This window comes from Semicossyphus pulcher, unplaced genomic scaffold, assembly GCF_022749685.1.
Source record: "Semicossyphus pulcher isolate SPU_LCO1_2020_fin unplaced genomic scaffold, fSemPul1.0.p SCAF_13, whole genome shotgun sequence".
Taxonomy (NCBI): Eukaryota; Metazoa; Chordata; class Actinopteri; order Labriformes; family Labridae; genus Semicossyphus; species Semicossyphus pulcher.
In genome coordinates, this window is record NW_027211637.1 from 9,884,567 (window position 1) to 9,956,125 (window position 71,559).

At 39.8% G+C, this 71,559-nt stretch overlaps 4 protein-coding genes across 4 annotated transcripts; 3 read left to right on the forward strand and 1 right to left on the reverse strand.

Annotated features, from left to right (window-relative positions):
* Positions 1-22,009: 22,009 nt before the first annotated feature.
* LOC138589200 (galactose-specific lectin nattectin-like) lies at positions 22,010-26,862 on the forward strand. The gene is made up of 7 exons (XM_069659395.1): positions 22,010-22,075; positions 22,281-22,296; positions 22,664-22,761; positions 22,978-23,112; positions 23,244-23,355; positions 26,572-26,642; positions 26,743-26,862. Exons 1-7 carry the CDS (start codon positions 22,010-22,012, stop codon positions 26,860-26,862), a joined length of 618 nt encoding a protein of 205 aa, XP_069515496.1.
* A 21,857-nt stretch (positions 26,863-48,719) lies between these two features.
* On the reverse strand, positions 48,720-54,700 carry dnajc16 (DnaJ (Hsp40) homolog, subfamily C, member 16). The gene is made up of 15 exons (XM_069660056.1): positions 54,570-54,700; positions 54,030-54,211; positions 53,886-53,952; positions 53,405-53,729; positions 53,100-53,284; positions 52,863-52,967; positions 52,583-52,741; positions 52,311-52,441; positions 51,963-52,146; positions 51,489-51,668; positions 51,328-51,404; positions 51,066-51,146; positions 50,790-50,879; positions 50,527-50,697; positions 48,720-50,421 (listed from the first exon to the last, which is right to left on the reverse strand). Exons 2-15 carry the CDS (start codon positions 54,200-54,202, stop codon positions 49,974-49,976), a joined length of 2,376 nt encoding a protein of 791 aa, XP_069516157.1. The 5' UTR covers positions 54,203-54,211; positions 54,570-54,700; the 3' UTR covers positions 48,720-49,973.
* Positions 54,701-55,044: 344 nt separating this feature from the next.
* Positions 55,045-57,785, forward strand: casp9 (caspase 9, apoptosis-related cysteine peptidase). The gene is made up of 10 exons (XM_069660048.1): positions 55,045-55,312; positions 55,408-55,618; positions 55,769-55,852; positions 55,937-55,998; positions 56,153-56,329; positions 56,410-56,499; positions 56,595-56,742; positions 56,834-57,022; positions 57,155-57,264; positions 57,364-57,785. The coding sequence occupies exons 1-10, from the start codon at positions 55,181-55,183 to the stop codon at positions 57,460-57,462; spliced, it is 1,302 nt and encodes a 433-aa protein (XP_069516149.1). The 5' UTR covers positions 55,045-55,180; the 3' UTR covers positions 57,463-57,785.
* An 8,503-nt stretch (positions 57,786-66,288) lies between these two features.
* Positions 66,289-69,037, forward strand: LOC138589587 (L-rhamnose-binding lectin SML-like). Its single transcript, XM_069659949.1, has 9 exons — positions 66,289-66,338; positions 66,543-66,575; positions 66,655-66,714; positions 67,050-67,185; positions 67,664-67,773; positions 68,079-68,123; positions 68,233-68,365; positions 68,547-68,650; positions 68,959-69,037. The coding sequence occupies exons 1-9, from the start codon at positions 66,314-66,316 to the stop codon at positions 68,985-68,987; spliced, it is 675 nt and encodes a 224-aa protein (XP_069516050.1). The 5' UTR covers positions 66,289-66,313; the 3' UTR covers positions 68,988-69,037.
* The last annotated feature ends 2,522 nt before the right edge of the window (positions 69,038-71,559 follow it).

Consider the following 71,559-nt stretch of genomic DNA (forward strand, 5'->3'; position numbering starts at 1 on the left):
AAAGTCTATGTGTTTGTTTGATTTTCCTTGTGCCCAGTCCACTATGAACCTCCTTGTTTGATATGTTTTACCAACACCAGGAACTCCCTTCATTAGCACTGTTCTGGCCCCGTCTTTCTTTCATATCAGGTCAGGAAATAATGCATCCAAAGAAAGCACTTTATTTTCCTTGTTTGTTGCTGCATGAATCTCATAGAGTTCTGAGTCAGTTTTAAGTTCACTCAGTTTGCTTTCATGCTGACTGAGGATCCTCTTCTTCAGGTCTGCAGTGAGTTTGTGTGTGATATCTTTGTCTAAAGAAATTATGAAGACAGGGAAAAGAAATCAGAATAAAGTCAATGAAATGAATTTTAGACTGTAAAAAATATATATTAAACAAAAAATACAGTGTTACATGTTATATTCTCAGATTAAACCTCAGAGGAAACTGGCATAAGAACATTGACTTTAAATTATGAACTTAATATTTTGTGTTTAATTTTTAGTCCATATACTTACATCTTATTTCTGTCCTCCTGTTGACTAATTGATCAGGCAACTGCTCGGCAGCTGGAGGTCGGGAGGTTATCCAGAGCCGAGCAGAAGGAAGGAGGTTTCCTCTGATGAGGTTTGTCAGTAACACATCCACTGAAGCTGACTCCTGGACATCGGTCAATGTTTCCGTGTCTTCAAAGTCAAGAGCAGGTTGAAAAGCTTCCAATCCATCCAGGACAAACAGAACTTTGAACTGTTCAAAGTTAGAGATTACTGATTCATTCATGTCTTGGAAGAAATGATGAAGAAGTCCAAACAGGCTGACTTTTTCCTCTCTCCTCAAATTAAGGGCAGAGAAGTTAATTGGAAATATAACTTCGTCATCAACTTTGGCTGTGCCCCATACTTTATCAGTGAGCCATGTTAAAACTGACCCCTGGTCATTCTTAGCCCACTCTTTTATGAATTTCTGCACACAGACAGATTTACCAATACCAGCCTCTCCGACAGTCAGGACAGTTCTGATTGGTTGTTCTTTTGTATCTTTGAAGATATCAGATACTGATTGAACTTCAGTCACTGATTTTGCCTGAGCTCGTCTTTTTTTCTTTTTACTGTTGGCCTCACTACTTCTGTCTTCTCTCACAACGTGTTCTTTGATTTTCTGGTGAGAATGATTAATGTCTTCATCTTGAATGGCTTCTCTAAATCTTCTTTTGAGGGTTGATATCATCTCTTGCCGTCCCTTCATTCTGTCTGAAAAAACAAAACAGTTCAGCAAGTTAGTTATGATGAGTGAAGCATGAATTATTCATCTTTAGGTATCATTTAAGACAGTTTTGAACACTGCCAGGAAAAGACTCTTATAGTTCAACACAGCAAGTTATTCAAAAACTGAATTTTAAAGACATCAAATGTAAAAAAAAAAAATCACTTTAGTTGAAAGTGTGAGCTCCATGCTTTATATTTTAGTTGTACTTTTTATTACTTGACATGGTCAAAATAAAGCCACTTAAGCAAACAGAATTTTGTTAAAGGCAACTGAACATGAATAAATTATTTTTTTTATTTCACTGTTGCAATTATCTCCGATTGATCTGGCATAACTGAAAAAACACAAGACATACTGCTCAACATTTATTTCTTAATGACATAAATTGTAATGTTGCAACAGACATTACAGGCACCTGTGAGGTCTGTTCTCTCTTGTCTCGCTTAGCCGTTAGCTTAGCAGCTAGCTTAATCAATTGAAATGGCTTCTCCTTCTCCCTCCTGCTCTCCTGATCTGCCCTGTTCGGTGTGTCAGATGTTTAGCTCTACCTCGACCTCCTTTACGGATAAGGGTACTTGTATGAAATGTAGTATTTTTGAAGCTATGGAGGCGAGGATCACGGAATTAGAGACGCGGCTCTGCACCTTGGAAAACCAAGCATCGCTAGCTGCTATAGTCAGCAGCAAGCCCCCAGGGCCAGTAGCCGTAGCGTAGCTTCTCCCCCGGCAACTCCCGAGCAGCCGGGATGCAGTGGCTGGGTTACTCTCAGAGGGAAGCATAGCCGCAAGACGAAGCACACGGTTCACCACCAACCACTTCACGTTTCGAACAAGTTTTCCCCACTCAGCGACACACCCGCTGAGAAACCAACTCTGGTTATTGGCAGCTCCATAGTCAGAAACGTGAAGTTAGCGAAGCCAGCGGCCATAGTGAAATGTATTCCTGGGGCCAGAGCGGGCGACATCGAGTCAAATTTAAAACTGCTGACAAAGGATAATCGTAAATTTGATAAGATTGTAATTCATGTCGGCGTTAATGACTCTCGGTAACGCCAATCGGAAGTCACTAAAATTAAGTCGGTGTGTGCATTTGCAAAGACGATGTCGGACTCCGTAGTTTTCTCTGGACCCCTGCCCAATCTGACGAGCGATGACATCATAGCCGCATGTCATCATTCAACTGCTGGCTGTGGAGGTGGTGCCCAGCAAACGATGTGGGCTTCATAGATAACTGGCAGACATTCTGGGGAAAGCCTGGTCTGATCGGAAGAGACGGCATTCATCCCACTTTGGATGGTGCAGCTCTTTTGTCTCGTAATATGGCTAAGTTTGTTAGGCAGAGCTGTAGTCCTACACACTCCTCTGAGCTTCCCTGTGAGCATTTTCCCAGCCACAATGTTAATGTTTTAGCGACTTAGTCTGCCCCCCAACCCAGGCCTTTTATTACAGTTAATTCAAACTTAAATAAAAAAGGAGTAAATCAAACAAATTTAATAAAAATTAAAACAACAACCAAAGTTATGCCAAAAAATATGAGAATTAAATGTGGTCTGTTAAATATCAGATCCCTGTCATCTAAAGCTCTATTAGTGAACGATCTGATATCAGATTATCATATTGATTTACTCTCTTTAACTGAGACTTGGCTGTGTCAGGAAGAATATGTCAGCTTAAATGAATCCACTCCTCCCAGTCATCTTAATACTCATATTCCTCGAGACACTGGTCGAGGTGGTGGAGTGGCAGCTATCTTCAGTTCTAGTCTTCTAATCAACTCTAGACCAAAACTTAGTTTCTCCACTTTTGAAAGCCTTGTTCTGAGTTTTTCACACCCAGCTTGGAAAACTTTACAGCCTGTTTTATTTGTGATAGTATACCGCCCTCCTGGCGCATACTCTGATTTTCTAACTGAATTGTCAGAGTTTTTATCAGATTTAGTCCTGAGTTCAGATAAAATTATTGTAGGGGACTTCAATATTCATGTAGATGTTGATAATGATAGTCTTAGCATGGCATTTATGTCCCTTTTGGACTCTATTGGCTTCACTCAAAATGTAAACCAGCCTACTCACCGCTTTAACCACACCCTCGACCTTGTTCTAGCTTATGACCTTGAAACCGAAAACTTAATTGTCTTTCCACAAAATCCTCTTTTATCAGATCACTATTTAGTAACATTCGATGTCCTATTAACCGACTACTCTCCAGTTAACAAAAATGTACTCACAAGATGTTTGTCTGATAGGACTAGCTAAATTTAAGGAAACAATTCCAGCTGCTTTTAATTCTTTACCACATCTGTTTACTACAGAGTTCTTATGCTAATGTTAGTCCCTCTCAGCTTGATCAGTTTGTTGATAATACTGCAGGTCTGCTGAGAAGTACTCTAGACTCGATTGCCCCCTTAAAAAATAAGATTATTAAACGACAGAGGCTAGCTCCATGGTATGACTCAAAAACTCGTAACTTGAAGCAAATGTGGCGTAAATTTGAAAGAATGTGGCGATCCACCAAAACAGAAGAGTCTTGTTTACTCTGGCAAAATATTCTTAATAAATACAGGAAGGCCCTATGGCATGCTAGAGGTGTCTACTACTCCTCCCTCATAGAAGAAAATAAAAACAATCCCAGGTACCTTTTCAGCACTGTAGCCAGGCTGACAGAGAGTCACAGCTCCACTGAGCCAAGTATTCCTATAGGCCTAAGCAGTGATCATTTCATGAGCTTCTTTAATGACAAAATCCTAAAGATTAGAGACAAAATTTGTAACCTCCTGCCGTTAACTGGTGCAGATGTATCTTTGGAAACTGCTCAAAAACCTGATGTTTACCTTGACTATTTTTCTCCAATTGACCTTCCTGAGCTAAATTCTCTGATATCTTCGTCTAAACCATCAACCTGTCTTTTAGACCCGATTCCAACCAAGCTGCTTAAGGAAGTCTTTCCCTCAATTAGCACTTCTTTACTAGATATGATCAATATGTCTTTATCGACGGGCTATGTACCCCAGTCTTTTAAACTAGCTGTAATTAAGCCACTTCTTAAAAAGCCTACCCTTGATTCAGGCACCTTAGCTAACTATAGACCTATATCTAACCTTCCTTTTATTTCAAAGATCCTTGAGAAAGCAGTCGCTAATCAATTATGTGACTTTCTTCATAACAACAGTTTATTTGAGGACTTTCAGTCAGGATTTAGAGTCCACCATAGCACTGAGACAGCACTTGTGCATGTTTCAAATGATCTACTTACTGCTTCAGACAGAGGACTTCTCTCTGAACTCGTCCTGTTAGATCTTAGTGCCGCTTTCGACACACGATAGACCATCACATCCTGTTACAGGGACTAGAACATTTAATTGGCATTACAGGATCTGCATTAAGTTGGTTTAAATCTTATTTATCAGATCGATCTCAGTTTGTCAATGTTCATGATGTGTCCTCTATGCACACCAAAGTTAGTCATGGAGTTCCACAAGGTTCTGTGCTCAGACCGATTCTTTTTACCTTATATATGCTTCCTCTTGGTAATATCATGAGGAAACACTCCATTAATTTTCATTGTCATGCAGATGATACTCAATTATGCTTATCTATGAAGCCAGACGAAACCAATCAGCTATCTAAACTAGAAGCATGCCTTAAGGAATTAGAAACTTTCTGCTACTTAATTCAGACAAAACTGAAGTTATTGTGCTCGGCCCAAAACACCTTAGAGATTCTTTCTCTAATGATATAGCTGCCCTAAATGGCATCAGCCTGGCATCCAGCACTACTGTTAGGAATCTGGGAGTTTTATTTGATCAGGATATGTCCTTCATCTCCCACATAAAACAAAAAAAAAAAGACACATCTTGTCTCAAAACGATGCAGAAAAACTAGTCCATGCATTCGTTACTTCCAGGTTAGATTATTGTAACTCGTTACTATCAGGCTGCCCTAATAAGTCACTAAAAACTCTGCAGCTGGTACAAAATGCTGCAGCACGTGTGCTGACAAGAACTAGGAAGAGAGATCACATCTCTCCTGTATTAGCCTCTCTGCACTGGCTTCCTGTAAAATCTATAATAGAATTTAAAATCCTTCTTCTTACTTACAAAGCTCTTAATGGTCAGGCACCATCATATCTTAAAGAGCTCTCGCTAATTTATTTATTTATTTATTTTGCTAATCTTCACCCTAGTCTACCACTATTATTGGCATTGTAACCATAAGTATGTGTCTGTTGTTGTTCATGTAACAAGGACATATGTTGTTGATGGAACAAGAACATATGTTGTTGTTGCTCTCTTTGCCTGTCTCTATCCTGCATCTCCTTCTATCCCATTTTCGGCCCATCCAGTCGAGGCAGATGGCTGTTCAACATGAGTCTGGTTCTGCTCGAGGTTTCTGCCTGTTAAAAGGAAGTTTTTCTGCCAATGTGCCGAATATTGCTAAGTGCTACTCATGGTGATTCATGTTGGGCCTCTCTTTAAATAACATAACAAAGAGTCGGTCTAGACCTGCTCTTTTTGTAAAGTGTCTTGAGATAACTCTGGTTATGATTTGGCGCTATACAAATACAATTTGATTGATTGATTGATTGATTGATCTTGTCAGTGGGATCACATTTCTTTCTCCCTGAATGTGTTTAATTAGCAGATCTTTATCTGCAAACTCCACTAAGTCACACCACTGTATCCCTGTAATATGTAATGGGGTCAAACACAACCTCATCTAGAAATGAGCCAAGCCACGGATACTCAGCATGGAATATCAACCAGCGAAGAAGTAGCTGACCAACTTGATCTGGCATCCTCTTTAATGGCTTCCAGGACCTAGAATCACTTGTTAGTCTCCCTGCTATCTGGTAAATTGAAAGATTTACCATTTAAATGTTCTTCAACCATCCTATGAAGGCAAATCTGTATCACCAAATTTTGAAATTTAAAGCCTTCAAATTTCAAGCACTGAATTTTGAAAAATGATGTATCTGAATTTTATAAAATAAAAATAAAAAATTCAAGCTATAAAAAATTCAAACAATAAAAATTCAGTTGCTCAAATTCGCTAGGCAAATTCAGATCCCAAAAATATGAGTTAAAAAATTCAGATGCAACATTCGGGACACCAAGGAAGAGCAATCGATTCAGTCTCAAATTGAACCAACATCTAGCCAATCTAGTTAGGCTGTGTTGGTCACGCGTGGCATGGCTTGTGAGTCCAGCAAAATAAACGAGTCGAAAACTTCACTGCTTTATTTCATTAATAATCGATACGATCTTTGCTGGGACATTCATTTTTGTGTTGACAACATTACATGACAATAGTAAACCCTGCACTCGCCATACCAATGATCGCTACAAACGTGGCATCTCTCATATGCTCTCTTAATATTATTCCATGGAAACATTGAGTCAATAGAGGCTAGAGCTTGCACAGAAAAGTGGACTTATCGATGCGTTGACGCCACTACCACAAGTCGACGTCTATTGGGTGACATCCACGAGTCGTTGAGCTCATGATTTCACACAGCGTTATTTTTTCCCCCACCCATTTCTGCCAAATAAAGTGCACACGCACTTCACAGCCAATAGAAGAAGCAGAACACACACTACTGCGCCTTAGACCAACAAAAACCTGGTCCAAAGTCTAAAGTCTATGGCGCAGTCTGTCTCTGCTATTTAGAGGGCACATTATGGACATACATCGGAGAGTTCACAACACAAGTCTCTGCTTGTCACTCACATGGGGAAGCACAGCAGCGCTTTGACTCATAAGGAAAAAACAGTGTGTTTGCAGATACTGTGAAAAGGCGTTGTTTAAGGGACAGACTGCAGGCTTTTGTTTCCTCCTTCTCCTTAAATTATTATACTGCTTTCTAGTTGTTACCGATCTGTTGAGAAGCACAGGAAGACGTGGACAAGCTCACCGCTGCCCCCACACACACCTGCCTCACCTCAGGAGGGCCAAAAACGGCAGAGACCGACACCAAGCTCTCCATCATGCGCGCTCATTCTGACGCACGCTCTATCTAATGTGCACGAAACAGACACACTCACACACACACGGAACTATGAGGTAAATATATAACCATACTCAAATATAACTCCCTGTGGCACCAACAATCATGCCCACAGATATTAAAACACTGTCTAATGCCAATTACACACGCAGGAGGCGAGAGTAGCCGATTGCAGTCGGGGGAGGAGTCATAAAGTCGGACACTTCTTTGTTGACAAGTTTGCTGCTCGCCTATTAACCATCTATAATACCAACACCTCACTGTAAATTGAAGTGAATAAAGTCTTCATTTGTTGTTGTTGTTGTTGTTGTTATCATTATTGTTATTACTATCATTATTATTTTAATTGATTTAATATTAAGTTCTCATTATACTTTATTCAGGGCTTTTGATAGTTATTTCAATATAAACGTCATTGTATTTATGTTTATTAAGAGACCGTTCATGAGGAATGAGTAAAGCATTACATTGTGAATGACAGTACTTTGATGAACCCGTTTGGTGTCTGTCTGACACTTCATGAAGTTTAATGAATAATGATGAATAAGACAGAAGTCTCATCACTTCCTTGTGGGGGTTGTGAGGCGCTTCATTCAAACCAGAGCAAGTTGTTTCCCATCATGCATGGAGTTGTGCAGTCGTTGGAGAGCAGCTGCGGCGCCTGGCCCTGCAAACTGCGGCCACCTCGCTATCGCGGGACTTCAAAGCCTTGCGCAGTCGGGTTTTCAGAGCATGTCGGACAACAATCTAACCATCATGCAATATGCTTGGCAAGGCGGCGATCGATTCTGCGCAGGCCTCGCTCATCTCAAACAAGCCTTTAGCAACACGCCTGCCTGCAAGCGCACCGGGCTCTTAAAGGGACAGCTGACATTTTGATTGGTTTGACTCATGGTATGCCAAAAACACGCCTATGAACAATCCAGGGACTTAAACCAACCTCTTTGCGCCTTGCACCTCGGTTTGCTCCCAGATTGTGCGCCGTGTAACTACGTCAGACGCGCCCTAAATCGTTTAGCACCATGCGCTTTAGACTATGCGCCTTCTGCCGTTTAAATAGGGCCCTCTGTGTTTTTTGCATGCGCATGTATGTAATGACGTCATCAACGACACGTCAACCTTATGTCAACTTTATTGATAGAAAAGTCAACCAGGGCGCACAAAGTATTAATAAAGTGAATTCAAGTCAAGCCTCTGGATATTCATTTACACAGCAAGTTCTCTGGTCTTACGAGGTTATTACAGTCTGTATAAAAGTTTAAACACTTGAAACTCTCATAGCACAAATAAAAAAATCACAATATGACAGTTGAACAGCATCTCACTTTCATTAGACATCTTTAAACTAATTTGCAGGTTGAAGTTCCACCTCAACTGTGGAGCAAGATAAAACTTCAAAAAGATTCATGACTGTTACTTCTAGAGGGATCATAAAAACAAGCTGAGATCGCCTTTGCAATCACAGCCGCACACAGTTATTTTAAACTCCAGTTGATGTCTTCCTTTACAACGCAGATGACTCATAATTGAAATGTACTGAGATGTAATTATTGATGTTCCGATTTGACTGTCCCCTCTATTGACTCGATGTTTCTTTGGAATAACATTTTTAGAAAGCATATGCAGAGATTATGGAGCAGTTATGGCGAGTGCAGGGTTTACTATTGTCATGTAATGTTGTCAACACAAAAATGATTGTCCCAGCAAACATCGTTTCTTACAATGTCTGAAAAGACACCGATTATTAATAAAATAAAGCAGCAAAGTTTTTGACTTGATTGGCTGGATGTTGGTTCGATTTGAGACTGAATCGATTGTTCTTCCTTGGTGTCCCGTATGTTGCATCTGAATTTTTTTAACTGATATTTTTGGGATCTGAATTTCGCCTAGCGAATTTGAGCAAGTGAATTTTTATTGTTTGAATTTTTATTTTGAATTTTTGAACACTGAAAAATAAAAGTGAAAACGAGTTACTGAAAATTATAACAGCTGAATTCAGAGGCAAAAATTCAGCGACATAATTTCAACGCAACAAAATTCAGTGCTGGATATTCAAAGGCTTGAATTCAGAGACAAACAATTCAGATACATAATTTCAATGCAGAAAAATTCAGTGCTTGAAAATTTCAAAATCTGGTGAGACAGATTTGCTTCCATACCATCCTTAAAACTACAAGATTGAATGTTATAAAGCACAAGTGGTAGAAACTGACTATTTTAGTGAGTTTTACTGTCCTTCTGAATCAAAGCAAGAACATCATCAAAATATCTTACCCCCAGGTTCTCCTTTACTGACGTTGAGAGGTTCATCCTGGGACTGGTCACTTTTCCTGGAAACATCATTGGATGGAATAATGAGTGGTCTTTCATGCCCATTTAAAGACAAACTCAGAGTTGAGCCTCAAAGTGAAACATACATTATTTCAATCGGTATGTCAAATACTTTTTTTTCTGTATCAAAGCATGAGCTTCACCAAACTTCTTACCCCAAATCTCCTTTACTGAAGTCGATAGGATCCTCCTTGGACCTGTCACTTTTAATGGAAGTGCTGCTGGGTGAGTCTGGTCGTTCTTGCACAAGTGGCCTACTGTATAACAGAGATTGACCTCAGTGATTTTACTGTCTTTGAATCTTTCTGTGTCAAAGCAAGATCTTGACCAAACATCTTACCCCAAATCTCCTTTACCGAAGTCGATAGGATCCTCCTTGGACCTGTAACTTTTAATGGAAGAGCTGCTGGGTGAAGGAGAGTCTGGTCGTTCTGGCACAACTCGCCTATAAGACAAATGTTTTTAGTAAATTTACTGTCTTTTAATCTTTCTGTATCAAAGCAAGATCTTGACCAAACATCTTACCCCAAATCTCCTTTACTGAAGTCGATAGGATCCTCCTTGGACCTGTAACTTTTAATGGAAGCACTGGTGGGTGAAGGAGAGTCTGGTCGTTCTGGCACAACTCGCCTATAACACAAATTTTTTAAGATGTTTACTGTCTTTTAATCTTTCTGTATTAAAGCAAGATCTTGACCAAACACCTTACCCCAAATCTCCTTTACTGAAGTCGATAGGATCCTCCTTGGACCTGTAACTTTTAATGGAAGTGCTGCTGGGTGAAGGAGAGTCTGGTCTTGGTTGCACAAGTGGCCTACTGTATAACAGAGATTGACCTCGGTGATTTTACTGTCTTTGAATCTTTCTGCGTCAAAGCAAGATCTTGACCAAACATCTTACCCCAAATCTCCTTTACTGAAGTCGATAGGATCCTCCTTGGACCTGGAACTTTTAATGGAAGTGCTGCTGGGTGAAGGAGAGTCTTGTCGTTCTTGCACAAGTGGCCTACTGTATAATAGAGATTGACCTCAGTGATTTTACTGTCTTTGAATCTTTCTGTGTCAAAGCAAGATCTTGACCAAACATCTTACCCCAAATCTCCTTTACTGAAGTCGATAGGATCCTCCTTGGACCTGTAACTTTTAATGGAAGTGCTGCTGGGTGAAGGAGAGTCTGGTCGTTCTGGCACAAGTGGCCTACTGTATAACAGAGATTGACCTCGGTGATTTTACTGTCTTTGAATCTTTCTGTGTCAAAGCAAGATCTTGACCAAACATCTTACCCCAAATCTCCTTGACTGAAGTCGATAGGATCCTCCTTGGACCTGTCACTTTTAATGGAAGTGCTGCTGGGTGAAGGAGAGTCTGGTCTTTCTTGCACAAGTGGCCTACTGTATAACAGAGATTGACCTCGGTGATTTTACTGTCTTTTAATCTTTCTGTATTAAAGCAAGATCTTGACCAAACACCTTACCCCAAATCTCCTTTACTGAAGTCGATAGGATCCTCCTTGGACCTGTAACTTTTAATGGAAGTGCTGCTGGGTGAAGGAGAGTCTGGTCTTGGTTGCACAAGTGGCCTACTGTATAACAGAGATTGACCTCGGTGATTTTACTGTCTTTGAATCTTTCTGCGTCAAAGCAAGATCTTGACCAAACATCTTACCCCAAATCTCCTTTACTGAAGTCGATAGGATCCTCCTTGGACCTGGAACTTTTAATGGAAGTGCTGCTGGGTGAAGGAGAGTCTTGTCGTTCTTGCACAAGTGGCCTACTGTATAATAGAGATTGACCTCAGTGATTTTACTGTCTTTGAATCTTTCTGTGTCAAAGCAAGATCTTGACCAAACATCTTACCCCAAATCTCCTTTACTGAAGTCGATAGGATCCTCCTTGGACCTGTAACTTTTAATGGAAGTGCTGCTGGGTGAAGGAGAGTCTGGTCGTTCTGGCACAAGTGGCCTACTGTATAACAGAGATTGACCTCGGTGATTTTACTGTCTTTGAATCTTTCTGTGTCAAAGCAAGATCTTGACCAAACATCTTACCCCAAATCTCCTTGACTGAAGTCGATAGGATCCTCCTTGGACCTGTCACTTTTAATGGAAGTGCTGCTGGGTGAAGGAGAGTCTGGTCTTTCTTGCACAAGTGGCCTACTGTATAACAGAGATTGACCTCGGTGATTTTACTGTCTTTGAATCCTTCTGTGTCAAAGCAAGATCTTGACCAAACATCTTACCCCGAATCTCTTTTACTGAAGTCGATAGGATCCTCCTTGGACCTGTAACTTTTAATGGAAATGATGCCGGGTGGCCTATAACAGATAGATTTCAGTGATTTTACTGTCACCAGAACTTTCTGTACCAAGAAAGAGAATTACAAAACATCTTTCCCCCTCCCATTTACTGCAAATGAAAGGAGACTTCAAAAAGACAAACTTACACAGTTAAGCAATAAGCCCTGATTATCCTTTGAGCTTTACCTCTCTTCATGTCTCTCTACATATCTTTTTTCTCTACGGCTATCTCTTGAATATGCATTCTATTTCACAATGCCTACAAAAGCGGGAATCTGTCTACCATTGTGCACAGAGGTTTATTGCAATGTTTAAGTCCTTACTTGCCATTGCTCCTTGTATACAAGCGTTGGATGGTCATCCTTGTCCAGCCGCGGCTTATTCCTATCTATAAGGCTACTCTTACCTCTTTCATCTTACCAATGAATGTACATCGTTTGTAAATGTATCTGAAGTATCTCTGCTCGTAGGTATAATTTACTATTTGTCCTTTAAAGTAATAATCTCCATAAGATTTTCATGTTAATAAATGTCTGTCAAGTAACTATCTATCACCGAATGAGGTAACACAATGGTGATTGAGCCTATGGCCTACTGATGAAAGCCTTTGAATTTGCAGTATATAGTATTATTATGGACTGGGTGTGTGTGGCAACAGTCGTGGAAAAAATCACAAGCGGCCCCCAGTTAGTGACACGTTTTCCATCACCCAGCAGTGGTTGGTCTGTCAGAGAGGGTAGGCGGAGCTAAGCGGATGCATTTCTGGTTTCTGTAAATGTTTCGAGTAAACAGTAATCTACTACGGCTGAACAAACAAAGAAAAGATCGATGACTACAGATACAACTTCAAAATTAAGTGATAATATAAAGAAAAAGAAACAAATTTAAAGGTCAGATGAAGGCAAACAGTCTAAAAAGGAAAGTGACCGTCAGTGAGGAAAATCAAGAGTGAGAGCCAGCCATAGATGTCTGCTTAAAATGGGAAGTTTCCTCCTGCAATTAGTGTATATCTCCATTAGGTGGCGCCCAAGAGAACGAAACTGAAATCTTCCAGATTGTCATTTGCTTGCTTTGCTTTTCAAAATGCCATACTATACTAGCAGTACGTACTGATTTGGCCAAAATGAAGTATGTAGTGTGCAGTATGCAAACAAAAGCAAAATGTGCAGTATGCCAAAAATACCCGGATGTCGTACTGATTCTGGAAAAATCTCCAGTATGCATCGGACCAGTCTATCTTGCCTACTGTATCCTACAATGCAAAGCGCTGAAACGTCACAACAACAGTTAAAATAACGGACAGCAGCAGCATTCCAGCTGAAGGGGGCACCATAGCTAAAGAAGCTGCGGTTTGCTTTTGTCCAAAACCGGAAGCTGGCGGCTGGCGTAGCACACTGCAAAATGAATTTGAAAAGCTCCTCCATACTACATACTACCGCCGAACGCAGTTTGCAGTATGTAGTATATAGTATATAGTATGCAGTATGTAACATATAGTATCCGATTTCAAACACAGCAGAAGTCCGTAATGAACTGGGGAAAGAGGCATTTAAATACGCTGCTCCTTCTTCTTAGGATCAGCTGCAACACTATTTGAATCTTTGTTGGAGCTGGTTTCTCCAAACACATTAAACGTGCTTCTTAATGACATGGGGCCTTATCCTACACAAGGCACGTAGCTCCATGGCGCGCAGCTCAAGTGTCATCAGTATTTCCAGATGCAGTTGTGATTTTCACGCCCAGTGCCCAGTTTTTAGCAACTGATCTTGCACCCACATTAGCGCTCATGGGCGTGTTGGTCTTAAAATAAGCTGTGGTCAGGCAAACAGGTGGTGCATTGCTATCTTGACGACGCAAAAAGCGACTGCGCCATAGACCAACAAAAAATCTAGTATGAAGTCCAAAGTCTATGGTGGAATATGTTCCTGCTAATTAAAGGGCGCATCATGGGCATACATCGGCGAGTTCACCACAAGTGAGTCTGCTTGTTACACACTGGGATGCACAGCAGCGCTTTGACTCATAAGAAAAAGCAGTTTATTTGCAGATACAGTGAAATAACATTGTTAATGGGACAGAGGACTGTGAGAATGCAAGCTTTTGTTTGTCCTTTAATCATGATACTGCTTTCAGTTTGGTGCCGATCTAGTGATGCTGGAAGATGTGGACAAGCTCACCACTGCCTCCACACGCGCCTGCTTCACCTCAGGGAGATGCTTGCTAGAGCACAGGCCAAAAACTCAAGCCCGAGACCAGCACCAAACTCTCCATCTCTCTAATACACGCAGAAATACACACACACACACACACACACACATCACACACATACAACTAATCAGCACCGACAATTGTGCCCACATGTATTAATACACTGTCCAGTGTCCATTACGCTGGAGAATACAGCATTGTGATCCTGCAGCAACAATCAGTGAATTAACATGTACAGCCAACATTTTTTAACAATAAGCACACAGGACTTTAATAAACATAAGAGCCTGTTCGATCTGAGGGCGTGTCTGAAGATTTAAATAATTAATGAAGTTTTGCTGCTGTGCCTCGTGCGTAAATATACACAGCATCTCTCTTCATGTTCGTTTCTGCTGGGCAGTGGGATCGCTTCACTGGTTTTAACATCAATCCATGCACTGACATATATCATATAGTGACCTGTGTGTGATCTGCGTGTACACGGGCAAAAGAAGTTAAATATGCTGCCCCAGCAGAGAATAAGAGCTGACACTGATTGGTTTTCATGTTATGCTCAAAACACACCGATGAATAATCAAGGGTCTTAAGCCAACCTCTTTGTGCCTTGCACCTCACTTTGCAAGAATGTGCGCCACGTAACTAGCAAAAGTAAGTCGGACACGCTCTAATAACTGTAACGCCATGCGCTTTAGACCGTGCACCGTGTAAATAGGGCCCAAGACTGAACTCACAGTATTTCCCTCACGATGTCAAAGACTTTCACTGTAGTTTATATGTTCTTAGTCTTTGAATGTCTTTCTAAAAGAGCAAGAATATTATACAAATATAAATGTCATGACTGAAGTTAACAGTGCAAGCTTTAAAAGAGATGTAAAAAGCATTCATATTGTAAAACTTACACATCAAACATCCAATGTTACTAAAATATCTCACCCTGGTTCTCATTTAATACAGTTAAGAAATCACCATTTTAACATTTCGGAGGAAAATCAGTCAATTTCCATAAATTTTCTGCCACCACAAATGTCGCATTAAAAAATGTAACATATCTTTAGGGCACGGAGGTCAGACACATTTCTAGTGCAACTTTAAAAAATCATCTTCCACTTACTTGTCTGATGATGAATCTTGATTTACAGGCAGTTTGACCCGTTTTCTGCTCTGCAGTGAGGCTGAATGCAGTTGTATCCCATTCCTGTGTAACAGAATGGCATTATTTCAAGGTCCTTGACTTTCTCACCTCCTTGCTTGTCCCATTCTCTGTGTTTTATAGAAACGCTTGCCTTTGACACAAAGATTCTACATCACCTTCTCTACAGCATGTTGTAGGCTTTAAGGCAGTCTCTCTGCACACTGACTCATTTTAACCTCCTCATATCCAGTCATTAACACATACCTCAATTTAAACGCAGTAGAAAGTACAAAGTCCATTTCGGAAATAGATCTTTTTTTCAGTTGCTCTGACTATCCCTATCTGAAACATTTAATCGAAGTCTAGGAGGAACTCTGAGTTATTGTGGAAGGAAGAGGACAGTAGTTAATGATTCATAAATACAATATCTGGACCTTGGCACTAATGTGAAGCTTACACGTCCAATATGATGCTTGTATAAATCAAACTAGACTAACAGAGCTGGTAAGATATCTGACAACAAAAATCTCCATTTGCAAAACTGTTCATGTGCAGCCCTTGTTGCACCTAATAAGAGGCTACTATGTTACACTATAAATGTATAAGGTAGGCATGTGAAAAATAAGGAAACATGGCAACAACATGCAGCTCCCCTCTTAAAGCTACAAGTTTATTTTATTTGATTGGAGGGAGGGAGACGTGCAAATTAAGGAATAAATCCACATGGTAAACACGAGGGCCATGATCACCAGTGTTACCACATCAATGATCAAGAGCCGAAGCCATCCTGAAACTAGGGTGGTTTATTTTTTTACATACGATGGTATATGCCGGGTCTCCGGCATCGTCCCACAGTCCAAAGACATGCTTGTTAGGTTAATTGGTGACTCTAAATTGCCCATAGGTGTGAGTGTGAGTGCGAAAGGTTGTCTGTCTCAATGTGTCGGCCCTGTGATTGACTGGCGCCCGGTCCAGGGTGTACCTCGCCTTCCACCCAAAGACAGCTGGGATGGGCTACAGCCCCCCGCGACCCTGAACAGGATAAGCCGTATAGATAATGGATGGATGGATGGATAATAACTGTGAAAGCTCTCTCATACTCAGTCACTCACTATTAATTCAAATTGGGAAGATTCATATTATGGTAGAAGCTAATGGGCTGCACACATAAATAGACAAATTAATAAACTGTGTATTTAGACAGAAAAGGATACACACTTGTACACAGACCCACACAGTAAGTGTGTGTGCGCTAGTGTGTGTTTCAAAATAAAAGCATAATGCAAGGAAGGTGAATAATTGAGAACACTCCCCATTGAAATGTAGGAATTTACAATGTCTTTAATCTCACTCTGTTAGGCTTTACCATTGGTGAGCTCACACACACATTGCAAACATGCAGAATGACAGACACACACACGACCCTGCAGACCTGTGGTGTGTTTAGTCTGACAAAGTGTGTTTATTAACCTGGGCGTATCACCACCGTTTGACACACCTTTACAAATCTATCCACTGTGCTTTAAAGCATGCATACGTTTATACACCAGACTCAGTGTGCTACGTATAATCTGTATGAAAGTATTAACACATTAAAACTGCCATGGCACAAATATAAAAAACATAACATGAACCATGTTTATAGTAGCATTAAACAGGTATCGACGCAGTCACTTACATTAGACATTGTTTTAAACGGATTTGCAGGTTGGAGTTCCCTTGAACTGTGCAGCAAGATAACGTAGAAACTGAATTCAACAGGTTTTGACAGTTACTTGTCGATAAGTTTTTGACATCTGTGCACGTCAGTGCTCTGGCATTGTTGTGGCAAAAAGTTCCACAAACTATCTTATCTGCAACTTAATTTCAATCTCCAATATATAATAAAATCTTAAAAATAGTTAATAAACTTGGTCGAATAAGTCTTCAAATTGAGAAAAAAAACTGTCAAAAATAATCTTAGAAAAAGCAAAATCTGATGCAACAAAAATCTTTATTGATTACAGATAAACTGATACATCAATAAATCAATGAGTGTCATCCGGATGAGACTGCCCACGGGTCAGCCGCTCGGGTCTTATATACTCTAAGCCCCTCCCTCGCTGGGCTTCAGCTTGCCCCAAGACCTGTTGGAGCCCCCCCCTCCCCCCTTGCTCTGGCTCTCTTCCCTCAGTTGGTTTCCTCTCAGTTTTGCCTGACCCATTTCCAACTTTTCTGCAGGACTCTTCTTCACTCCGGCCAATTAGGCACGTTCATGCACTGTACAACAGAAAAGGGAGGGGCTGGGGGGGTACACCTGTTTTTCTTGGCCAGCTGCCAACCCTGCACCTGGCTTTCATACTGAGCCCAGCGAGTTTCTCAGCTTAGGATTCTATATTTAGAGTTTTAACACCTTAGATTATAAAAACTTATTATAAAACATTAGAATATAAAACCTTAACTATAAAACATTTGACTGTTAAACCTCAACTATAAAAAACTTGACTGTAAAACTTTAAATTTAAGACATTTGACTGTACAACTTTAACTTTAAGGCTTTAGACTATAGAAAAGTTAACTTTAAGACATTTTAACTATAAAACCTTTAACTTTAAAGCATTAGACTATAGGAAAGTTAACTTTAAGACATTTTAACTATAAAAACTTTAACTTTAAGGCCTTAGACTATAGGAAAGTTAACTTTAAGACATTTTAACTATAAAAACTTTAACTTTAAGGCCTTAGACTATAGGAAAGTTAACTTTAAGGCATTATAACTATAATTTATAAATCTTATGGTTATATAACTTCAACTCTAAAACCTTTGATTATAAAGTTTCAACTAAAACATATCATTATAACACTTTTGATTATATATCATCAACTCTAAAACATTTAATTATAAAGTTTCAACTAAAACATATCATTATAAAACTTTTGATTATATAACTTCAACTCTAAAACATTTGATTATAAAGCTTCAAAATTTTTTCCAACATTCCCTCCTGTGGGACTGGAAAGTCACATACTAACAATTTTAAGTGATCATCAAGACGATTAATATCACTCATGACAAATGCATCCTTCAGGCAAAAGTTTTTTCAACATTTCCCTCCTGTGGGACTGAAAAGTCACATATCAAAAACTTTAAGTGATCATTCAGGAATGACATAATTGCATAACAGATATATTCAAAGCTTATCCTGTAACAGGCCTATTAGTTCTGCCCCCAAAGCCAACATGGGCGTCAGTTACCAAATAAATATCTCACCAACACAAGACGTGTTTTAGAGAGCTATTGGCAGAAGTAACAGGTCCCGCACAAACCAACTGACAAGAGGACAAAACGCCACCTCCCTAAGAGTACCCTATAGTTGTAGTGTGGGCAAACTCTTTTGACAAACATCGTGGGCTGTGGAAGAAAGACCTCCTGTGACTAACTACTCTATCTGGACAGAACAAAAGGAAAAACCTTATATTGGCGAAAAAAAGGACAAAACCCTATGATGCTCTATCCCTAATGAAGAAAGCTATCTTTAAAAGACATCAAAAATTCACAAACAAAATCAAAAACTGTGCTCTTTAAAAATCTACTGCAGTGGGCTGTTTTTGGTGCTAACATAAGTTTGTGGCAAGCAAAACCTTTTCTATCATAACCACAAAATGTGAGTATACTATAAGTCTCACTTAAACTCAAATAGAAACATCAAACAACATGTGATTGAGATCAATGAAGAAAACAGTTGATAATGTAGATGCTATACTATGCACTTTAAGGTGCACGCAGATTGTAGAGTATACAACACACAATTCAAATCACTCAAAAGTCGATACATACAAGTTATCATTACTGTACTTGAAATAAATCAGGAACTATATTACTCAGCACGGTATTGGACTTTTATGATCATGATATGCAGTCCTTTGATGGTAAAGACTACTCATATGGGGGCTGGTCCCATCATGGGTGCATGACCCCAGTGTATGCGGTGCCAGTTCAGTTCAGCCCGGTAGAACAGCATTTGCTCCACAGCAAAGGCCTTCTGTCGTCCAAGGAACTCACTCTCTTGCTCACACTCACGAATCTGGCGTGATACAATGTCATAGGCAACTCCCTAATACGTCTACGTTGGCGTACAAGTAATTGACTTGTCTCCCTTTGTCGACGCACATTTTGGGCCTAACGAAGCTTGACCTTCTTCTTCCTCCTCTCATTTTTAACTTCCATCTGAAACAGGCTACTGAGGCCTACACCAGAACCGTGGCCCCAATCCCAGCCCAAATAGTCCACATGGACTAAACTCCGGTTTGTCCCGAAACAGGTGACTGACGGTAATCCATTCTCGACAGTGAGAGGGAGGAGGCAGACTTCTGCGTAACTCTCCCAAGAAAAGCGGAGGAGATTGTCGAGCCAGGGGCTCTCACTGTTCCCCTTCACTGGCTATCAACCCACAGGGCTAAATCCAGAGATCCCTTATTTTCAGTTTGCTCTGGTGTTAAAAGAAACCTTGGTTAAGCAAACAGTTAAAGCACAGCTGCCACACTCATCCCGCCCCCCCTTAGCAGGTCGGAAAGTTTACAATTTTTACATAACCTGCGTATCAATAAAAGGCCATTCCTGCCACACAACATATACTCAAATAGGTTCAGGGCTACCGGCTTCAGGAAAACCTTGTGGCTAGCCTGGGAAATGTAGTTGTGGGCTTTAATTCAGGAAGCTTCCCCCACTATTCAGAGGCAATGTAATGTCATACAAGTACATCCATCCTGAGCTCCTGTGTTAAGGGAGGAGATTCACTCTCTTTCGGGAAAACAGGATATAAGCCGGGTGCCCATCAGCGAAGCTCAGAGCAAATTTTACAGCCGTTTGTGGTGCCATAGAAGCGCTGAGGTCTCCGTCCTACTATGAACCTGCATGAGGTTACTAAACAATTACCTGAGGAAGGTCGAAATGTTAACATTACGTCAGGTAATACAGTCAGTTTGACCAGGGAACTGGTTCACTTCGTTTTATGAAGGGCGTACAGCGTAAGAGGCTGATGCGCAAAACTATGATCCCTCAGTAGGACCTTGTTCTGATTGTAGATGCATTGTGCGATGCGCCTTTTGAACCATTACAGACTGTGGACTTTGATACGCTTTAATATAGGACAGTGTTCTCAAAAAATGAGTGGGAGACATCCAGACACTCTTTAATCCTCCTTCATGTTTACAGTTTGCACTGGACAGATCTAAGGTGATACTGCGTCCTAACCCCGCTTAAATCACTAAAGTACCTGTCCTATTATACAGGGCATTAACTTTTGAGCTGTCTTCCTTTTCTCCACCCCTGTTGGCATCAACCGCAACAGCGTCTCCATAATTTATGCCCAGTACATGCTACTTGTGTACAAAGCTTTAAATGGCTTTGCTTCTCAGTATATGACAGACATGTTAATCAGCTTCAAACCAGCTAGAACTCTTAGGTCCACAGGCAGTGATCTTTTGACCATCCCATGTTCAAACTCCAAAGCAGGGAAGGCTGCTTTCAGAAAAGAGAAACTGATGTAACCCTGTGACTAACTTTGGCTTGCATAGAGGATTTATTATTAACATGTGCAAACTAAGATCGATCTGATAAATAGGATTTAAACAAACTTAATGGGGTTTCTGTAAAGCCAATTCATTGTTCTAGTCTCTGTAACAGGATGTGATGGTCAACTGGGGTTTATGGTTTAGGTTTCTATTAGTTTCATAGAGCTGTTTCCAAGGTTCCTGTGTAGTGAATCTGTACCTGTTATGGGCAGGAGGTTACACATTTTGTCAGTAATATGTAGAATTGAATCATTAAAGAAGTTCATGAGTCGTTACTCCTGAGAGCTATAGGAATACATGGCACAACTATGACTCGATGCAGCAAATAGACCTTGCTTGCTTGCCTGTTAACTTCAAAAATGCTTAGATCAGCGCACGACCCTCAGAACTCTGCCTCTTTTATTACGCTTCATTACAAGTCTCTGAACCAAATTTATGTCAGATACTCTACAAAATGACTAAATGGGAGTCATATTCAATATTTTTTGTGTCCTTGTCATTACAGATTTTACTTTCAGATATGCGAGAAAAAAACCCAATTATAATTAAGAAAAAAAGTAATGATGAGCCTCATATGTTACACATCTGTTATAAGATGAAAAAAATGAAAATATAGTTTCAATATGGTTGAAATAACTAAGTTAATTATTGTTTGAAGGGAAAAAAATGGAAGACTTACACACACACACACACACACACCATACATAAGCCCACTGTCAAGCTCCGAGCAAAGTGTTAAGAGTAAATGTTTGAAAAAAAAAAGCCCCTAAAACTCGTGTATATATACTTTATTACACTGTTTAAAGAGAACACTGTTTTTCTTGAAGTCTGTGCCAAAAGATATTTAACAATTCATTATAATAATTAAACAATACTCTGCTATAAGAAAAAAGACGTGCTACAGGTTCCTAAGTCAAAGGCCTCGCAGAAAGATATATAAAGCCTCAGTTTATTTTCACATGACATTCTGCGACTGTACCTGTCACTGCTGATAGTGCAATCTCATTTGATCATCACTGCAAGGTAAGGTTTCAACTATTGCCTATCATCTTAGCATTAGCTGTCTTGATGCAGATAAAAAGATTCTCGATGTGTTCATAAAACGCTGAGGGTTTCATCCGGTGATGTCACCAATTAGAACTGCTTCTGAAACTGTTATCTCTGTTTTTAAATTGAACCCCACATTAGGACAATGTAAAAACTATATCTGTTGCAGTTACCTCTCTAATATATCTTTACACAGATGGCATCCGGCCTTTATTTCATCGCATTTGTCTGCTTGAGTAGTGGACTGTGGATTGGGGCAGATGTAAGTATAACTTACAGTATACTAATTTTTATAACTCTTATTGTTTTCTTTTTAAGTTAAACAATTAAAATTAAATACATTTAAAAACAGAATCTGTGATTGGCAAAAAAAAGTCATCATTCAGTCAATGCACAATGAACTTGAGTCAAAGGAAGCCAAGTTTAGGTTGAGATCAGTTCTAATAATGTTCTCTTTATGTTCACAGGGCAAACAAGATCTAGGTTGGTATTTTCCAGAATTATAAAGACTTCAACTACAGTCACACCATTCCAGACTTACTGTATTTGAAGTTCATGAGTTTTCAATGAATACTTTGTAAAGACTTCTTGCTTCTGTGTATTAGGTTGGCCACGATGATTCTCATTAGCAGGAGGCACATTTCCAGTTTAACTAATCTGATACAAATGATGTCATTCCTTGCTGTTTTTCACTAATGCCACTTGTGTGATGCTGAAGTATCCCTCCACTGCGGATCAGCAATAAAAAAATATGGGATATACATAATTTGAGGATACACTCTTGGTTTGACTCTTGACTTTGATATTGGACACAGAAAATCATGAGTACCTCTCATCTCTATTTATGTAGATGAATGTTGCTGTAAGAAATGCCCTCCTGGATTGACTAAGATTGGTAACAACTGTTACTTGTACCAGTCTGCAGCAAAGGACTGGACTGATGCAGAGGTACTTTTTGAAACAATATCAGCATAACTGCCACACTGTAAGTCTTAGCATGTGCTTACAAACAGCTTGCTCTTTCAACAATCATTGAGTATAAGTCCTTAATCATTTCTTGTCACATTATCACTTTGTCTCTCCACTGTTTTTAATTTCTTCCATTTCCCCTAACCAACCAGTCTATATATTCCTTTTCATGATTACCTTTGACTTCCTCACTAGGTTTCTTGCGTATCTGTTGGTGGGAATCTGGCTTCAGTGCATAACAAAGTGCAGTATGACGGCATTAGAAGTTTGATAAAAAAGGCCACTGGCAAAGATGCACGAACTTGGATTGGAGGCAGTGATTCGATGAAGGTGAGTCATATAATGACTAACAGGATCTGATTTCACTATCCCTATTACCTACCATATCATTATTGAATGACAGGATTAATTTTTTCAGCTGAAAAGTAAATTTTAATTTTTGCTATTGTTTTTTTTCTCAGGAGGGTGTGTGGCTGTGGAGTGATGGTTCCAAATTTGCGTTCAAGTTCTGGGGACCTCATGAGCCCAACAATGCTCAAAAAAAAGAACATTGTTTGGAGTTAAACTTCAAGGGTACCCACTGATTTTCTATTTTCCTGTAATTGTGATTTTTTTTTTTTTCAGGGGCAGCTAAAAAATCAGATTTAGTTCTTAAATTATCTAATAACCTTTTGTAACCTTAATGGTTTTTGAATAATGTTGTTTTAGTTCATACATTTGATTGAGTTTTAACACATTTGTAACTTTTGAGAATTGTTGGCCATTTTTAACTATTCTCCGACACTATATTGCCTCAACAATTAATCCAAAAAATGTATTAGATTATTTGACAGTAAGTTAATAACTATTTGCATCCCTAATTGTTGTTTCTTTTAAATCCAAGGTTCCCCCAATGACTTACAGTGCACCTACAAGCTGGGTTCTGTTTGTGGCAAGCCACTGTGAAGATCCCCGCCATTTGACGTCACTTCGGTCATGAGGATGTCACACTGGTGATGTCTTTTCCACCAGGAGGTCAGGCCTTGATGACATCACTGCAATCAGAAGTATCAACAGTTCTGTTTGATATATACTGAATCAATAAACTGATATATACTGATCAGTAATTTGTCTCATCAGATTTTATACCAATCTTCATATTAACCTCAACAAATTATCCACGTAGTCCATTGTATCTCACAGTCCATACTTGGCTTGTTTCAGAATCGAATGGCTTTATAAAACCGTTTGAAACAGATTGTGATGCATCATTTGGATTTAAACTTCTTTACATTGTGGTAAATTTCAACAGTTCTCTTCTGACGTTACTCTTAACAATAATCAAATGACTCTAGCTACAGCTACCATAGTGTAAGCCTGAAGTTATTACTGCTCTTAATTAGACCTGTTTTCTGAGCTAACAGCACTAAGATTGTATCAATATAAATTGCTAGAAGATTATAAAGGTAATAAACTATGTTGAGACATCCCAAAAAATTCAGTTATGAACTAGATCTGGGTCCTAACTTCAGACCAGGGCAGGCAAAATTAATACATTTGACTTGATCAAAACAGAAAGCGATTGTTCTGTTAAAAAACACATTGATAGTCATCTGTGATGAAATCACAAATTCGACAAACAAAAAACAAGAAACTCCAGGGTGAAAGACATTAAATGTTAGAGACATATCTTTATTCACAGTATTCATCTATGAAGAAAAATGTTGAGAAATGTAGTTATCCTTTCTCCTTTTGTGTGGAGGAATATTCCGATTAAGATTCAGACAACTTTATTTATCCCAAAAGGGCAATTCTTTACAGTCCACCCAGACCATACATACATTCATAACAGCAGCATCAGGAGTATGCCAGAGACAATAAGTAGACTAAATAAATTCAGTACATAGTCAGAGGTGCAAGCTGGCATTCTCATGTTGCCCCATGCCTGATGACTCACACAAGGGCCGGACAAAAATAAGTAAAAATCAAGATTCACACAGTAAAAAGATGAGGCATTCTTGGATGGATTGCACATGAATGTCTAGGCTTACAGCCCTGGAGAACAGGCAGGTGTTAAAGCCCTACTGTAGGCTTTACACGTGTATAGAACAACAACAAGGAATAACACCAAAAACTGCAGTCCCCTCCTCTGAGGGGCCACAAGAGGCGATACCCAACTTTGCAGGAAAAAATGTTTTTAACACAAAATAGATACAAATCACCCATTTAAATATTATTGAGGCATAAAGTTATGCATCATTAGGGGTCATTATAAGGAACAGGTAGCTGTCAGCTAGGTGTCACCTCAGCTAATTCAGTCACTAAAGAGTGAGAACTTTAAAATGTTGGTTGATGCATCAGAACTAACAATTTAATGATGACGTTAAGTCAGTAATGATCAAATGAGAACATTTGGTTGATTCTTTTTAACATTTTGCTGTTACTACACTTTTACTGAAGAGTTCTAATATTAGAACTCTTTTCATCAAGGTATAAAAAACACAAAATACTTTAGGGACGTCAGGGATTTTCAGGACCACAACCACCCAAATAACTGCAAGGCCCAAAATTATGAACTGGTACTGAAAAACGAATGTACGTGTTACACCAGAAAGAGGGATGAGTGAAAGTCAGAAGATGTGCAATATTTATAGTTTACCTGTTTTACAGACTCAGAACTAGAGCATAAATGTGAACAGTTTATTTATGTTCTTTAATAACCATCAGTATCAGAAGGTAGGTCTAACCTGTGCTGTGGAGTGATGCTTCTCTGCACGTTGGCTACAGTTCATTGTTATGCAGATGACACTTGATTATACTTATCAATGAAGCTAGATAAAACAAGTCAGTTAACTTAACTCGAAGCATGCCTTAAAGACCTAAAGACCAGCAATTTTCTGCTACTTCACTTAAACAAAACTGAAGTTCTTGTGCTTGGCCCCAAAAACTGTAGAGATATGTTAGCCTGGCATCCAGGAGTTCTATGTGATTATGATAAGTCCTTTACCTCCCACATAAAACATATACCCAGGTAATCCTTTTTTCACCTAAGCAACTCAAATGTTGCAGAAAAACGAGTCAACGCATTCGTCACTTTCAGGTTGGATTATTGCAATTTCCCATTGTCAGTCTGCTCTAATAAGTCTCCAAAGAGTCTTCAGTTGGTCCAAAAAGCTGCACCATGACAAGAACATTTCTGATACTGCTGCTAGCCTGTGGGTTTGCTCTTCTGTCAGTATATATTTATGATGATTGTTCCCTATATTTAACCAGGGTGTTTTAGGAAAATTCAGCCGTATCATCTTAGTTAAATAGTGAGAGGTTTGTTTGAAGAATGTGTCAGGACTGTGTTTTTCCACATAATCTGCATTACCAGAATCCATACATCGTCATGATTTGATATCGTCATATGTGAGAATTAAAATCTTCTCAGACCAGCTGTATCAAGCAGATCAAGTCTGGGAAGTTGGGGTTATCTCAGCCAAACACCAGTAAATATTAGGGATGCACTTTATCAGCTCATCCTGAATACACATTCTGAAACCTTCACTTGGGGTATGTGCCAATACTGACTACTGATCAATTACCAGTGCTCTCTAGTCCAAATTTAGGAACCACATGTCTCCTTGTGTGGAACCTAATGGGATTATTTTTATGCAGTCACACTTTGTAACAGCAAATCAACAACTAGTCTATTTTTGCTAATAGACTATTAATACTTGTAGGCAATACTGATTGTGGATTTTATCGTCACCATCGAAATTGCATAGCTCAATATGAGGATGAGCTTTCTTTTGCCCCTTCGGGCAGCCTCTAAGGGGAGGATGCCAAAGTTGCATGTGGAGGAGATGAAGAGCCTTCCCAGGCTCTCGGAGCTGGAGGTACTTCTACCGAGACCGACAGCACAGCAACAGCTTCCAGTGGAGAGACACAATTTAGCAGTTTTCCCAAACTTTGTGTATGAGCTCTCATGGCCCTCAGCATCCCCTCGACCCCACTGTCACTGCTGTATACCAGGTTCTTGGACTTGGAGGGTATGGAGGCTGTGAATTAGCTAATATTCCTCCAATGGATGAGACACTGGCAGCCCACAAAGCCTAACACCATGAGCAGGAATCCCACTGTTCCCGGGAGGAATTGCAGGTTTTTCACCTCTCAACTTGAGAAAATATACTACACTCAAAGGCTGGCAAAGAATCACTCTCATTCACATTCATTCTGGCAAAGAATGAGAATCCCACCAAGTTGCTGGGTGTGGCTCATAGGATGGTGGATTTTTATCCTCCTGCTCTCCAGTTCAGTGGCTATCAATCAATCAATCAATCAATCAAATTCAATTTGAATAGCGCCAAATCATAACCAAAGTTATCTCAAGACACTTTACAAAAGAGCAGGGGGGTATACTATGAAGCAGGATTTGTGGTTATCGTTTTCAGGACTACGAAGGTGGTTCACTTCTTACTGGGGGAGATCACCATGATAACTTATGCTGAACACCCAACCTGCTCCAGAGCAGGTTATGTCCGAGATCAGAGATTAACCTGAACTACAGACCACCTACTGACCAATCAGGTCTCTTGATTCAGGAGCTCTGTGAGCAGATCGTGAGAGGGAAGAGGGAGAGAGACCGGTAAAACAGTTCCACTTTACCATTGGAGTTTTTAAAATATATTCATGAAAGATATTCATTGTGCTTTACTGATGTAGATCTACAACGGAGACTGATAAAAATACTGAAGCCTGAAGTACTTCTGTACTCATAAGATATCAAAGTAAGCATTTGAACAGCTTGAAGTTGTGGTTTTATAGGCTATTTATTTTATATTTTCTTCATGGGTCTGTTTGATAGGCTACAGCTGAGAGAATAAGGTCTAAATCTGCCACTGATAAAAATACATCTGTGCAACATATTAATCTCATGTAACATACAAGTGTTATAATAAATATGTCATGCTCTCATGATGGAGCAGTACTATTATTATATTTGCACATTTACACAGTTTGCGTTTTTTCGCTATTTGTCCTTCCTGCAGTCAGCAGCTGAAGCTGAGAGGATTTTAGTCTGGATTATGTGTATTTCTTATTATCTTTCTGAAATCATAGTTTGCTCTGAGTTTGTAAAATATGCCGATCAGCTGACGGCAGACTTGCCCGTGTTTAGATTGGTCATTTCATTCACATGTGAATGCGCTTATAGCAACCCTGGGTTGACTTATGGTGTTGATAACCAGCGTCGTGTGACAGTTTAGCGCGATCTACTTTGTCAGGTTAATTGAAGCCAGACCAGGAAAAGAGACCCTGGGTATGTTGAACTCACTTCGTAGTATACCCCCCAGGGGTCCGTTTCACAAAGAAGGTTCAACAAACTCTGAGTCTAACCCTGAACTCTGAGTTGATCTACTCTGAGATAGGAAACTCTGAGTTTTCGGTTCCAGAACAGCTGATCAGAGTTAGTTCAATCAACTCTGAGTAGGTTCAGCCAGAGTTAAGTACGTGCACGCTGACTGTAAAAAGCCAGCATTAATGGAGCCCCAACACCACGATTCACCATGGCAACGGTACACAAAAAGAGGTCCTCCTACGTCACACCAGTGGAGCTCGAAATCCTCATGCGGACGTTCAGCGAATACGAGCATGTTTTTAGAAAAATAAAGTAACACGGCTGCAGCTGCAGAAGAGAGAGAAGCGGCGTGGGAAGAAACTAATGCTCGAGTAAATTTGCAAGTTTGAACTGGCCTGTTTATTTAATACTTAATCAAAACCGGAAGCTAAAATTTATATTAATTTAGGAGCAATCCAGCGGGAGAAAAACGTACATGGAAGCACTTCAATCATATTTTAAATATTAAACTAATGAAATATCATTCAGTGGCTGTTTTAATGTGCATCAGCTTTATCCCTAACATGATGCTGACTTCCCATACATTATAATTCATGTTGATTAAACTGAATGTGTTAGTTTAAAAAAAAAAAATCTGATAACTTACGGCATCTTATTTGAGTGCTCTCGGCAGTGGTGGTGGAAAATCTAAAAATGATGACTTTGACACAGACTTATCTTTTGATTTTTTTTATCATAATTATAAGAAGAGTTTTGCAAAGCGGTCAGAGCACAACAGAGACGCAACGTTTCTTCTTTTAATTCGGTAACCGCTCAAACACACGCGTGAGACGGGCTAAATGAATGAGGAATGAGGAAGTCGAATGAGGGTTTTATATTCTAGAGGGAGGAGACAGAGTGAAACTCTGAGTTTCCTGAAAAGAAAACCTGCTCGCGACCAGGTTAGGTTCATAGAGTCTGTTACTACGGTAACTGACCAAGAGCTTAAGTTACCTCTCTCTGTGAAACAGGCTAGAGTTACACCTCTTTCTCTGGTTTGAGTTACCTCCCTTTGTGAAACGGAAAACTCCGAGTTTCCCTCATTTCAGGATTAACAGACTCAGAGTTTTCAATAAACCTGCTTTGTGAAACGGACCCCAGATCTAGACCGTATTCTTTGTTATGTTATTTAAAAAGAGACCCAACATGTATTACCATGAGTAGCACTTAGCAACATTCGGCACATTGGCAAGGGAAAAATTCCTTTTAACAGGCATAAACCTCGAGCAGCACCAGACTCATGTGGAACAGCCATCTGCCTCGACTGGTTTGCCCGAAAAGAGGGATAGACAGAGATGCAGGATAGAGACAGACAAAGAGAGCAACAACAACAACAACAACAACAACAAAAGTACATACATACTTCTGGTTACAATGCCAATAATAATGATACAAAAGTGTAAAAATTAGCAAGAACAGCATGGTCATGATGAAAGACTGATAAAAATAAATTAGCAAGAACAGCATAGTCATGATGAAAGGCTGATAATATTAATGAATTAGCAAGAACAGCATAGTCATGATGAAAGACTGATGATAATAAATTAGCAAGAACAGCATAGTCATGATGAAAGGCTGAGCTAGCAAGAGAAGCATAGTAATGATCGTTCTCCCGTACCCACTCCCTTTCCGTGGCACACAGCACAGAAGGGACCCTTCCTGGAGGACCACTCTCACCGGCCACTGAGGCCTACACCAGAACCGTGGCCCCAGTCCCAGCCAAAACAGTCCACATGGACTAAACTCTGTTTTGTCCCGAAACAGGCGACTGGCGGTTCTCCACAGTGAGAGGAAGGAAGCAGTAGTCTGCCTAACTTGTCTGCTCCCTGGGGCACTCACTGTCCCCCTTCACTGGCTCTCGACTCACAGAGGCATTGTAATGTCAAAAGTACATCCATCCTGCATCCCAGTGTTATGGGAGTAGATTCACTGTCTGTCGGGAAAACAGGCTATAAGCGGGGTGCCCATCAAGCCAAGCTCAGAGCAGATTTTACAGCTGGTGTCAGTTTGACCAGGGGACTGGTTCACTTTGTTTTTTGAAGGGCGTACAGTGTAAGAGGCCGATGTGCTAAGCCATGATCCCTCAATGGGACCTAGTTCTGGTTGTAGATGCATTGTGCGATGCGCCTTTTGAGCCAGACTGTGGACTTTGATATCCTTTAATATAAGACAGTGTTCTTGTTGGCTTTAAAAAATCTGCTTACATCCCTAAAGTACCTGTCTTATTATACAGGGCATTAACTTTTGAGCTGTCTTCCTTTTCTCCACCCCTGTTTGCATCAACCACAACAGCATCTGCATAATTTATGCACAGTACATGTTACTTGCACAAATCTTTAAATTGCTTTGCTCCTCAGTATATGACCTGTCTGTCATATGCTGAGGTCTTAGGTCCACAGGCAGTGATCTTTTGACCATCCCATGTTCAAACTCCAAAGCAAGGGAGGCTGCTTTCAGTATTTATACCCCAAGACGATGGAACGCCTGCCTGAGGACCTAAGAGGGGCCCCAACACTTAACACTGTTAGATTAAAAATCTTACTTTTTTCATCAGTTTATGGCAAAACATTTTAGTGTGTGTGTGTGCATGTGTGGTGTGAGTGTTGCTATTTTGATATTTGTCTTTTTATTTATTGCATTTTGTTCTGCGCAATGTTCCAGAGGGGTAATAGGACACTATGAGCTCTTTAAGATATGATGGTGCCTGACCATTAATAGCCTTTTAGGTTAGAAAGGGGTTTTTAAATTCTATTCTAGATTTTATGGGAAGCCAATGCAGAGAAGCTTATAGTCAATCTCTGTTCCTAGTTCTTGTCAATACACGTACTGCAGCATTTTGGACCATCTGAAGAGTCTTTAAAGACTAATTAGAGTAGCCTAATAAGAAGAAATGCAATATTCCAACGTAGAAGTAACAAATACTTGGCTATGTTTTGCATGACGAGTTTTTCCTACATTGTAGCTGAAAAAAGGCTGTCTTTGAAATTTGTTTTATGTGGGAGTTGAACCTGATTATAGAAAACTCCCAGATTCCTTATGGTGGTGCTGGATTCCAAGATGATGCTGTCAAGGGTATTCAATGGTCCGTGAGCGTATTGCGTCAGGTAAGCGTATTGCGTCATTGCGTCATTTCCTGTTTTCTCGCTGCTACTGTGTTGTTCTATGCTGTTTGTAGCTGCTGCTAGAGCTCGAGCTAAATCGATTAATCTGCTGTAATTATCATCACTGTGGTTATTCAGCTGCTGTGTACTTAAACAGACACTAGTTTTCATCAAGCACTCTCGTTGTTGCATTCGCGTCATATCTGCTAAACCCTTAACTTTATACTCGCTTAGCCGTTAGCTTAGCAGCTAGCTTAATCAATTGAAATGTCTTCTCCTTCTCCCTCCTGCTCTCCTGATCTGCCCTGTTCGGTGTGTCAGATGTTTAGCTCTACCTCGACCTCCTTTACGGATAAGGGTACTTGTATGAAATGTAGTATTTTTGGAGCTATGGAGGCGAGGATCACGGAATTAGAGACGCAGCTCCGCACCTTGGAAAACCAAGCATCGCTAGCTGCTGTAATCAGCAGCAAGCCCCCAGGGCCAGTAGCCGGTGCGGGCCGACCTAGCGTAGCTTCTCCCCTGGCAACTCCCGAGCAGCCGGGATGCAGTGGCTGGGTTACTCTCAGAGGGAAGCATAGCCGCAAGACGAAGCACACGGTTCACCACCAACCACTTCACGTTTCGAACAAGTTTTCCCCACTCAGCGACACACCCGCTGAGAAACCAACTCTGGTTATTGGCAGCTCCATAGTCAGAAACGTGAAGTTAGCGAAGCCAGCGGCCATAGTGAAATGTATTCCTGGGGCCAGAGCGGGCGACATCGAGTCAAATTTAAAACTGCTGACAAAGGATAATCGTAAATTTGATAAGATTGTAATTCATGTCGGCGTTAATGACTCCCGGTTACGTCAATCGGAAGTCACTAAAATTAATGTTGAGTCGGTGTGTGCATTTGCAAAGACGATGTCGGACTCCGTAGTTTTCTCTGGACCCCTGCCCAATCTGACGAGTGATGACATGTATAGCCGCATGTCATCATTCAACCGCTGGCTGTCGAGGTGGTGCCCAGCAAACGATGTGGGCTTCATAGATAACTGGCAGACATTCTGGGGAAAGCCTGGTCTTATCGGAAGAGACGGCATTCATCCCACTTTGGATGGTGCAGCTCTTTTGTCTCGTAATATGGCTAAGTTTGTTAGTCGTAAAACCTGACAAACCAGAGTTGAGACCAGGAGGCAGAGCTGTAGTCCTACACACTCCTCTGAGCTTCCCTGTGAGCAGTTTCCCAGCCACAATGCTAATGTTATAGAGACTGTGTCTGCCCCCCAACTCAGGCCTTTTATTACAGTTAATTCAAACTCAAATAAAAAAGGAGTAAATCAAAAAAAATTAATAAAAATTAAAACAACAACCAAAGTTATGCCAAAAAATATGAGAATTAAATGTGGTCTGTTAAATATCAGATCCCTGTCATCTAAAGCTCTATTAGTGAACAATCTGATATCAGATTATCATATTGATTTACTCTCTTTAACTGAGACTTGGCTGTGTCAGGAAGAATATGTCAGCTTAAATGAATCCACTCCTCCCAGTCATCTTAATACTCATATTCCTCGAGACACTGGTCGAGGTGGTGGAGTGGCAGCTATCTTCAGTTCTAGTCTTCTAATCAACCCTAGACCAAAACTTAGTTTCAGCTCTTTTGAAAGCCTTGTTCTGAGTTTTTCACACCCAGCTTGGAAAACTTTACAGCCTGTTTTATTTGTGATAGAATACCGCCCTCCTGGCGCATACTCTGATTTTCTAACTGAATTCTCAGAGTTTTTATCAGATTTAGTCCTGAGTTCAGATAAAATAATTATTGTAGGGGACTTCAATATTCATGTAGATGTTGACAATGATAGTCTTAGCATGGCATTTATGTCCCTTTTGGACTCTATTGGTTTCACTCAAAATGTAAACCAGCCTACTCACCGCTTTAACCACACCCTCGACCTTGTTCTAGCTTATGGCCTTGAAACCGAAAACTTAATTGTCTTCCCACAAAATCCTCTTTTATCAGATCACTAGTTAGTAACATTCGATGTCCTATTAACCGACTACTCTCCAGTTAACAAAAATGTACTCACAAGATGTTTGTCTGATAGGACTGTAGCTAAATTTAAGGAAACAATTCCAGCTGCTTTTAATTCTTTACCACATCTGTTTATTACAGAAAGCTCTTATGCTAATGTTAGTCCCTCTCAGCTTGATCAGTTTGTTGATAGTACTGCAGGTTTGCTGAGAAGTACTCTAGACTCGATTGCCCCCTTAAAAAAGAAGATTATTAAACGACAGAGGCTAGCTCCATGGTATGACTCAGAAACTCGTAACTTGAAGCAAATGTCGCGTAAATTTGAAAGAATGTGGCGATCCACCAAAACAGAAGAGTCTCGTTTACTCTGGCAAAATAGTCTTAATAAATACAGGAAGGCCCTACGGCATGCTCGAGGTGTCTACTACTCCTCCCACATAGAAGAACATAAAAACAATCCCAGGTACCTTTTCAGCACTGTAGCCAGGCTGACAGAGAGTCACAGCTCCACTGAGCCAAGTATTCCTATAGGCCTCAGCAGTGATGATTTCATGAGCTTCTTTAATGACAAAATCCTAAAGATAAGAGACAAAATTTGTAACCTCCTGCCGTTAACTGGTGCAGATGTATCTTTGGAAACTGCTCAAAAACCTGATGTTTACCTTGACTGTTTTTCTCCAATTGACCTTCCTGAGCTAAATTCTCTGATATCTTCGTCTAAACCATCAACCTGTCTTTTAGACCCGATTCCAAGCAAGCTGCTTAAGGAAGTCTTTCCCTCAATTAGCACTTCTTTACTAGATATGATCAATATGTCTTTATCGACGGGCTATGTACCCCAGTCTTTTAAACTAGCTGTAATTAAGCCACTTCTTAAAAAGCCTACCCTAGATTCAGGCACCTTAGCTAACTATAGACCTATATCTAACCTTCCTTTTATCTCAAAGATCCTTGAGAAAGCAGTCGCTAATCAATTATGTGACTTTCTTCATAACAACAGTTTATTTGAGGACTTTCAGTCAGGATTTAGAGTCCACCACAGCACTGAGACAGCCCTTGTGCGAGTTTCAAATTATCTACTTACTGCTTCAGACAGAGGACTTCTCTCTGTACTCGTCCTGTTAGATCTTAGTGCCGTTTTCGACACGATAGACCATCACATCCTGTTACAGAGATTAGAACATTTAATTGGCATTACAGGATCTGCACTAAGTTGGTTTAAATCTTATCTATCAGATCGATCTCAGTTTGTTAATGTTCATGATGTGTCCTCTATGCAAACCAAAGTTAGTCATGGAGTTCCACAAGGTTCTGTGCTCGGACCGATTCTTTTTACCTTATATATGCTTCCTCTGGGTAATATCATGAGGAAACACTCCATTAATTTTCATTGTTATGCAGATGATACTCAGTTATACTTATCTATGAAGCCAGACGAAACCAATCAGCTATCTAAACTAGAAGCATGCCTTAAGGACATAAAGATCTGGATGACTAGAAACTTTCTGCTACTTAATTCAGACAAAACTGAAGTTATTGTGCTCGGCCCAAAACACCTTAGAGACTCTTTCTCTAATGATATAGCTGCCCTAGATGGCATCAGCCTGGCATCCAGCACTACTGTTAGGAATCTGGGAGTTCTATTTGATCAGGATATGTCCTTCATCTCCCACATAAAACAAATATTAAGGACAGCCTTCTTTCATCTTCGCAACATAGCAAAAATCAGACACATCTTGTCTCAAAACGATGCAGAAAAACTAGTCCATGCATTCGTTACTTCCAGGTTGGATTATTGTAACTCGTTACTATCAGGCTGCCCTAATAAGTCACTAAAAACTCTGCAGCTGGTACAAAATGCTGCAGCACGTGTGCTGACAAGAACTAGGAAGAGAGATCACATCTCTCCTGTATTAGCCTCTCTGCACTGGCTTCCTGTAAAATCTAGAATAGAATTTAAAATCCTTCTTCTTACTTACAAAGCTCTTAATGGTCAGGCACCATCATATCTTAAAGAGCTCATAGTGCCATATTACCCCTCTAGAACATTGCGCTCCCAGGATGCAGGCCTGCTTGTGGTACCTAAAGTCTCTAAGAGTAGTGTTGGAGGTAGAGCCTTCAATTACCAGGCCCCCCTCCTCTGGAACAATCTACCAGTCAAGGTCCGGGAGGCAGACACCCTCTCTTCTTTTAAGAGTAGACTTAAAACTTTCCTGTTTGACAAAGCTTATAGCTAGGGCTGGCTCAGGCTTGGACTAGCCCATAGTTATGCTGCTATAGGTTTAGACTGCCGGGGGGATCTGACACACCAAGCTTCTCTCTCTCTCTCTCTCTGACTCTCTGACTCTCTCTCTCTCTCTGTCATATTAATGCAGCTCATTAACTCTGTATCTTCTGGTCCCATTAACATTACTAACCACATATCTTCCCGGGAGTTCTTGTGCTCCCTTGTCTTGAAGGTTCCTGAGGATCGTTGCTGCAGACCACCTGCTGCTGTGGACCTGCTCAACTGCAACAACTACTAACATCAGCCTTTCCCATAGTATCATTATTGTTGCTGCTAATGCTAATAGTAGACCTGTTGACTTCAACTGTTACAATTACGATTACCTCAGCCTTTATGATTACTATGCTGTTCTTGCTAATTAATTATTATCAGCATGTTATCATTACTATGCTTCTCTTGCTAATTTATTATTTGCTAATCTTTACACTAGTGTACCACTATTATTGGCATTGTAACCATAAGTATGTATTACCTGTTGTTATTAATGTAACAAGGACATATGTTGTTGTGGTAACGAGAACATATGTTGTTGTTGCTCTCTTTGCCTGTCTCTATCCTGCATCTCCTTCTATCCCATTTTTGGCCCATCCAGTCGAGGCAGATGGCTGTTCAACATGAGTCTGGTTCTGCTCGAGGTTTCTGCCTGTTAAAAGGAAGTTTTCCTTGCCAATGTGCCGAATGTTGCTCAGTGCTACTCCTGGGGTCCGTTTCACAAAGAAGGTTCAACAAACTCTGAGTCTAACCCTGGACTCTGAGTTGATCTACTCTGAGATAGGAAACTCTGAGTTTTCGGTTCCAGAACAGCTGATCAGAGTTAGTTCAATCAACTCTGAGTAGGTTCACCCAGAGTTAAGTGCGTGCACGCTGACTGTAAAAAGCCAGCATTAATGGAGCCCCGATACCACGATTCACCATGGCAACGGTACACAAAAAGAGGTCCTCCTACGTCACACCAGCGGAGCTCGAAATCCTCATGCGGATGTTCAGCGAATACGAGCATGTTTTTAGAAAAATAAAGTAACACGGCTGCAAGTTTGAACTGGTCTATTTATTTAATACTTAATCACGACCGGAAGCTAAAATTTATATTAATTTAGGAGCAATCCAGCGGGAGAAAAACGTAAATGGAAGCACTTCAATCATATTTTCAATATTAAACTAATGAAATATCATTCAGTGGCTGTTTTAATGTGCATCAGCTTTATCCCTAACATGATGATGACTTCACATACATCATAATTTATGTTTATTAAACTGAATTGTGTAAAAAAAAATTCCAATAACTTAGGCGTCTTATTTGAATGCTCTCGGCAGTGGTGGTGGAAAATCTAAAAATGATGACTTTGACACAGATTTGTCTTTTGATTTTTTTTATCATAAATATAAAAGACTTTTGCAAAGCGGTCAGAGCAGCACAGAGACGCAACGTTTCTTCTTTTAATCCGGTAACCGCTCAAACACACGCGTGAGACGGGCTGAATGAATGAGGAAGTCGAATGAGGGTTTTATATTCTAGAGGGAGGAGACAGAGCGAAACTCTGAGTTTCCTGAAGAAAACCTGCTCACGACCAGGTTAGGTTCATAGAGTCTGTTACTACAGTAACTGACCGAGAGCTTAAGTTACCTCTCTCTGTGAAACAGGCTAGAGTTACCCCTCTTTCTCTGGTTTGAGTTACCTCCCTTTGTGAAACGGAAAACTCAGAGTTTCCCTCATTTCAGGGTTAACAGACTCAGAGTTTTCAATAAACCTGCATTGTGAAACGGACCCCTGGTGATTCATGTTGGGCCTCTCTTTAACTAACATAACAAAGAGTATGGTCTGGACCTCCTGGCCCAGCCGGTGGATTCCCATCCTGGTTCTCCATCGGCGGTCCGGCCGACACCAGCCCCTGGTTCTGATCCTGGTGGTCGTCCATCGGGGGTCTGTCCGACACCTGCTCCTGGTTCCCCGTCGGCGGTCCGGCCGACACATGTCCTTCCTCCTGAGAGGCCTCCCCAGCCTGGTTGGGCCCCTGCCCGTCCTCCGGAGAGGCTCCCCCGGCCTGGTCGGCTCCCTGCCCATCCTCCGGAGAGGCCACCTGGTGTCCTGGTCGCCCTTCGGAGAGGCCCCCATCCACCTGGTGGCTGTCCTGGTCGCCCTCCGGAGATGCCCCGTCTGCCTGGTGGCCGTCTTGATCGCCCTTCGCAGAGGCCCCAATCCACCTGGTGGCTGTCCTGGTCGCCCTCCGGAGAGGCCCCGTCTGCCTGGTGGCCGTCTTGGTCGCCCTCCGGAGAGGCCCCGTCTGCCTGGTGGCCGTCCCGGTCGCCCTCCGGGGTGGCTCTGTCTGTCATGTACTTGTACTTTTACTTTCAATACTTAAGTACAAATAATATGAGAAAAATACTTAAAAATACTCAAGTAATATTTCTGGTTTGATATCTGTACTTTTACTTTTACTTTTACTCAAGTATGGCTTTCAGGTACTTCATCCACCACTGGTGTAGCGGCTCAAAGGACTAATAATTAATAACTAATAAATATCAAATTATGTAACAATAATCCATAACTCAAGATTTTGCATCATTATTACAGACATCGGTGTAAAAGCTGAAGGAGAGTGAGGGCACTCATCTTCGGCTCCTAGAAACGATTAGTTCATTACTAAATAACAGAATTTAGGTTTACCTTAAATTCAATGTTGGACGCCACCCAATTTTGACAAAACAGGGAAAACTTATAATTAGTTATTAATCAATTTAGGCTCGTGATCTCAGGGTTGCTACGAGGTTCTTGGCCATGGTGTACAGTGACTTTATCATTTCATACACACACAAATCACAGAATCAAGGTCTTTATAAATGAGATATTTATTAAACTACTGACTACATGATTAAACTACTAAATAGAAAATACATGAATGAATGAGGAATAAATAAGTGAGCACAATGAATAGGTTGCACAATGAACAATCTCTAAATAGGATTGACATTAAGTCAAGTCAAATCAGTGACAATATCTTTGGAGGTTTATCAACTGATTGAATGTATAAAACACCATTCGGCAGTGGAGAGTTTGAGGAGCATCATGGAAGACTGTGAAGCACTTTAATATTAGGTTTAACTATAATTTTGATTAAGAATCCTAGTTTAGGTCTAATGCTTATTGGTAATTTAGCATCAGTTGTCTGACATCAACACTTAACACTTGAAATAGTATTGTTCACCTGAAGATGGGCAGAGTGGCAGCAGCAGAAGTTCTTCCTGGCGGCCTCAGCATTTTGGGTCCCACGTTGCAGACTGCAGGCTTTGAGTCTGTGTCTCTCCATCTCTCTCAGCTGCAGCTGGAGCATCTCTTCATGTCCTTTGGCTGAGGGGGGTCATAATGGCAGCTTTGCCATATTCAGGTCTCTTCCGTTCAACGTCTTTGTCTCTAATGTCATTCATTATTAAAAAGCTTTACTCAATAATTGCAAGATTTGGCTCTCAGGCAAGTTCAGTGCAACTTAGGATTCAGGATTCAGGAGTCGCAGCAGGCGGCGTTTTCTGACCCAGCATTCCGCAGGGCAGCATCAAGGTGAGAACCAGAGGCGAAAGAGCACAAGCAGCAATAAGGGATCCTGGCTGGCAGGACTCAAAGTTCTAATTGTTTGCGAAATCAGAAGTTTTCTTCACGGGTTGGTTGAATGTCCCTTCCAACATGCTCGGTGTGGCTAGAATTCTGCAGTGGGCCTTGGGCCGCCAGACAGCAGGCTTTACCCCCCTCTCTCCGGACTTCGGCCATTAGGCCAGAGAGAGAGAGAATCACATCAGTACATCAGTCCTGGGGTCTCAGCAGAAGAGCCACAGCAGAAGCCTAGTCTTATCCCTTCTCCTTGGGTATTATCCTTTGTGATAGGGGTGTTTTGCATTGGCAGGAGCTGCTGACCACTCCCCATCATAAACCATCTGTTTAATCTTTCAGTTAAACTTCTTTAACAAACTTAATAACCATATTTGAAAGTTTTGCTCTCTCTCCTTTGAAATAAGACCAAATACTTAATATCACTCACCGAATAAAACTTCATCAATTGAAATAAAAGTATTAAACGATTTCAACAACCACATAGATGATGACCTTAGTTGTTAAGACAAATATGCATACCTGTACACATACATTTCATCTGTATGCATCTGTATACCCTTTTGTACACCAAGTGAGTAAAATAACTTTAATAGTCTTATCAATGCTCCCTCTACCACAGGAATGTGTCTTGTCCTGTGGCGTGCAGAGGTGCTCAGAGAGATCTTGCAGGCAGATAAATTCACACAATATACGAAACACAGGAAAGGCAACCATTGTCAATTAGTGTCCTAATCAACCAGTTCTTGTTGATTCACTTTGTTTTGTCTGAGCGTTGTTCAGTCCATAAGAAATAGTTTATTTGTTAATCCCTTGTTAGGGGGTCCATGGTATAAGAGGTAGAAGGGTTGTTACTGTTTAACCCCTTTGTCTTCTGAAAGGTCATTTCCTGAGGTGTCTGGGGACCTGGGATGTCACTGGGAAGCATCACTTTTGTCATCTTTATGACTTTGAGTGCAAAGCCCATGAGGAGGTGTCAGGATGTCTGCTCAAACATCCTCCCTAGGTTTATGCACTAATGTGCACATACATTCCTATCAGAGACTTTAGGAAACATGTTACAGAAATATAAGTCTAACACGATAATGTAAAATAATTGATGTAATAGAATACGTATTAATTAAGGTTTCGGCCTATAGATTTGGGAATTTTCTGTTTCTTGAACAACTGAAATTCAGAGAGTCACAGAACTGTAGTATCTGTAGGCAAAGGGGGGATGAGAGGGAGAGTGGGCAGATAGCCACTCATCCTCTCTGTACATTTAGAATCAACAATCAACATTAAGCATCAGTCCAGTAACTTCAGTTGGTTATTACACATAACATATTAGTAAATGTACATTTTAATCATAAAGTTCTTTATTTTCATACAGTTTTTGGATATCTCCATCTTGTTGCTCGAGTGAGTATTTTGATGTTAGCCAGAAATCAAGGAAAGTCGTCCTCCTACAAGAGCCATAAATTAGCTGGCTTCACTTGTGTTTATTGACCCAGAGGTCATGTGAACAGGAAGAAAAAGATTCCGCTTTTGTTAAGGAGTTAATGATTTTAATTCTTCATCATCGGATCATCCGCTACACTGGTTACCAAAAACAGTTCTGTATTCTGAGAATGTTAAGAGGGGTAACAGGGTACTATGAGATATGATGGTGCCTGACCATTTATAGCTTTTCAGGTTAGAATAAGGGTTATTAATTATGTTCTACATTTTATAGGAAGCCAGTGTAGAGAAGCAACCTAGTTCTTGTCAATACACAAGTTGCAGCATTTTTGACCATCTGAAGAGTCTTTGGAGACGTATTGGATTAGCCTGCACAATGTTGGCCTACCATTATATGGCAGAGTAGCGTACATAAATATGAAAATATCAAGACATTGAACAACATTGCGCACTTGTAACAAATACATAGCGATAGTAATGATAATTGATAATAAATATCCAGCAAACAAGGTTTCAATTCTCTCTGCTCGTTTTCACTCACTTCCATTTTAGCTTTTGTATTTGTGTTCGGGTTATTGTATTTGTGATGCAGCTTTTGCATTTGTGTTGAGGCTTTTGTACTTGTGTTGCAGCTTTTGCACTAAGAATTTGCAAAGCCTTTTGGAAATCCAAAAAGGGGGTGTGTTAGCCAGTAAAAGACTGCCATGAGGGCTGGTCTCGTGTGTCTTTGCTTATCACTCCTCAGAATTCCCTCCTCACTTATCTCTCTCATTAACTACTGGCCAATTTAACATATCAAACCTCACACCCAATATTTGCACATAAAAGTGAGGATATGAGTACAACTTCAGGAATGCTTTAAAAACTTTTTCATGATGGGCCTCATATTTTACACATCTGTTATGACAAGATGAAATAGCAAAGTTAATAATTGTTTGAAGCAAAGGGCAACTGGAAAGAAACACACACAGACACACACGCACACATCATACTTAACCACACTGTCAAGCTCAAAGCAAAGTGTAGATGTTAAGAGTAAATGTTTGAAAAAAAGCTCCAAAACTTGTGTATATATACTTAATTACAATGTTTAAAGAGAACTCTAGTTTTTCTTGAAGTCTGTGCCAAAAGATATTTAACAATTCATTATAATAATTAAACAATATCCTGCTATCAGAAAAAAGACATGCTGCAGGTTACTGAGTCAAAGGCCTCACAGAATATAAAGTCTCAGTTTGTTTTCACATGACATTCTGCGACTGTACCTGTCAATGCTGATAGTGCAATCTCATTTGATCATCACTGCAAGGTAAGGTTTCAACTATTGCCTTTCATTTTAGCATTAGCTGTTTTGATGAAAAGAAAAAAAAAAGATTCTTGATGTGTTCATAATACATTTAGGGTCCCCTTTTTTTTGCTTTGTTTCATCTGGTCTGGTCACCAAATAGCACTGCTTAAAAAAACATTCTGAAACTTATCTCTGTTTTTAAATTGAACCCCACATTAAGACAATGTAAAAACTATATTTGTTGCATTTACCTCTCTAATATATCTTACACATACTTTACACAGATGGCATCCGGCCTTTATTTCATCGCATTTGTCTGCTTGAGCAGTGGACTGTGGATTGGTGCAGATGTAAGTATAACTTACAGTATACTCATTTTTAGTAAACTCTTATTGTTTTCTTTTTAATTTAATTTAAACCATAAATAAATAAATGCATTTGAAAACAAAGTGACAGCATCATTCAGACAATACACAATAAACTTGAGTCAAAAGAAGCCAAGTTTAGGTCGAGATCAGTTCTAATCATGTTTTTTTTATTTCCACAGGCCCAACAAGATCAAGGTTGGTATTTCCACGATGTATAAAGACTTAAAATACAGAAAGAGAATAAAGTCTGAAATTTTGTGACTGTAGTTGAAGTTTATGAGTTTTCAGAGATTACTTTTTTAAAGATTGCTTGCTTATGTGTATTACGTTGGCCAAGGTGATTCTCATAAGCAGGAGGCACATTTCCTACTAAAATGATATATCAGTGTGATGCTGAAGTATCCCTCCACTGTGGATCAGCAATTAAACAATGTAAAAGGCACCAATTTAGGAATTTTTTATTTATTTATTTGTTTTTGTTTTTTCCCGTAAAATGTTATTTTCAATGGTACACTCTTGGTTTGACTCTTGGTTTTGATATAGGTCCCCATAACAAAAAATCAAATATTTCTCCTTTCATCTCAATTCAATTAGATGATAGATGCCCTCCTGGATGGACTCAGCTTGGTGACAACTGTTACATCTACCACTTTACTGCAAAGGACTGGGCTGATGCAGAAGTACTTTTTGAAACAATATCAGCATAACTGCCACACTGTAGTCTTAGCATGCGCTTGGAATTGAGTATAAGAAGTCCTTTATTACGATTATTTCTTGTCACATTTCTTTAACTTCCCTCAACCAACATACTGTGTTTATATGTTAATTTTCATTGTTCACTTTGTCTTCCTCACTAGGTTTCTTGTGTATCAATTGGTGGGAATCTGGCCTCAGTGCATACTAAAGAGCAGTACGACTTTATTAGACGTTTGATTAAAAGGTCTACTGGCAAAGATGCACCAACTTGGATTGGAGGCAGTGATTCAGAGAAGGTTAGTGATATAATGTCTAACAGGATCTGATTAAACTATACCTATTACCCACCCTACTCATACTTTGGATGATAGCATATTGCTTTAATTTTGTTATCTTAAATGTAAAATGTCTTTTTTGAGTTAATTGACCCTTGAATCTTGATCTTTTTTTTCTCAGGAGGGTGTGTGGCTGTGGAGTGATGGTTCCAAGTTTGCATTCAAATTCTGGGGACCCAAGCAGCCCAGCAATTATCTCAAAAGGGAACATTGTTTGGAGTTAAACTTCAGTGGTACACATTGATTTTCTATTTTCATGTAAATGTATTAATTTTTTCAGTCAGGAGCAGTGTAACAAATGTGATTGTTTATTTCTTTTAAATCCAAGGTTACCCCAATGACGTAGGCTGCGCCACCAAGCTAGGTTATGTTTGTGGCAAGCACCTCTGAAGATCACTGCCATTTGATGTCACTTCAGTCATGACGATGTCACAGTCCCACTGATGTCCTTTGTATATCACTGCGGAGAAATCTATCCATAACTTTGATTTGATGTCAATTAAATCAATAAACTGATTACATTAATTTCTTATCTGTTTGGTTTTTTTTAGAAACATCTCAATCCAAAGCTTTCTTGAAAAAAATAAAGCTAATGTGTCTTATTTAACCATGTGAAACAGATTGATATACTGTATATTATATGGAATAAAACTGAAAACTAAACTCTTTTAATTGTAGAACATTGAAACAATGTTCACCTGTTAGTATTTTTACCCATAATCTTGCAAATTTATAGAAAATTTAATAAATGTCAATAAATGTCCTCTTGTCACAGTTAAGAGGCAAAGAAACCCAAACGCACAGTTCAGTAGTTTGATAATTAATCAATCTTGGAAATATTGGCAAACAAATGTAGGTTATTTAAAGTGACTTTGTACAAAAGCTAATAACTCTTTTTAACTCCATCACTAATCTTTTCAATGTATTTGTTGTAGTTTACATTAAAAAGAACAGTGTCCAGTCAATGCAAAGAAATACATGTTGACACCATCCATCCTGCAATGAATAAGAATAAATGAATAAATAAGTGCCAGCATAAGAATAAAAGACAGCAAATGAAAACGTTGTACAATGAATAGCAGAGACATGAAGTGCTACTGTTCAGTTGTCTGATCACCTGGGTATAAAAACTGTCCTTAAGGCCATTGGATCATGTTCTGATACTTGTAAATGTTTTTGTGTGAATGTTCTGAAGGGAGGTAGGAAAGCAGACGGTGCTGGGTGGGTATAGTCCTGTATGATGCGCAACGCCTTCTTCTTGCAGGAGGTGGTGTAAATGTCCTGAACCTGTTGCAGTGATAATGATTTTTTAACCATTTTTTACTGTCCTCTTTATAAGTTTATGGTCCTGTGCTGTAATGTTGCCTAACCACACCAGTATGCTTCCAGTAACAGTGTTATATTGTTACTCTGTAGAAATTAATGAGTTTTCGTGGGCATGCCATGTTTCTTGAAACATCTCAGAAAAAAATCATCTCTGTTGTGCCTCTTTGACTACACAACTGATGTTCAAGGACCTGGGGTCCGTTTCAGAAAGGAGGTTCAACAAACCCCCAGTCCAACCCTGGACTGTGGTTTGACTTACTCTGAGTTATAATTCGCTGGCGTTTTGGTTTCAGAACAGCTGATCAGAGTTAGTTCAATCAACTCTGATTAGGTTCAGCCGGAGTTAAGTGCGTGCACCCTGACTATAAAAAGCCAGCATTAATGGAGCCCCGATACCACGATTCACCATGGCAATGGTACACAAAAAGTCCTCCTATGTCACACCAGTGGAGCTCAAAATCCTCATGCGGACGTTCAGCGAATACGAGCATGTTTTTAGAAAAATAAAGTAACACGGCTGCAGCTGCAAAAGAGAGAGAAGCGGCGTGGGAAGAAACTGCTGCTCGAGTAAATTCGAACGTTGAACTGGTCTATTTATTTAATACTTAATCACGATTTCATCATTTATATTAATTTAGGAGCCATCCAGCAGGAGGAAAACATACATGGGAGAAGTTAAAAATAAAATACCAGAACATCATTCAAAGGTGCGGCTCAGGCAGAACAGGCTCATGGCTGAACCTCACTTCAATCATATTTTAAATATTAAACTAATGAAATATCATTCAGTGGCTGTTTTAATGTGCATTAGCTCTATCCCTAACATGATGATGACTTCACATACATTATAATTTATGTTGATTAAACTGAATTGTGTAAAAAAAAATTCCAATAACTTAGGCGTCTTATTTGAATGCTCTCTGCAGTGGTGGTGGAAAATCTAAAAATGATGACTTAGACACAGATTTGTCTTTTGATTTTTTTATCATAATTATGAAAGACTTTTGCAAAGGGGTCAGAGCACCACAGAGATGTAACCTTTCTTCTTTTAATTCGGTAACCACTCAAACACACGCGTGAGACGGGCTGAATGAATGAGGAAGTCGAATGAGGGTTTTATATTCTAGAGGGAGGAGACAGAGCGAAACTCTGAGTTTCCTGAAGAAAACCTGTTATCAGGCTGTTTTTCAGGGCCTTTTTAGTGTGTTCACTTGCTTGTAACAGTGACGTAAGATGCGTCAATATCCTCACCCTTTTGATGATGCGTCTTGAACAGCTTAAGTTTGTTGAGAAATGCGAATACACTTTGTGCCAGTTCAGAAAGCATCTTTAATTTTCCCTGTAGATCACCAAGAAAGCCAAATTCCACCGGGGATCTGAGAGCTCAGGATATCCCTTGTGCTTCTCTTCCATGAACAGTTTCACAGCATCCAAAAGGTCAAATAAAGCGAGAAAGCACTTTGCCCTTTGAGAGCCACCTCACAGTACAGTGAAGCGGCAGGTCTCTGGGAAGCCCTTGATCAAGTTCAGCAATGAGTCTGTTGTTAAGAGCCTTTGTGCAGATACAATTGACAATTTCCGGCACAGGTTTCATGACGTGGTCTAAATTCAGTTTTTCACAGCTCAGCTCACAAGGATAATGCAGTGAAAAGTCTAAAAATCAGGAAATGCGTTGTCGGCTTTACAGAGCCCGATAAGTCTGTGTACAGATCCAATCATAGGCATATTTGCTTTGCAAAGTTGGACATCAGACACCATTCGTTTCAGTTTGTCATTTTCTGGGGACAGCATTTGCACAACATGGGCACAGGCAATATTCCACACCACTTGTTATGATGTGAGTGTCACTGTCTCTGAATGTTTGGTACATTTTCTAAACAACTGAGTGTGTGACGTATTTCCGAGTGAAACAGGACGTGCAGGTGGGACATATTATTAGAGGGATTTGATTTGATCGTTGAGAAGTGGGCATAGACAGACGTTCTCCACAGCGCAGTAGCTAGCTAGCTGACCGAGCGTTCTTGGTGCTCTGCGGCTAAATGTTGCAGATTGATTGGTTGAAATTGGTTGTAGCTTACGTAAGCACAGGAAGAAAAAATGATGAGTAGCTTGTGAGTATTGAAGTATCGATAACACAGAATCGATCTGCCCATCCCTATCCGCAATGCCCAGAATGCTTTGTAAAACACACACCAGGGTGGCTTTATGCCGGCATTGCATGATCCAATGCAAAATGGCTAAGGCGCTGAGGCAGAACTGCAGTGTAGAAAGGGCCTACTGTGGTCAAGTCGGGGCGGCTGTGGCTCAGTGGTAGAGTCGGTCGTCTTTCAATCGGAAGGTCGGAATACCGATCCCCAGCCCCCTCAGGCTGCATGTTGAGCTGTCCTTGGGCAAGACCAATGACTGTATATAGAGATGGACAACGTGTCTCCATCTGCTCCCATTGTTCGAAAATGATGCCAAAATAGCCCCTGTGATAGGCGCTGCCATCTTGTGATGGTAACGTCATATGGAGCCAGAGACTGCGCAGTAGAGATCGGTGAGTGAAGCAGCGGTAGCCACTTCCGCTAACCCAAACACACACATAACTTACCGAAAAAACAGGATCCCGCACACTGGCGTGTTTAACAGCAGAATAGCTTTTCTGTGTTGGTCTGAGGCTAACGTTCACAGGTATGGAAACTTCAATGACTGTAGTGATTGTTTTAGTTATGTTTCAACTCACGGATCGTCCTCTACTCTCCTCACCCGGAACTGATTGGCTGCAGGAGCCGAATTTGTCAACAGAGCTGTCAATCATCATTTTGACAGCATCAAATAACTAATTAATAATAAACTTCAGAAAATGAACACTTGGACGTGAATCACCATGATAATAGCTAGCTATAATGACAGAAACCATGTTTGAGAAAAATGTATCGGGCGTGTATTTTGATTTTATAGTTTGACTCATGTCCCACTTGTTAACATGGAGGAGGCGGGCTTTATGACCTATACTGCAGCCAGTCAGCAGGGGGCGCCCGAAATGTTTTGGCTTCACTTTTAGGGATCTGTCATGTCGTCCATCTTTTTATACAGTCTATGGGCAAGACACTGAACCCCAAATTGCTCCCGATGGCATAGCCAATGGGTATGAATGTGATAACCGATTAACAGTTGGGCAATTTAGGTAGCAGCCTCTGCCATCAGTGTGTGAATGTGTGGATGGGTGAATATGATATGTAGTGTAAAAGCAGCTTTGAGTGATCGCAAAGACAAACGGTAAATGGCAAATGGACTATACTTATATAGCGCTTAAGTCTGTAAATTAAGCAGCCCTCTGGTTGTATGGCCCTGTCAGTGGTACCAGGTCTCAGAAAACCAGAACACATAGCACTCACTCATGTCATTTTGGGAGCTTATGCGACAGTGCAGCTCGTCCAGCTTGTTGCTAATAGATTGTACATGAGCTACCAAAACACTCAGGATGGGAGTCCAAGGAGTCGAAGTCTTGCCAGGAGCTGCCACGTCTTCCGCCTGATTTGGCATCTGTAGCTGATGCTCCAGGGTCCCGTGGGAAATACAATTTCTTTGGGTAACCCTGAGGGTATACTGTAAACACCAAATCTTATGTCCTGCATGGACTGCCGTTCAGAAGTAATAACAGAAGCTGTGGATGAAAGTTCACTGGAGCTAAAACTACTAAGCAGGTGAGAGAGAGATTCGAAGCGTGTCGCCATCAGTCAGCGTCATCTCAGACAACCTACAGTCCACAAACTAATTCACAAAGAATTGACCTAAAATAGCTGGCGTTCATGAAAATCTAATGCAGAAGTTATTTTTAAAAGGTGGTTTGTCCCATTAAATCGAAAAATGTGTGCAGCACAGTTCTTTAGAATACAACTAGATCTACTATCCATGAAAAACCTGTGATAAAGTTAGCTTTTTCTTCAATGTTAAGAGCATTGGGCCTGGTGGGACAGACTTAGGGTACTTTTATAGGATTTTTTCTTGAAGTGCTACTAATTACATTTGTGGTCCACTATCAAACTCTTATGGCTTACCGAGTGAACAGAACCAAGCTGTTGTTGATGTCATAAGTAACACCCATTCTTTTATTAACCAAGATATATCAAGATGTCTGCTGTAAAATAGGCCTATTAATTATAATTTGAGTAGACAGGCTTTGTCAAAAACCATAGATGGTTTTTGGTAAAAATGGAAAAATTACTTTTTCCCAAAACATTGACAGTGTTCTCTGTCAAAAGAAAATCCATTTTAATAAACCAACATAAAGAATTTTATTACAACCAACAGGAGGATAAATATACTATTGAAGACAAACAAATACATCTGACAGTAGCAGACATTTTTTATACTTGTAAAATAAAATCTTCTTGAAAACTAAAAAACAATGCCTTTAGCTTTTTAATCAATCCATGTAAAACATTCACCTTATCGTCCATTTTATACAATATTTACATCATGTCGTACCAACAAAATGAGATTGACATACTTACACTCAATTCCAACAAAACACATTATTAACAAAGCAAGCACACACTAAATTTGTCTTCACTTTCATGTCTACATAATTCAATATGACGTAATGAGTAAGCAGTAAATTGTGGCCATTTGGAAAACATTTTGAAAGTAAAATAGACAGCATGTTTATTATTTTTGCTACATAAAGCTACTAGCTAACTGAGGTTGTTAAATAGAATAAGGTTGCTAAATTAAATCTTGCTTGTAGTGTACATAATGATACCTAAACCCCAACAGTTTCCATCCAACATGAGTATTTTCTTTTTGTGCCATCTCACAGTCAGAAAAAACCTCGAGAAAAACTTCAGGTCCAGGTGGAAAGGCATTGACATTACAGCGGTATGCTATATTGCACAAGTGTGTTGGCAGTCAGAACATAATTTATAGCAGAAAAAATTTATGGACTGAGAAATATAAAAAGGCAAGGATATTAAATGTTAGAGACATGCATCTCTATTCACAGTATTCATCAATGAAGACAAAGGTAGTTATCCTGCCTCCTTTAGTGTGGATGAATATGACTGATAATCATGACGGCAGGAGAGTACAGGTGGCCACAGTGCTTTTGTTCTCTTTTGACAAGGCTGTAACAGCAGCATTTGCCAGAATACAATTTGACAACTGACAATCTAAAACAGCATGCGATGAGTTTAAGAGGGATACGCCAAAAGGACCTATCCCACAGTAGTTGCACTAAAGTCAAGTTTTTTGTGTAGACCCAACTTTAAAAGACATCTGTAACTATTAAATATCTCAAGTGCAAAATAGGCAGCTCTAGACTAGCTTCAGCAGAACACGAGGGGGGCCATTTCAGTGTGACAGTACATAAAGTCCTTCCTTACTCACCTCATTCTATTTACTGGTGGTTATTTTGTCTAGTCCAGGCCAGGCAGGGATGTAGTAGCGAGGCAAAGTGCCCTCCATGAGCCTTTCCATCCACAACCCCAGGCGGTCCAGCTTGTGGTGAATCTGCAGGGTGGATATGCTGCGGGATCTGTTGGATTTGCGCGGTGGGTGGTCATCACGGGAACTTGACCTCGACCTTCCCCCTGAAGTGCCCCCTTCGTCCTCCGATGACTTACCTTCAAGGTCTTCCCCCGTATAGACAGGCTTAAACAGACAGAGGTACTTTTTATGGCCATTAAGTGCCAACACGAAGCCAGTGTAGTCCATCTTGTGGTTTGCACCGTCATCCTCGTCTGCATCGATCTGTGTGGCATCCTGTGCGTATTCCAGCAGTGTGTTCATCCACTCACCATGTTTGTCAATATTCAGGAAGGAGAAATGTAGCGTCAGGCTCCTAGGAGAGGGTTGAAAGAATGAAAGTAATAACGTATGTATAATATATTTAATACATTACAAATATGTTATGTATGTATGTAAAAACCTTTAATGTTTGGCTTACCCAGTGAAGGAGTAGACCTCTTTGGCAAACTTGCTAAGTAGGATGTTCTTGGAAGCGTCAGTTAGCACCAGCACAATGTTCATATGTCCCGGCCTCAGCTTCACCAGGTTGCTCATGTAAGTGATGTCTGTTAGCTCCGTCACCTCCACAAAATTCTTTTTGGGAGGCCGACTAAAATCAAGGGCAAGAATAAAGAGCTAAGAAACAGAAAGATAAATCCTTCACTCGATAAAATATGTAAATTAAATTAAATATATTCTTGCCTTGAAGAACTACTGGCCCCTGGTGACCCATTTTCTGCTTTTGTTCCATCTTTCGCCTTTGGTTTAGTCTGCTTATCATCACTTGAGTCACTAGAAACACAAAAGGTAACAGAGATAACAAGAGTAAAATTAAATCTAATTAAAATTAAATTAAATCAAATTAAATCTAGGTTTTCTTCTCCTTTTTTAAACTGTGTCTTACACATATCCCAGGATAAGATGAATATTGCCAATTTTGGTGGCCTTGAAAAATATGTGAATGGGTAGGGAACCAACCTGAAGGCCTGGATGACCACAGTTCCAAACAAGATGAACAATGCAGAGAAGATTAGGGACAGGAGAGGCATCATCTCACGCCTGCAAATCAAAGATGTAATTGTTTTTACATCTCAAGAATAGGTTATTTCATACCAGCAGAAAGGAAGCTACATACAGTTTTAATACCTTTTTCAAATTCTGAAAATGTAATCCTAAATATGAATTGCTCAAACTATGTAAAATAAAACATCAGTTAGAGAGCTATAAGACCTTTGCCTACCAGTTGTTATGCAGAATATCATCGATGACTTCAGAGAGGTAATCGTAAGACGCATAGATCCATCGGATTAAAAACATCTATAAAGAAAGATTATTACTTGTATGGCAAGTGATATTTAAAGGCAATAATAATAACAATAGTTATACTCAAAGAGGACATACAGAGGCAAACTCATTGTTTAGTTCAGGCAGCATGGCGTCATGGATGAGAATAGACGGGTCCTTCTGAAGACGCTCCAGCTCTTCCAAAAGACGCTGCTTGTCTTCCTCACTTCCATTCCAGGCAGTGACTGGCTTAAATAAAGCCTTTCCTGCAGCATTACGCCTCTCCAGAATGACCACCTGAGTAAAAAAAAAAAAACATTCAGACTTAAAATATAAACTTGAATAATACAGTAATTAAAAGATATTAAGTCAAATGTGTTTTTATGTCCTCCTCCTGTTCTATTTGTGTTTGTCTTGGAAGGGTTTGCCTGTCTCAAATCTGTGCTCTAATACATTTATCTACAGCTTATTTTGTCAAATATGCAGATTTTTACAGACATTGCATATCGTAACATAAAACCTATAGTCCCAATATATTCTCTATTTTTACCATAAAACTTGCTGCTTAAGTGTTGCACAGTATAAACTTACCTGTGGGTGTGACTGTGCACTGTCCTTGTTCTGTGCGAGGGTGTCACAGAGTGGTTGTTGTAGCCTTTGGTAAACATAAGCAAATCTCACAACTTCCTTGGTATTGGTTGAGGCAAAAGAGAGAAACGCCTGGTTCCCAAAAGTAAAGGTCTCCTCATCACCTGTGATCAGCAGGACACAGTATCTGAGGGGACGAAAAAACAGTACAAGTTATCAGTAAATGTAAAACATTACTTTGAATACCTACAATTAGATGTCGAACAACAACTAATTCAGTTGTATTTCAGAATTTAATCATCTCCAATCAGGTAAAACAGATGTCATAAACGAAAATGTAGGTTATCTTACTTTCTGCGTCTATGGAACTGTTTGACAGGACAAAGCTCATCAAAGACTTTCTGATTGACCAGCCGTGGTGCAAGGAGAAATTTGTTGTTTGACATAAACTCATCAATGATTTGCTTTTTCATTCCTTTAGCCTGTTGAAAAACCAAAACCATAAAAAAAGAGTAAGGTTTAATTTTAGTGAACACAAGTGCAATTAGTTTAGAGATAGATAGATAGGATGAAAAATAATTAAACTACTTTCTTTCATTAAGCTCCCTGTTTCTGTGATGTACCTGTATAATATCAGCAGGCTTGTCAGTGTTCTCTTTGAAGACCAGCATGGTTGGAGCGTAGGTGTTAATATTGAACTGTTTCTGTAGATCGACAGTCTCTGAAAGGCCCTGGTCCACATAGCCAAACTGCAAGTAGTCCTTATAAGCAAATGCCGTCAGCTAAGAAGAAGCAGAGATATATTACTGAAATGTGTGTGTTAGAGATACAATAAACTGTGAATAACTGTCTGTGGCACCTGAGGTAAATTTCACATTAAAAAAACGCAAGGGAAGGGCCTACTTTGTACAGTAGAGGAACCACAGGAACTTGGTCGAACAGAAGCACGTGTGGCTTGTTGAGCTCATGCCAGCTGTTCAAAAACTGCAGGTCATTCTTGTCAGTGACCTGAAACATACAAAATTTATTTTGCATTTATGCTACCAACACATCTTCTGTATTTATAAAGCAATGCATAATTCATCCTTTCCTTAAAGCACTTTTTATGCAATGTTTATCTCAAGACAGCTAGATATTTACCCGATCTACAAGTCTCTGTGGAAGAAGGTCTTCAACAAACTGTCTCAGGTGCTCTTTTGCAACAGCGTAATGGAAAAATGTCACTTTTCCATTGATTACTCCAAGTATTGATGGGGTGCGATGAGCACCGAGATGATTTGCCAAACGTCTCTCATAGCCAACATCCACCACACCTATTCCGACACCTATAAATATAGTAGATCCACAAATATGCACTGATAAACCTTTTACACTTGCTCTGTGCAACTTTTATACATGGCATGAATATAGGACCATTTTGGATGATTAACAGATTAATTCCAAACCTAGAGTCTCCATTTCCTGTACCACCTCCTTCCAGACAGGCTCGATGTGGATGCAGCTAAAGCACCAGTCAGAGGTGATCTTTATCAAGTATGGTCTCTTGTAGCTGTCTGGCACCACGTCGCTGACATACTGATTGAAGTGCAAAATGTACCTGCTGTCAGCAAAGTCCCTGTGGTTCTTGCTGTTGAAGGGAAAGTTGAAGAAGGACTCATCAAAGTAAAAGCTGTCGTGGCGATGGCCATAGCGACTGCTGCCGTATGGCTGGGTGTCATCTGTTTGACCATAACGGTCATAATTGGCACGTTTTTCTTCATTGGACAGGATCTAGGTTTGAGGTAGAACAAATATCAATACGGCAGACACCTGACTTATGCATAAGTTAGCTTAAGTCACAGCCTACATACACATACCATGTTAAACAAAGAGCTAAACACCAGCCACACAATATATTAATGAATTCCATTGTTAACAATGACTGACCTCATAAGATTTGGTAATCTTGATAAACATGTCCTCAGCACCTGGATTTTTGTTTTTATCAGGATGCCTTGAAAAGAAGGTTCTCATTAGTTAAGCAGTGAATGAGATTATAAAAACAGGCTAGTGTGATGTGAAAATATTTACCATTCTTTTGCAAGACGCTTATAGACCTTTTTGATCTCCACCTGGCTTGCACTCCTGGTGACTCCTAAGATTTTGTATGGGTCCATCTCAGGCCCAGCCTGGGATGCTCCTGTCAGCAGCACTGAGAGGACCACCAACAGAGCCAGCTGCGTATACATCTTTGACCCCGCCATCACAGTTACCTGAAACATTAGAAGAAACGTCACCGTCAAGTTTAAGTGGACTAATAAAGAGGCTATTATGACACCGCCTTTTGCTGACATGAAAGTATTAAAAAGCTCTTGTAATGATGCAAAATGATACAGTCCAGTAGCAAGATATAGACAAAATGGCATGCTAACTAAAGAAGCAGGCTATGTAATGTATGTTACCCAACTAATGCAGCCTCAGACATAGCAATATCATAATCACTCCGACAGGACTCAGCTTTGACAGTAACATATTTCCTCGAGGACCGTTATAAACGTTCATGCAGCTTTTCATTAGGGTTTGTTGCGTTGCTACAGTGGCTAGCTGCCTCAGCAACAGCTATGCAGTCACCTCAAGCAGATGCAGTCAACCAGCACTACGCCACATATTTGGACGAGGTTGTGATGTTCTTCAGCTTGCTGGTTAATGCTGATGTGAAAAGACAACGAAATGCAAAGGGTGTGTTCAGCAGCATCCCACGGTTCCTCCAGAGCAAGCTCACAACCTGCTGCTGTGATGCAGGAGCATATCCATGAAGCAGAGGGGGAGGTTCCTACTACCGAAAGTAATTTTGGGAAATAGAGTATCTAGTGAAACATTATGCTTCATCCGTATGTGTTCGGTTTGTTGCACGTCGTGTCAATATTTCTAGTGTTAACGTATTGCGGTCAAAGACTGTATACGCTTATCAGACGTCAGCGGCGCCCAGTAATACAAATCAAGCGCACCCATTTGTTTCCTCTCTGTAGTCTTTCAGTGGACCAATCACAGACACTGGTGATGTAAACAAGGAAATAGCGAATGCAACCTAGCACAAATAAGACAATTGAAAGAGACACTTCATTTGTAGAAGAACAGGGAGTGCTACATTATAGGTTACCGACTGTCTCTGAAACAGTAGAGAGTACTTTTCGACATTGTGTGATTGGTTGTCTCCCTCGTTGAGGTTGTCTGAGTAGAGAATGGAAGAAAGACACAGGAAGATTCTTCAGCGCAACAGGACCAATCTCGTGAGAGGATTGGACCCGTTAAACCTCTATGACTGCCTTTTTGAAAAAGGAGTGTTTACACAAGACATGATCGATGAAATAAAGGTAAGACAAATATGTAGGTCGCCATTACATTTCTGGAACATGTCTCTGTTTTTTGTGAAATGGTGATAAACACCTGTTCCTGTGTCTCGTTTCAGTGCTCTGGGACCAGACTTGAACAGGCCAGAAAGTTAGTCCAGGACTTAGAGACCCGTGGGAGTCGAGCCTTCCCATTATTTCTGGAGTGCCTTCAGGAGACAGGTCAGCACAGTTTGGCAGAGCTCCTGCAGAGTGGAGCTCCAGCGGTTCAGATACAGCCTGCAACACCCACTCAGGTTTTTTGCCCTGTTGTCCAGCCTCTCCCAGTTTGTGAGTGTGTGATTTTACTGTCTTTCTATAATTGTCTTTATGATTATTTCATTTGATACGCAAATCATTACAATTCTTGAAACTCTCCTGTCTTGGGAAGATAAAAGACTTTGTGTAACATTCATGTACTCTTTTCTCTTTTCTGAATAGCCCCTCCCATGGATGTTGATAAACAAAGAAAAGACGATGTTCCTGTCCATCCAGTACAGAGACCCAGTACAACTCCCACTCCATGTAAACTATGCCATCAATTTAAATATTTGTAAAAGTCTGTAAATTCAGTGAGTTTCTTGATCAACACATACTGATTCTTCACAGCACCTGAAAGGGAGTACATAAGGCCAAGGCTTCCCAGCAGGACTCGACTGGATAGTATTCAGGTTAGCACCATTAAGTATCATGCACTTCACAACCAATGGCTACAAAGCCTACTGTAGAACTAAATCATTAGTGCATTGTGCATTTCTAATATAATAATATGATAATGTTACATCAATATATATTCACATCATGCCTCTTTCCTCTTTGTGTCAGAGCTATAAAATGGATGCCAGCCCTTGTGGACATTGCCTCATCATAAACAACGTGGAGTTTGAACCTGAGAGTGAGCTGAACAACCGCAAAGGGTCCAACATAGACTGTGACAAGCTGGAGGGAAGATTCAAGGCACTCAACTTTATTGTGGTGGTTAGGACAAACCTGAAACAAAGAGTAAGAATCATTTGTTCATCTCCTCTCTCTGAAACCATATTTTTAAACGGTGATTGTAAACAGTTTCTTTTTTATTTCAGCAAATCAAACATGAACTGTCTGCTTTATCTAAGAAGGACCATTCACAATATGACTGCTGTGTTGTTATCATGCTGTCCCATGGGACTGAGGTATGACATTTCCTCTGTGTTGGTTGTTTTAATCCTGAAAAACCTGATTGTTATATTGCCCTAGATGACTTATAAGACTTCACATATGCTTATAGGTGAGTCACAACCGTTTCCCAGGGGCCGTGTACGGTGTTGATGGGCAGCATGTCCCAGTCCAGCACATCACTAACTACCTAAATGGCCAGCATTGTCCATCATTACAGGGCAAACCCAAACTTTTCTTCATACAAGCCTGTGGTGGAGGTAACTAAAATAGAAACAAAGTTGAAAAGGGATAACATTTAAAGGTGATATATACAAATAAAGTGGCATAACATTTATTTCTGCCCCATAGATGAAAGAGACACAGGTTTTGAGGTGTCTCCTGATGAGGTTGAACCATCCTTTGGTGGAGCAGATGACCAGACTGATGCCATTCCAATGTCATCCAGCAGCGACTCTCTGAGCATGTCAGATGAGCCAGACGCCAGAGCCACATTGCCCACTCCGAGTGACATCCTGGTGTCCTACTCTACTTTTCCCGGTGTGTGTCTGTGAGCTGCATGCATGCATCTGTGTGTGTATTTTTACAAACAGATGCAAAACAGAGCCATAGATTAACTTGACTTCATATGAAACTCTTCTGAATGCCGCTTTGCCCATTTTTTAAATACAGGTTATGTTTCCTGGAGAGACACCCAGTCAGGCTCCTGGTACATCGAGACACTAGACCGTATTCTTGAGGAAAATGCTGCCACTGATGACTTGGTTACAATGTTGATGATGGTGAGTTTCTTGTATGATCCCAGTAAAATTAGCTTGGACCAATGAATCCTGCTTACCTTTGGAGATTTTAATTTAAATGTTGTCTTCCTTTATTTCCAGGTTAACCACGAAGTCTCCCAAAACTCTGCAAAGGGGCTCTACAAGCAAATGCCTGGTTCCTTTAACTTCCTCCGCAAACTTCTCTACTTTCAGAGCTAGACATAGCAGCCAATTCCAAGCTAACACTGGCCAGCTTCACTTTCAGGGAATTTTAGTCACTTTTAGTGTTGTAAGGCATGACTGTAATTTCATTGGATTATGTCTCAGGGAAGTTTTTGCTAAACTATGGACTTGCGTTTACTGAAACCACCACGTCTTAACATTTTATTACTTTTTGTTGAATGAAGTGAGTTTAATGCTTTTTGGGTCTCATCTTGTACAGAAGGTATCTATATACTCTAAAAAAGTGGTTCAGGGTATTTTTTTATATTTATGTTGTATATTGGTGTCCATAGCAGCTGACAATTTAAAAAATATAGACAATCGACATAAAATACTTTGCTGACTCTTTTGTTAAGTCCGTTAAATATTCAGATTTTTTGTAAGAAAATATGATTTTTTGTGGATTCTTTAAAATGGAGCCAAAGGCAAGAAAAAACTGACTAGATATGAGAGTTAAATTCATCCTATACTTTCCAGTTTGATACAGCTAAATTACATTGATATATTTGACTCACCACCATATCTCATGTCTGCATCTACCAATATGTACCGACTGCTAGCATACGAACAAAATCAATCAGATTTGGCTTTTAAGCCTCAGTATGTTTAGGAACAAAAAGTCTATTATAAGGGCTCACATCATAACCCTCTATTAAAACCTGACAGTAATTTTAACACACCAGGAGTGTTAGAATCTACACTTCTCTGAAAACAACATAGGAGAATTATGGATATTCCTTATGTAATAATACTATTTTATTATTAGCTTGAGATCTGTTGTCATAATATACAAGCATGCTAATGCTGCTGCATGTGCTCCCACTAAGTTACGGTAAACTACAAACACCAGTAGATGGGGTTTTTTGGGTCTCTTCTTGTACATAATGTATGCATATACTGTGGAAAATGTGGTTCAGGGTAATATATTTATAATCTTGGTGTCTTGGTGGTGGGCAGTTTGCAAAATATAGACATTACTGACTCTTATGTTAAGTCTGTTTAAATATTAAAGTGGATTCTTTAAAATGGGGGCAGAGGCAAGAAAAAACTGACTAGATATGAGCCTCACATGAGAGTTAAATGCATCCTATACTTTCTAGGCAATAACAGCTAAATAGAAAGAGATTACGAGTCAGAGAAGACTGAGATCTCACAGACACCTTTGGTTTATAGCCATATACTACCACCAGGGGTCACCATACAATAAGAAATATTAACGTTTCATTTCTTACAGCCCATCTCAACACATAGTTTCAAACACTGGGCTATCTCTAATATCCTGAACGGCAAATGATGATAACACTAATTTCCTTCGTATAGCTCTAATTCTTCAGTTAGCCTCTCAGGAAATACTTTGTCATCCATGGTTTTGCATCATAATCATGTTACTTTAAACATTCCAATTATCAACTTAAACATTTCCAAATAAAGTGGCAAGGCTCTTAGGATGACATACTCAGTCTGTTCGTTCCCTGACTCCCAGGTCCAGACTGAAAAATCTCAACAACTGTTAAATGGTAAAAAAAAAAATAATATAATAATCTTGGTGCCTTAAACTTTCTTCTTGTCTGTTAAGATGATATTGATAAAACAAAAAATATATATATATAACATTATAAAACTGTGTGGGTAAATGAGTTATCTAATATGTATGGTTGTTTCTTTGATTTTGAAGAGCTTCTGTGAAAATGTACTTTCCCTGTAACACCTGGGGATTATGCAAAAGGTTTTGGTACATTGGAATTGTTTTTTGTTAAAACCTCTATCAAGAGTTAATGTCCAACAATTGTTAACATAAACTTCCATAGGAACATTTTGTTTTTGTGTTCTTTCTTGTAATAACAACAAATCTACGAGACCTCCTGTGGAGATATAATCACATTACCCTGTTAGTCTTCATATTGCAGTCCATTTGTGATATTTGTGATATTAACATGTACACAACTTGCTTCTTTAAACGTACTGTGAGGAGTTTTTTGCTAATTATGAAACACACTCAAATGAATACTTATGCCTCAATATGACCTACAAATCCGAACACCATCAGGTTCAAGATTGATTGTTTCTGTATAGTTGTATTTGTGTCAGGCAAAGCAATTAACAGCACGGAGACTAGGACAATGTTTACATTTTCTGCACAAAGATTCCCAGTGAGTGGTATTTCGATGGTAAAAAGACAGAAGGATGCCTTTTTCCTTAGACAACAGTATTTAGCATGTAAAGGACAGGATCACAAAGAGATAAGGCATACCGCTTTGTACACCGGGGTCACCAAAATGGACACAAATCGAGTGCCTCACAGTATCTTTGATCATATGAAAGAGAAACATGGCAGAGGTAAATATTAGGTTGGTGCTAAAAAATATTTTATTTGATCATGCACTGCATAGTAATAGACTATTTTGTTCACATGTAATTCCTAAGGCTGCAGGGTGGTGCAGTGGTTAGCGCTGTCGCCTCACAGCTAGACCGTTGCTAGTTTAAATCTCTGTTCGCAGAGTTTGCATGTTCTGCCCTGTGCATGCATGGGATCCCTCCAGGTACTTAGCTTCCCCCCACAGACATGCTCGATAGGTTCATTGCCGACTCTAAACTGCCTGTAGGTGCGAGTGTTAGTGTGTGTGTGAAAGGTTGTCTGTCTCTATGTGTCAGCCCTTTGATTGAATGGCGATTAGTCCAGGGTGTACCCTGCATCTCATCCAATGACAGCTGGGGTAGGCTCAAGCGGATTGTCTGGTGTCCACGTTACCATTTAAGGTTGATGATCCTATTGAAGTCGGCTGAATGACTTCCTGACCCTGGAAATGGGACATGCAACATTTGTTTCAGTGAACTGTAATAACAAGCATTAAAGGATCAAATGCAGTTGCAGAGCAACTGAATTAATTATTTTTTATATAAAATTCAATTTCTAGTTCATTGGAATTCAATTCAAACTATGGTCAATTTGTACACTGAAGTTGAAACTTGATCCCCTGCATCAGTCAACCCTGAGGTATCTCCCTTATTTAGCTCTAGGTAATGATCCACCATTGTACCATATGCAGATACATACACATTGTGTATGCTACAACATTGGTACTTTTTAGGCTGAAGGATATTTTAGGAAAAATCTTTTATGAAAAACAAGCCTGTTCAACTATGGCTCTAGTCCTGGAAAATCTGCAGGCCAAGCTCAAACCTGAGTCCTATATCTCTTTAAATAATTTAAAATGGCCAGTGATTGAAGTTGACACTTTGAACTGCAGTTCTTTTAACTTAGTAACACATAACAAATTGTTGTAGCTTTCTCAGGCACCATATGTTTTGAACACATGTGATGAAGGACTTGTTATCATTGTATTATTGTTATTATTATTATAATTATTACTGCAACTATATTCTAATATATCATACTCCAATTTTACTCTTAATTAAATCTTTTTTAAAATTTTACTTATATAGACTTCTCCTTTTTGTTTTCAATGTGTTTTTAGTTTTTTCTTCCTTGTTTGTACTGAAACTGACTCTACCTCTATGTATAAAAGATTGTTATAGATAAAACCGGCATGTATTTTTGTTGTAGCCTGCATATTTTTGTGTGTCTGTTTTGTGGGGAATGCTGTTTGTTGAACCTGTCTTATAGGTCTCTCTCGCAAAACTGTTTCCAATTCCGATAAGATATTCTAAAGATGATGTATTCTCTCATTTCTTCTTCCCTCCACATTGTTATTTTTGGCTGACCACCAGGTCCACTCAGCCTCACGACCACCAGGGTCAGCCCTACAAATGGGTCTGTATGTGAGTGAGTGAGTGAGTGAGTGACGGTACTTTCAGAGCCTTAGAGACAAATGGCAATGGTGGATCATGGAGCATATTGGACCTCCACTGACGCGACTCTCTGTCTATACGGCTCTAGATACTTTGTTGGGGGAGTAGGCAGGGCTGCGCCTCCGCTGCTCGTCCGCTGTCCTCACTTACGTCCGCAGCGTGCACCTGATTTCAAACATGTTTTCATTGGCCTCATGAGGACAGTCCTTGTAACACATTGCCCACAAAAGCACACATTGACCTGATTCAGTCAGCCACATACGAGGTTTTGATCTAGTCTTGTTGTTGTTCTGTTTGACTTCTATGTTGTGTTTTTTGGCTTCAGTGGTTTTGTTTCTTTCCCAGCTCTCAAAATCTTTTTTCATTTCATAACATCCCACTCCCCCAGACGTCGAGGCGCCAACAGAACATTATTGGCTGCAGCTGTATTTTTTCCTCCAGTTTGGATTCTACTTTTGAAAACTGTCTTCAGTCATCATGACAAGAACGTTGTTTTTCACGTCCCACTCAGCCTCACGTTTTCCAAAACAAGTCCTGCACGTGTCTTACGCTCGTTTCTCCAAAATGTACATTAAAATAAGATGATCTGTATTCAGATCATAAGTGTGCTTTAATTCATCTTGTCTCACATCAAACTTCTTATCTCAGGAATGCATTTCATTCTCAAATTTTTTTGTGCATGTCATATGTTAAATACCTTAGGGGTATAGTATTGCATGCATGCATGGATGGATGGATGCCCTATTGTTTCTGTGATTTATTTCATGTTCTTTTTGCCTGTTTTAATGTGCCTGAAATCTCCACGGCATTGGAAATGAGGGAAACCTCAATGTCCTTCAAGAATAAAGGTTTGAAATAAAATTTTGAAACAGGAATGCCTGTTTTGATCAATTATCCATGTTATGATGTTTTTAAGTTTATTCTATAATACTTTTATTCATTCATTTGTTGCACAAAAACTAAGGGCTGATTTGCCACGTTCAGAATTAAACCCACATGGCATGAAGCATAAGTTAATAGAGCTTGTTTCGAAGGGTCCTGTAGCCCAGTCCAGCATTGAAGTTACATAGGGGGGTGAACATCCAGTAAGGGATGTATAGACGGTATAGATGTATACTACCAGTCAAAAGTTTGGACACATTTTCTCATACAAGTGAATGGGAAAGTGTGTCCAAACTTTTGACTGGTAGTGTATATCATGTTTTTGTGCTAGTGTTACAGAATTGCATGTTGAGCGTTATAGTGTTTAGCTTAGTTGGTAGAGCAAGTGCCCTATACAGAGGCAAAGTCCTTGCTGCATTGTCTGCTAGGTCCACTCCAACCACGGCTATCTATCTTCACTGTCCTATCAATAAAGGTAAAAGGCCCAAAAATCTATCCCGAAAAGGTCTAAAAGAAAAATGTAGGTTCTCAAAAGAAACAAGAGACAATATTTTTGATATAAATTGAAAATAAAACTGGGCCGAGAACTGATCCTTGTGGAACACCTTTGGTTGGTGGTATTCACTTTGATATTATATTTCCAGTTTTCCACTCTGAAATCTCTCAGAAAGGTAATTCTGAGAACATGCACACACAATTGTGTCAAACCAAATAGTAAATAGTGTCTGACTTAGCAGAGAATGATGTGATGGAGTAACTGTAGTTAGCTTTTGGGGATGAGGTAGGGGGGTTTTTGACACTGTATATAAGCTTGAACACTCTGACTGAAAGGCAGAGAACTGCTGTACTTCTCTCCATGCTGCATGTAAAATGTAAGTAAAGAAATGTGATTCATAACATAGAGTTTGCTTATTCTTCACAAATTATCTTCAGAAGGAGAATATCCCTCACATTTTGGTGTCAGAAGTGGGATGGACGTTTCGCTGAGTCTGGACTGAGGGTAAAACTGCAGACAGGTTACTTTTTTGAGACTCAGGGTGACCTCCCCACAAAAAAGGGTGATAGGAACCCACCTGAAGTCAGACAAGGGTTTTGACCAGCAAGGGCTCCGTCTATTTTTGTCAGGGTGAGTACGGTGTTATGAATCATTTTCTTGGTAGTACCTGTGTAATTGTTGTGTGATAGGACAACTGTTTCCTTGTTATTCCTTTGTGGTATTGGAAACTAGTTTCATCATAATTCCAGACAAGCGGTTGTGAAACTAACAGATGGTTGTATTTCTCTGATGGATTTCCTTGGGGGAGCAGAACCCGTTGGCATATAAATCCTTTGTGGTATTGTAGACCAGTTCTATGTAATTCCGGAAAAAAGGTTGTTAGAACTGACAAGGGGAATCTAGAAAAGATAAAAGAAAAAAAAGGGATTGTACGGGTGGAGGAGTTTTAGATAATCCTCAAAGCTGTTTAGTAAATATATGTTTGTTGCAACCTAAGGATACTATAATAGTATAGCACATTATAAGGGTATAGCACATTGTGATAAAATGTGCGTATGATTGAAAAATCTAAGAAATATATAAAGAATAAACCACCTGGCTGAATGAGTTACCCAAAGGTAGTGTATGCTTGATAGGATCCAACCATAAATGTATGGGAAGATTGGTGTGACTGTGTTTTTTTTGTGTGGATGATAAGCCCATTGGATGTGCAAGCATATCTGTCCTACTGAGTCAGTTACCTAACCTTCTTTCAGGTCCTGTTAAATTGATTGTAGACAAATGGGGGAAAATGTGGTTGAGGATGTTTCACTCTGGCACTATATAACACAGGTTTTTTTCCTTTGATAGGCACATTGAGGAATGATTGTTTGAGAAGGTGCAGAGTATGTTTAGAAGAAAGAGAACAGGGAAAGAAAGTGGGGAAGAAACAGATGGATTGGCAAGGTTTCCAAAAGTGGGCAGAAGTAAGGCATGCAAGGTCAATAGCTGGTGTGATGATAAAGCAAAAGATGGAAGATGAAAGTGTATGTAGAAAACTGAGAGAGAAAAACAAATGTAGGGTAAGAGATAGGGCTCTCCTGCCTCCATATGCTGTTTCCATGCCTGCAGCCCTCCTGGTCACGAGACACATCCCCCAACAGCTGAGCAGACTCATGACGACCCTGAGCAGGAGGGAGAAGGGGCTACAGTACTGTCCAAACTTCATTTGAATGTTTGATTATTGGTTGGGGAGCTAAGGGACAAAGGGACTGTGCAAACAACTGCTCATGATGATGTGTCTAAATCTCAAGCCAAGGCCAACAGGAGGAGAAGCACACAGCCACTGGGATCCAGAAGTGTGGACAGTCCATGGCAGCAACTGTTAGGACAGACGTCTTGCATGCTGAGAGACAGAAGGAGATGGGGTCCACATCAAGGACTTCAAGGAAAGTGTGGCTGCAAGCTGGAGGTGTTACAGATGTGAAGGTTTTGGCCACATGTCACGTGATTGTGCTACACCGGAAAAGGACAAATGTGGAGGACAAGGTCAGAGGGACTCCTGGCCACATGCATCACCTCAGAGGCTTTCTGTTCCCAGGGTTGCCGTTGACACAGCCATAGGAGACAGTGGAAGCAGGTCAGAGCATTGAGCAGAATACACACACACACAAAAGCATTGGTGACATTTGAAACTAAACAGGTTTATAAGTAGCTTATGAAGGTGCCATTGTGGAATGCGCTAATTCAAATCCTTGTCTTTCACAGGTGTTAGCAAACACATGTCGGTTTTCTGTGATTGATTTGGCAAATGCATATTTAGCATTCCTGTTTGTCCTGACTCACAGTTCTGGTTTGCTTCCACATTCAATGCTAGGTGTTATGTATTGAAAGCCAATGTGTGGCAGCACACTTGTTCAGTATGTTGATGACCTCTTGGTGTGTTTTCCCTACACAAGAATATTATCAATCTGACACAGTGTTATTGCTGCAGCTTGTTGCGCTATTAGTGTGTTACCTTGGCCATATCATCACCCCGGAGGGTAAATTGGGTCCAGAGTGCATCCAGGATATCTTGGATGTTCTCAAACTGTGCACGACAAACCAAATTACATCTTTTTTGGCTTAGCAGGCTACTGCTGTCCATGGATTTTTGATTTTGCGGAGATCTCCCAACCCCTGTACGACATGACTCATGGGGAAAGACAATCTGACTTGGACTTGACTTGACAGAAACAGCATTGACTGACTTAAGAAAGTTTTAAGACTCACAGACTAACAAGGATTGGACTTCAAACGTCCTCATATACTTACACCCACAACACTGCAAACTGATCAACTTGCATTCAAAAGCCAAACTGATTTAATTTATACTGATAAGCATACACAGGACCCATCAAAGGAGGGCGGTAATGGACTGATGTCACCAAGAATGCAAGAGGGCACAGAGGGAAGTGGCATGTCACCACCGCAGGGTCTGGAGACCCCAGAAGAAGACATGTGCCTGTGCAAAATGCAATTTATTTTATGACATTTATTTTAGGACCCTCAACTTCCCCCCTGGAGATCAAAGAAGGATTATCTTATCTTGTTTACGAGGGCAAGTTGGCTGATTAGAGTACCATTTGGGGATGAGGTAGGGGGTTTTTGACACTGTATATAAGCTTGAACACTCTGACTGAAAGGCAGAGAACTGCAGTCAATAAAAACAACAGCACAATGCTCGTTCTTGTTCATACTAAAAACAATATTGTTTACATTGTATGTGAAAATAATACACATACAAACTGGTCTTAAAAGTGGGATTATAAAATAGTAAATTTAGATTTATTTTCATTGATAGCCATTATATCAGAGTGCTGCTCCTCTAAGCTCCCTTCATTGTTTGTTTCCTTCTTTGCTTGTGTGTACCCTTTGCCTTATTCCATAAAGATTTCAAAGTGCTCTGGTGTTTACAGTCTGTCCTTAAAAAACTGCATACTGGATCTTGGCCGTACCACATGGGATTGTGTAATTGTTCCATTTTGGAATTTTTGCAATGAAGCCAAATTGAATAGGAGCCATTAGAGTCAGTTTTTGAGCAATAGGCACATTTTGCCCTGGATCCAAATACATAAATACTGAGGGCTTCCTCTCCCACCATCAGTTCCACTGCTTACTCCATCTGGTTCCTGTAGGACCATGCTCGGCTACAGCACCACACTCTGTGAGTATACGGATGACCGTGGTAAAAAACAGATGGCCTTATATACTTTAAGGACCTTTAAATATTGGATTTGTGATCTTGCAAAAGAACAAAACATTACTTTTGTAGCTTGAGTCATTAAGGCATAGTATAAAAATGCAGTGTATGTTCTATGCTCTGTTGTTCTGTCTGAATAACCATGTTACGGTGCTGTTTCTCTTTCAGTGCTGGCAGCAACCTGTCTGCTTGTAAATTCAGGTAATAATATAGCGATTCTTGAATACATTTTTATCACTGTGCCTTTTTGTTGAACTAATGCTTTCATATTTGTTTTTAGGTCACTCCGAATTCCTAGTTACCACCTGTGAAGGCAACACTGTCCATCGCATGAGCTGTGGTATGAGTCCTAATTAATGATTTTTTATTATATTATATATATATATTAATCATTCCTCAAACTATCTGTCCACAGCAGTGTTTAAGTTTATTTTGGGGTTTGGTCAGTCAGTGTGTTTTTTTTGTTTCTTTTTTTGTTGTCTGACTGTGTGATTGAGTTAGAGTTGAACAGAATCAGTTGATCATTTGCTATGATGTTTTTTTCAGTACAGTTCAGAATGTGTTGATTGGGAGCAAAAACAATTATCAAATTGAGGGAATTGTTTTCTCTATTAATAATAAAATTTTTCAACACCACATTTTCTCCTTAATTTCTCCGCCTATGCTGTGAAACAGAGTCTGGAGTGATCGATTTACAGACAGCACTGTACGGCCGTGCAGACACTGAGACCTGCAGTGAGGGTAAAACTCCACAACAGATTGCTAATACAGAATGCTCTCTGGCAGACACTGTCTCTGCTATCAAGACACGGTACGTACTTTTGTTATTGGTCTTACACTTATGTTGCTTGTGTGGCCTTATATGTTTAGTCTAATGAAATGCCATGGCTCTGCTACTAGTATGCAGCATTAATGAAGCGGAAACAGGACATTTGATGTGAAATATACTGTCCTATGAGATTGCACATTTTATTTAACTTTAACATCAACTTTGTCCGAAACACTGATTTAAAATTAAACAAAACATTTAACCACATAAAAAAAAAGAACATTTGTATTACAAGCAGTACAAGCAGCTTGGGTCTTTCATCCCATGCTTCCATATTCTGTGCTTGACCATCTTTAAAAAACGAACAGTGTACGTTACATCATCTCAATTATACAGGGATAATTGTATTGTTATGAATTTGGGAAATTATTCAACACAGAACGAGGACACACAACTCTGTATTGTATTTCAGATTTGTTGCCATTCTGCTTCAATCACGCGGTCTGTCTACTCCCTGCAGGTGTAATGGAAAAACAGTATGTGAAATAAGCCCACATGACTTCTCCTCAAATGATCCATGCAGTGACACCTTCAAATACCTGCAGACCAAGCACAGATGCCTTCCAGCTCGTTAGTCTGCATTTCCTTTCTTTTATTTTCAGGATTGTAGGTTACGTTTTTTTTTAAATACGTTGCTCATTTACTTGTCTTCATTTGAGATGTATATGTTTTTGGCTTTTGGCCATGCTTGGATTGCTTATGATGATTCAAACAACAAGTGTTGCCATGATGTCTTTTGGTCAGAAGTGGGCTACATTTAAGTCCTGTGATCTAAATTACAGAAGACAATAAAAAGACAAGGTATGATTTTTGAATTAATATGCACGTAAGAGGCCAAAAATGTAAATATAATGTGAATGTTGTTATTTTCACAGATCACTTCTTTACATGTGAGCACTCCTTTGCACACCTGCAGTGTGGTAAGATCACATGTCCTCTTCTCTGTATGGTTTATTAATATGAAAGATATGAGCATATTGTATTTTTAATGGCATCATCACTACTTACAAGTCTTCCTCCTCTTGTCAGATCAAGGGCAGGTTATATTTGTCCACAGTGCTGACTATGGACGACATGACCTAACCACCTGCTCCTACAAACGTGTGGCCTCACAAACCGCAAATACCGACTGCTCAGGCCCCACTAGCAAAGTAGCTGAAAGGTACAAAAACCAACTCTTTCCCACACTTTTACCTAAGATGACAGGCTTTTTAAATCAAACCATCAGTGTGTTTTACTTTAACTGCAGTACAGTGACAGCTGCTCTCAATAACATCCAGATGTCATGTGCTTCAGTGCACATTCAAGCTTGTGTTCACTCGTATCTCACACTGCCTCTACAGCTGCAATGGGAAGAACAGCTGTGTGATCAAAGCAAGCAACTCTGAGTTTGGAGACACCTGTAACGGTATTGTCAAGTACCTAGAGGTGGCTTACCTTTGTGAATGTAAGTGATTACAATACCAGTTTCACCCTATACCCTTTGGTCTAAATCAAAACTTTATTCAGAATGCAGTGTAGGGCAGTAAAACCAGTGATGCAGGTACAGTGTATAAGTAAATACAGTATATATACAGCATGTTAGTGCTTAAGCAAATCTTATAAAAGCTAATCATCTCATCCAAATGTTACAAGGGTTCTTGGCTTGAGCAAAATTGTCTGTTTAAATGTTGTTTTGTCCATCTTCCTGTAACATTCATATATCTTTCTCAAGTGAATCTTTTAATGGTTTTGTTGTTGTTTTTCTTTTTACAGATCCTGTAAGCCCACCAGAGGAGTCTTAATAACAACAACATCACAATAAAAATGTATTCAATAAAATACATTTAATCAATATAATGTGTCTTGTAAATGTTTTGATTAAGTTCTATTACTTTCAATAGTGCCAAATCACAACAGAATTTGTCTCATGACACTTTACATAGAGCAGGCAATATCTTTATACTGAGTAAACTATTATTACAAGTATAGCTGCATAAAGACTGTTGGATCAGGAAGATCAGGTTAAGCTTCACCAAGGTGACTCTCAGTGTCTGCTGATCCTGGTTTTTCCAGTCCAGAAAAAAAATAATAAGAGAACTCCAGGAAGTCTAAAAAACCAAAAACAAAATAAGCAACAGCAACAGAATAATTATGTGTAGTTTCCGTGCTGGTTATTGTAAAATAGTGTCTGAAGTTCCTGGTTCTTCAAGGAAGTCAGGAGACAAAAAAAAACAATCTGTGTTTAAAAAAAATGTAGTAAAAAAATTGCAACAACTCAATTGTAGTTCAGTTTTCAGATACCATGACTATGTCTTTTTCAAATAACAACCACTAAAGAACCTGTTTCATTCTAATACTGTCGGTCAAAATTCTGTACCCCCAGCAGCTGTGTTTAGGTCAGAAATGGTAAATGGTAAATGGACTGTAGTTATATAGCGCTTTTCTAGTCTTTGCAACCACTCAAAGCTGCTTTTACACTACATATCACATTCACCCATTCACACACTGATGGCAGAGGCTGCTACGTAAAGTGCCCAACTGTCAATCAGATATCACATTCATACCCGTTGGCTATGCAACCAGGAGCAATTTGGGGTTCAGTGTCTTGCCCAAGGACACTTCGACATGTAGCCTGAGGGAGCTGGGGATTGAACCTCCGACCTTAGGATTGAAAGACGACCGACTCTTCCACTAAGCCACAGTCGCCCCTAGAAAGATACCAGTCCTACAACGAAGAAATGAATATATGAGAAATGTGGGCAAGGGGCCTGGTGTCAGGCTGGAAAAACATCACTGAACCATGAAATGATTGCAGCTACATCAGACAATTAGAATTTCATGTGAGTTTTGCAATGCTAGGTGTGTTTTATTTTCTCTCTTGGTCTGTCATTTTAGAATGTCTCATGGTATGTCTGTAATGTGAGGCAACATAGTGAGAAAAATGTTCTTCCTGCTCATCATTGTGGCACTCCAAACTACAATCAATTATTGTTCTGTTGTAAAAGTGTTACACCTAATTAAAAAAACATTCTTGTTTTACCTCATGTTTACTTTACACTAGGGGATGGTTGCAAGGTTAAACTTTTATTCAACTAGGAAGAAATAGTTGTTGCTGCTGCAGCATAAATTCAGTGGTCTCTCTATCAGCCGTCATCAGTTCTTCTCTTAACCCCAGACTGGATCTTCTTAAAACCATGCTCCCCTTCAGACTCAGCACCACACTATGTGAGTACACAGATAATTAATGAGTTAAACAATAATTATTAGGTTAATTATAATACCAGGAATAAAGTCAAACTTTATGCTTTCTTGCTGAAGAACTTTCAGTAAATTCAGAGAGCTGAATCATCATTGACAATGCATGCAAATATTGATGCATGTATGTTTATTACATGTATGCCTATGTATATATATAGGGAGAGCGAGAGCATGAAATACAGTCATGTAAGGCTGCAGCAGTCGCAAATGCACCTTTATCTGCTCCATCACTGAAGTCAACCCAACACTTATCACTCATAAAATTATTTTATCCCTTTGCCAAAAAATATTTCAGAATCAGAATCAGAAACGCTTCACAAATAACCGGGGCGAAATTTGGTAATTTACTATTTACTTATTATTATCTATGATATCATCTATTAATTACTATATTTGCATTTCATAAAAGAGGGAGAGTACCCTATGTTTCTGTTAAGAGTGCCTAAATTTAGTCAGCACCGCTGTATTTTCTCTTAAAGTGAATTGACTTTGATTACTCATATGTGTATTTGTTGTAAAACTCACTATGCAACAGTTTCATAGTATTTTTCTGTTTCTCCCATTAAGTGAAATTGTGATGAGATGCCTAGTTTGGATAGGACAGAGGACTTGGTTGTTCGCTCTCTGAAAGGCTACCAACAGGTCCGTCAAAACAAAAAAAAGGATTACTGGTCATTCCTATCTGCTGGTTCCAGGGTTAACCCTTTATATCATAGACCAGTAATGTATAACTGAAATTACCTCTCCTGAAACCAGACTAGATTGGATCAACATTCTTTCAGAGAAGAAGTCTCAGATTTAGTTCAAATGCATGCTCTCTGCCATGACATGTTTAGCATGCTGACATTAGTTCAAGATGTTGCACTGTTTTAGTTAAAGTGTATTTCTACTTTGTGCTAAATCCATACTCTTTACAATTTACCTAGGTGTGATGGCAAGAAGGTGTGTGAGATAGACACAAATCTAGTCCGTACCTCTGATCCGTGCCCTGGCATCTACAAATATCTGGAAACCAACTACACCTGCCTCCCAGCAAGTGAGTCACATCTCTTCACCAAACTAACGATAAAATAAGCTGCAAGTTCAATACTGTGATGTCTAATGTGATTCATTTGT

What these genes read in the sequence shown, in the direction of transcription:
- LOC138589200 (XM_069659395.1), top strand. Translation starts at nt 22,010, where the DNA reads ATGGCATCCGGCCTTTATTTCATCGCATTTGTCTGCTTGAGTAGTGGA. An exon ending in GAGGCAGTGATTCGATGAAG is followed by an intron (nt 23,113 to 23,243) that starts GTGAGTCATATA and finishes TTTTTTTCTCAG; the next exon opens with GAGGGTGTGTGGCTGTGGAG. An exon ending in CCAGGCTCTCGGAGCTGGAG is followed by an intron (nt 26,643 to 26,742) that starts GTACTTCTACCG and finishes CATGGCCCTCAG; the next exon opens with CATCCCCTCGACCCCACTGT.
- casp9 (XM_069660048.1), top strand. Translation starts at nt 55,181, where the DNA reads ATGGAAGAAAGACACAGGAAGATTCTTCAGCGCAACAGGACCAATCTC. An exon ending in TGCTGTCCCATGGGACTGAG is followed by an intron (nt 56,500 to 56,594) that starts GTATGACATTTC and finishes ATATGCTTATAG; the next exon opens with GTGAGTCACAACCGTTTCCC. An exon ending in GTCCTACTCTACTTTTCCCG is followed by an intron (nt 57,023 to 57,154) that starts GTGTGTGTCTGT and finishes TTTTAAATACAG; the next exon opens with GTTATGTTTCCTGGAGAGAC.
- dnajc16 (XM_069660056.1), bottom strand. Translation starts at nt 54,202, where the DNA reads ATGGCGGGGTCAAAGATGTATACGCAGCTGGCTCTGTTGGTGGTCCTC. An exon ending in AGATTACCAAATCTTATGAG is followed by an intron (nt 53,730 to 53,885) that starts GTCAGTCATTGT and finishes CCTCAAACCTAG; the next exon opens with ATCCTGTCCAATGAAGAAAA. An exon ending in TGGTTCCTCTACTGTACAAA is followed by an intron (nt 52,742 to 52,862) that starts GTAGGCCCTTCC and finishes GCTTCTTCTTAG; the next exon opens with CTGACGGCATTTGCTTATAA.
- LOC138589587 (XM_069659949.1), top strand. Translation starts at nt 66,314, where the DNA reads ATGCTCGGCTACAGCACCACACTCT. An exon ending in CGGCTACAGCACCACACTCT is followed by an intron (nt 66,339 to 66,542) that starts GTGAGTATACGG and finishes TTTCTCTTTCAG; the next exon opens with TGCTGGCAGCAACCTGTCTG. An exon ending in CTGTCTGCTTGTAAATTCAG is followed by an intron (nt 66,576 to 66,654) that starts GTAATAATATAG and finishes ATTTGTTTTTAG; the next exon opens with GTCACTCCGAATTCCTAGTT.